We start from the raw sequence: 72,089 nt of genomic DNA, 5'->3' as shown, positions 1-72,089 counted from the left end.
AAAAAATTCATGTAGAAGAATTGAAGAGGTTGCTAAGTCAGGAGTTTGAAATGAAAGATTTAGGAGAAGCTAAAAAGATTCTTGGAATGGAGATTGAGAGAGATAGAATTTCAGGAACTTTAACTCTGTCTCAGGAGAGTTACGTTAAGAAAGTTCTGAAAACTTTCGGGATGGATCAAGCCAAGGGAGTTGCTACTCCTTTAGGTGCTCATTTCAATCTTCGAGCAGCTACTGATAAGGAATATGAAGAACAGTTTGAAAGGATGAAAGTGATTCATTATGCCAATACTGTTGGTAGTATCATGTACTCTATGATAGGCACGAGGCCAGACCTAGCATATCCGGTTGGTGTGATTAGTAGATTCATGAGTAGACCACTCAAGGATTATTGGCAGGCGGCTAAGTGGGTCTTGAGGTACATGAGAGGTACTGAGAAGAAGAAGTTATGTTTCAGAAAGCAAGAAGACTTCTTGATCAGGGGATACTGCAATGCAGATCATGCTGGTGATGGTGATAGTCATAGGTCCACTACTGGGTATGTTTTTACAGCATGAGGGAACTCTATTGTTTGGAAGTCAAGACTTCAAAAGGTTGTATCTCTGTTCTCAACAGAGGCCGAGTATATGACTCTTACTGAAGCGGTTAAAGAAGCTATTTGGTTAAAAGGTTTGGCTGAAGAACTCGGGTTCCCACAGAAGTTCATGGAGGTTCATAGTGATTCGTAGAGTGCTATTGCGTTGTCAAAGAACTCAGTGCACCACGAGAGGACCAAGCATATTGATATCATGTTGCATTTTATCAGGGATATCATTAACGAGGGTATTGTGAAGGTGATAAAGATTGTAGGTGAATGCAATCCGGCTGACATTTTCACCAAGGTTGTACCAGTGGATACACTGGAGGAGCACTTCAAATGCTCCGAGTATCAGAAGACTGAGGGTAGAACTTAGGAACCGGAGGGGAATCCAAGTACTAGGTGATACAGAAGACCATTCGAATCAAGGTGGAGAATTGTGAGTTGTGGTTCTTATGGTTTCTTCAGGAATGTGTCTAAGTGTGAGAAAGACTCTCGGTAGAATAGAGGGTTAGCTCAGGGATAGCTTTCAAGTGATGCACGTGAGTCACACGTGAGGTGGAAGACTAAAACGTTGAAGTCGTCGAAGTCAACGGAGGTTATAAGGTCTTATATGTTTAATCTCTTGATCGATTCATTATCTTCTTCTCTGTATCTGAGAGTTTGTTACAGAGAGGTTGGAGAGATTTGATAGTGAGAGAGTAGAGAGAGAAAGCTTGAGAGCGTTGTAACGAAAACAGTCCTTACAAAGTTTCTAGTAGATTCCGGAGAAGTATCTCCAACGAGACATAGCGTTTCCGGTTAAAGAACGTGAACTCATTAAATCGTTGATATCGTTCTTTTATCTTTTTTTTTTTACTTTCTCATTCAATCAAGTAACGAAGAAGTACAAACAAATTCTATTGTTTTTTAATCTCCGATCGGTTGACAACCTCACAATTACTTATCTACATTACAAACAAAATATTACAGGAAAAAATCACCGATATATACCATGATAGTAGAATGACAAAAATAAAATGGTGAGTTTCTTGTTTTAACTCATTTTCCAATAGACAAAAAAGTTTTATTGTCATTTTCTGAAATATATATGATATATTGCTATCGCTATAATTTTGGTTTTAAAAAAAATATGAACCGAATATTATTCTCTAAAAACTAACTTCAACAATCTGTTGAACGACAAAATTGTTCTCTTGATTCGAATTAAATTTGGCTCGATCATTTGTGATTTTTTTGACCCTCTTCCATTGAATTAGCTTATTTTTTGTTTATACTCATTTGATTTCAAATCAAGTTTTTGTTTGTTTTGCTTTGCTTTGCATCCAAATCAAATTTTTGCTTTGTTTTAACTTGATTTTTTTTGTTTATACTCTTTGTTTACCAAATCAAGATTCCAAAAATACCTAAAATTGACTAAAGACTCCAATACTAAAATACTTAAAGACTAATGAAAACAACACACACACATCAATTAGAAAAAACAAGGAAAGAAAAAGAACTTCCCGGGGTAATACAATGTAAAAAATTAATGCAGAAAGCCAAATGGTTATTTCAGGTTGCCTAATATTGGTAACATAAATGGTTTCCTATTTTTTTTTTTTTTTTTTTTTAATAATTTTGTTGCACTTATATTCTTGAGTTTGTATAACTGTGTAAGACTTTTCTCTTTGAAATAACCATTTTTATGTAATAGTCGGAAGTATCCAAAACAATAGTCTTTATAAACCTCTTTTTCTTTATATAATAGATAAAAATGACAGAACATTAAAGAATTTGGCCGAAGCTGACCACAAAAAAAAAAAAAAAAAAAAAAGGAAGAAAGAATTTTGGCATAATTTAGTATGAAATTATGGACGTATCCCCCACTAGTTTCAACGTTTTCTTTTCGACATGACATATTTCGTTGATGTATTTAAGAAAAATATTCAGTTTAGTCTTAGCTTTAGAATATATTTATAACTAACTATGCGACTTTATAAAGCGTGGCTACATTCTCTTTGTAACAACTTGTTCATAAATGTTTTTCCGCATGATCATGATTATGGATGACTCGTACCTTGGTATATATGACTATATAGTTTGAGTAATAATTTAGTTTAGTTTAGTTGCAATCATTCTTCTCCTTTTTTCTTTGGTTACTATACAATATTATTTCGATAATTGTATCAAAATATAGCCGTATACATCGTTTTCTAGAGGCAAAATACTTTAATTTCCACATATAGGCTGCGACTTCCCAGCTGTCTGAATTATAACGTATGGACTGTCATTAATATAAAAGAAAATAATTCAGTCAAATACTAAGTAAAAAATTTACATGTCATGATGTCAACTATGGAATAAAAAAACTAACCTATAGTGGTTGAAATTTCGTTATGGAATTGGAAAAACATGAAACTGATTGTTATTTCAATCGTAGTTACCATTAATAGTAAACACTTTAAGTAATAAATGTACATGCTTTTTTACAAGTTTTGAAAATTAGTCAAACTTAAATTCAAGATTCTTCGTTTATAGAATTTGTTTTTCTAATTAAATGGATCACGTGGTGCACGTTACAACTACCTGTCGTCCGAGGAGCATAAGAACGACACGTAGTCAGTGGTCAAGCAATCCTAAAGAGTTATTGGGTGTGCGATTTCATAATTCTTCTATCTCTGCTGCCGCCACAATCAAGACAATGCCATCTTTCTACTTTCTCTCAACCATAACAATTTATTCAGATTTTTTTTTTGTGATATAAAAGATATTTGATTTTAAGTAGCTCGATTCTATCATTACAGTTGAAAACTTGAAACTAATTAGTACTAAGTTGGGGGACATATTTAGGATAAGTTTGGTGGAAATTGGTCAGCTCGTTGGACACATTAAGTAAGGAAAAAAGGGCTTCTTTGATTTTTGAGGTACTAACGAAAGCTCTCTCTCGTTTTCTTTATCTTTGTCACGAAAGGTCTTTTGGTTGCCTTTATTCATTCACAAAGGAACTTTCGTAGAAATAATTTAGGAATCATATCCCATGAGAGCCACATTCTTATAACTATCGCTTGAAATATTAATTGTGGAACAGACTGGTGAATAAACAAATTGTATAGAACTACAATTTGTTTGCACCAAAGAAAAAAAAAGAGAACTACAATTTGTTTATCCATTATATTGTGGTAATGTGGAAAGTAAACAGCATACACTGAACGAAAGAAAAAAGCTATGTGTAATCGTAATAAATAAATCATAATATGGATATATTAACTTATTAATTCTGTTAATTAATCGATGTATTTTTTTTTAAGAACTTTTTAAGTTTTTTTATAAGAAAATAATTGTGAACCATACTTGAATTGAATCACCAATTCACTGTGTATATTTCTATCTTAAGTAGATCGATAAGTTTATAATAATCTATATTACCGCAGATAAGATCGATCCCACTCATTAACTATGCGTCAAAACATAATATATAGTGGAACTCTTATAAACTTATATATAAGGACACATAGATTAGATGTCATTAAGGTGTCATGTCACTTGTGTATATATATATAATAAAAATGACTCAACTATACATTCTAATAATAATGCTTAAAGAAAAATTAAGATGAGGAAAAAAAAAGAAAAAAGAAAAATTAAGATAGTGCATACTGCATATATAATTATTCTCCCTTTAATACATTATTTACTATTAATAATAAGACTAGATGTAGACGGGAGTAGGAATTTGTCAAACTACTACCTTTTTAGCTTAAGAAAAAATATTAGAAGAATTGAAACACTTCTGGAGTATTTAGCGTCATCCAATCCAAGAACTCCCAAATTTCTAACTTGTAGAAAAAGTAGTTCCACCGCATAAAATTAGCCTCTTATAGTCTTACATTTGTAGAGATGTACGAACACTTTCAAAGACAAACAAAGAGATTAAGGAATAATGTTTTGGCAGATCATGCACAGTTGATGGATTGGTTGCAGTGGCGGACCCAGGGGAAAAATTTACCCAGGTCATTTTTTTTTTTTTAAGCTAGTTAAATATATAAAATAAAAAAGAGATAATTAGTGTAGTTTGGGGGAGGTCGAACTTGGGTCTTGGGTGGCAACAAACAGTGGAAAAAACAACTTTGCTGCAGGAACTTCAGCATTGTACATGCAAAAAAGGTTATTTCAATATTTATCCCGGTCAGCTGACCTTCCTAACTTCTACGTGGGTCCGCCATTGATTGGTTGTACTGGATCAGACCATCCCAAGCTAGAAATGTCAAAATTATTTATACAAATTCAAATGCTGTCAACTCAAGTGATTTTACAAATTCTAATATATTTTGTAATCATACTTGTTAAACTCTGAATCCATATCCGATTCTATATTTAGGAATGATGATTTACTCCTTGTAATTTTTTTTTTGGGGCACAAATGAGTTGGAAATCTTAAGAATATACATATAAAGTAAAACAACATTCATCACGTAAAAAACATGTATAGAATAGATAAATCATTCGGAAAAAAAGTTTCTTCTTTGCAGAATCGAAAACCAAAGTTGGCAGACAGGTTTGTGTCCAACATTGAATTTGAATTAATGAGAAAATAGTTTCTTGGCTTTTTCAAAAGCCAAGCAATGAGATCTTTATTTTGCTATTTTCTTAGTTTGTTGTAGTTACATTTCATTATGAATAATAATTATATATATAAAAAGACAATTTTGTCAAATTAAAGATTAAGGTGGCAGTATCTAATTAGATGTGATATATTCGATAGTCTCCATCTGCACCCACTATATTACCACCCATTTACATTTTATATGCTAAAATAATTTTCCACACACCGAAGAAAAATATTCCCAAATATACAAACTTACGCGTGTGTGGTGTATATGTGTATGTATTACATATGTGTATCTCTGTCACTCTGTGTTGTCCCTCACAATGTATCTTGATATCTTCTAATGCGCGTGGACCTTTGCGATACTTCCAAATTCCAAAGGAGGAAACACTGTTACATTTTTAATACGTGTGTTATGTAAGATACTATAACACATATTGCATGTTGGAATTATCTGAGAGTTATATTCGTTTGCCTCAATGAAGTCTCATTGTTGACAAAAGAAAACAAAAGAGAATGAAGTCCCACTGAAAAAATATTAATGAATATTCTAATTTTGTAGGCTGTACCAAATTCTTCTACTCCTAATAGTTATTCTAGTTTAGCACATATATATTTTCGAGATCTCAAAATGCTTAGGTTAAAAAAGATACATAGATACTGCTATAGTGGTGTTCATTAGTTTTACGTAAATATATATAAAAACAAAGAAGAGATGACCGCGGCTCGTAAGAGCTTGCTTAGTTGCAAAATAAGTTGTTGGGAACACTTTTGGATTTTGTATACAAGAGGAGCTGATCATATGAGTAGAAGTCAGTGAATTCCTCAACTTACATGGAGTCCAAGTGATCATATGAGATAGAAAAGGTAGTGAGATAAAGTAAGTGATATATTCAAATTAATCCCTAGAGCTATTCTCTCAAATTAAAAGATCATTGTACTATTTAGGGATCGAATCCCTCAAACACTCAAGATCAAACACAATGGATTATAGAGTTTTGTTACGCTAAACAAGATGATTTAAATTAAAAAGGCAATACAGAATATTAGATTAAACTGTTGTGAAATCAGAAAATCAAAAGGTTAAGCCTATGAAATTTCTAAGGAAATTATGAAATATTAAATTAGATAAATTAATTAAGGTTCAAGCAATTAAAAATCAGATCTAGAACTCTAAACTTTTGGTAAAATAAATCAGTTCTCACTACAATTATTATCTAGATTTGAAACCAGAAAATCCAAATCTCTTTGTAAAGTTCTAAGTTAAAAAACAGCTTTAAGAACAAGTTTAGATAAGTTCACAAAATTATTAATTCAAATCTCTTTGTAAGAAATAATTTTGCTCATCAATGGTTTAGTCAGGAAAACAATTATATTCTCATATCAATTTATTTTCCTAAGATAATAATTCTAGGTGATCAATCAAGAATTATTGTGAAGAACAACCAAAGATGAAGATCATAAAAGATTAAGAACCATAAAAATAACAGATCTAATAAGTCATAAAAACCCTATGAAAAACCCTAAACCTAACAAGCAAATTACTCAGACATGTTTAATGAAGAACAAATCATAATTTCTGAATAATAAGCAATAGATATCAAAAATTAAGAAGGGAGTTTAGAAATTCTTCTCTCAAAAGCTCTCGATCTCTCAAAAACTGCTAGAAAATAACTTGCTAGAATAAAACTTAAGGGTTTACAAAACCCAAAAACACTAAAAATATATCCTAAAACACGTCGAGGGACTTGCGTTGCAATTGTAGAAGACTTTGGGCAACTTTGTAAAATTTCCAAATTTGTGATTCTTCATCGGCTAAAGAGGGTGTCGATCGATGCCCCTAAGTGGTGTCGATCCATGCCATTTCTTTGATCCGAGTCCAAATTGTTTCTTCAAGATTTATGCTCCAAAATGATCCAAATTGCTCTACTTTGCTCCATCCATGCCAAAATCCTAGAAAACTTGTAAAGACTCTCAAAGAACCTAAAAACACATCAAAAAACTCTTTATATCATGGTTAAAAACCACAAAAACCATGATATATCAACTCCCCCAGACTTAGTCTTTGCTTGCCCTCAAGCAAAACATAAGCTTAGACCTGTGAAAGAGGTTTGAAAACTGGGGACATCACTCAATTGCATGATGATTCTTATTCGCACTCTTCATTTACCTGACTCAAGAACTTACTTCTTATACTTAACCATGATAAGCATCAACATTCCTTACTCAAATCCCACAATCCTGTGGAATCTCTGAAATCTCCATTGTCATCTCATTACATAAATTAAAGCAAGTACATGTGAGTTCTTACCTTGGTGTATCGATCAGTGGCATATGGACTCTCTGCAAACCAAGAAATCTTCATACATCTCCTTTCCACTCCCTTTTCTCACTTCAAAGGAGTTGATTTCTCCCAAACTTTTTTTTTTCTTTTCTTTTTTTGTTTTAAGCAAAGGTGTAAGCGAATATTGGGGTCATCGGTAATTTGCCTACCCCTCGCTTCCAAGCTTTGTGTGATCATCTGACTCAAGAGTAGAATAATGAGGTCACATGTAATTTACCTACCTCTCTAAACTGATCAAAATCATCTCATCTTTTATTCTCTTTCTTTTTTTATTTTCTTAAGTACTGAAGGGAAGAGAGAGGGGAGACATACTTTGAAAAATTGCACTGTCTTGTATGGCCCGAAGAAGAAGTCTAGTCCACTGAATTCCAACCCCAAAGCAAGAGATTAACCCCGATTAAAATCCTGATAAAAGTTGAGACAACGTTAGATCAATCAGATATCCATTGAATAAGGGCTTTCAGAATTGTTGATAAGGCTCATAGTCTTTCTAAGCTTCAGTTCTAAGATCAAGCATAAAAAAATAATCATTAGAGTGTTAGCCAAATAAGAGAAATCATTAATCAAGAGAATAATTCCCAAAGACAAAAAGAAAAATTTTGAAAAATTTGACTCAAACTTTATGGTTTTGACTGACACAACTGAAACTCAAAAACAAAAACATAGTTAGTAGACAACCTCCCCCAGACTTAAACAACACTGTCCCCAGTGTTATCAAGTAAGAGGAAAGCTAAAAGAAACAAAAATTTATGGAAATTGTAATGAAAAGATGAACTGATTCTTGGGTTACCCATCAGTGTCGACCGACACCATTGCAATGTCGATTGACACCCTCGGCGAATGGTGAATTCTTGGCCGAAACTCTTTGTTAGTTGCAGTTAGTTGTGTTGATGTGTTGTTGGATCAATCCTTGGATGACTATTCTGTTAAGAAACACTCAAACAAAAGTTAAAAACAACATGATAGATAGATAGTTCATAATTTCAAACAAAATTTAAACAAAAACTGACTCAATGCAAAAAGAAAAATGACTCAAAAGGAAAAGAAAAACCTAAGAGTGGGTTGCCTCCCACTAAGCGCTTGTTTTCAGTCATTAGCTTGACTTTGTTGAAGCTCAGGCAACAGGTGGATCAGAACGTGGCAATGCATGCTTCAGAGAGAAAATCCTCCTCACCCAAGGTGGTCTATAAGCAGTAGAAGAATGAGGTCTACCAAGGATATGAGGAGCTGGACCAGGGCGGGATATAGGGATGGGTTTGCTTCTTATATGTCCTGCACAATCATCAACAGAAAAAACAAGCGCTCTACGATAATCTCGTGGCTTGGTTAACTGCGAAACAGTTTTTGTACCTTTGAAGTTCTTATTGATGATAGGAGAGGGTTTGGGTGAAGAAGATGCATACCTTTGCCTTACCTGAGGACTCTAAGGTGTGGAGTGGTGACTTTTCTGTCTTAGAACAGCTTTCTGACTTGAAGCATAGAGAATGTCCTGCGAGCTCTCAGTTCTGGTCAAGTGTGGGCTCGGTCGTGGAGGGGTGTCGACCGACACTGATGGTGTGTCGATCGACACTGAGCCTGATGCTCGTGTATTTGCTTCTTTGCAGCTTATCTCAACAATCTTCTCAACAGAAAATATATGTCCATCAATGGTAGGAGCTCTCCTCAGCTTATGCATCTCAAAGTTCACACTTAAACCAATCACATTCAGTGTTATGTGTCCCTTCTGCACATCTATGATGGCACCAGTTGTGGCCAAGAAAGATCTTCCTAAGATGAGAGGGTCTTTAGGCTCTTTATCATACTTCAGCACCACAAAGTCAGTCGGAATCATGAAGTTTCCAACCTTAATTAGAATATCCTCTAAAACACCTTCAAGGAATCTCTGAGATCTATCAACTAAGATAAGAGATAATCTAGTTGGCTTGAATTCTGTTATCCCAAGTTTCATAGCAACAGAATGTGGCATCAAGTTAATACTAGAGCCTAGATCACAAAGTGAATGAGCAAACCGTTCTGATGAGATTGAGCAATCAAGTACAAAGCTTCCAGGATCTGGTAACTTCTTTGCAGTCCTACACTGAATTGCTTCACTCACGCTCTCAGAGACTACCACTTCTTGATTCCTCTCTTTCCTCCTTTGAACAGGCTGGTTCAACAGAATTGCACTAACATCCTTAGTTAGCAAAGCTCTTTCCTCAGGGCTCAAACCATTGGATACCATTCTCTTCACATACCGCTTAAGTGGTGGTGAAAGCTTTACTGCATCAATCAAAGGCATCTCTATCATCACCTTATCCATCATAGCCTTGCATCTAGCTTCCTCCATCTCTTGCTTGGACCTTCTTGGCTTAGGAAAAGGAATCTTCGGTTGGTACACCCTTTCAGCAGCTGGAACCTGAGATTTTGCAGTTTCGGGTTCTGTCTGAGAGGGGTGTCAACCGACACCCAGGTGGTGTCGATCGACACCATCATCTGAACCTGAGAATTTGGTCGATTTTTCTCCCTGTTCTGCAGAAACAATTGCACCAGCATCGTCATCTCTCACTGATATGGCATTGCAAGCATGCTTGGGGTTTGATTCAGTTCTTCCAAGAAGAAATCCCTCTTGCCTCTCGATGGATCCAGCTGTTTGAATAACTTGATTCTCTAGCTTTTTGACATGATTGTTTAATGCATCTATCTTCCCATTCAGCTCAGTGTAGACATTGTCGATTTTTGCATTGAATGTCACTGTCATATTCTCTTGTCCCTGAAGAAGCTGATCAAGCATGGCCTCTGTTCTACTCTCAGAAGAAGTCTTAGGAGGAGGAGACTGATAAGATGAGTTCACATAGGTTCTTGTATAGCCATTGTTCTGTTGCTGCTTCTGGTAATCTGGGTTAGGAGTGTACCCTGAAAAGTTCCCACTATAAGGCTTGTTGCTTTGCTGATTACCGAATCTCTGACCCTGATTCCCATATACAAAATTGACATCTGCTTTTTCATTCCTAGACTCAGTTTGTGGCTCAAATGATTCAACTTCAGTAGCAAAGTGAACTGATTTCTTACCGACCAGGAGATTATGAACTGAATCAAGTTTAGCATTACCAGAAGCTAGCTGGTTTGAATCAAATCCTCCATGCAATCTCTTCCTTTCAGTATCTGCTCTCTTATTGCTATTGCTGGAAGCCAAATTCTCAATCAAAGCTTCAGCATCTTCTGGAAATCTTGTCTTAAAGTTTCCATGGCTTGCAGCATCCAAAGCTAGCTGATATTCCCAGTCAATTCCTCTGAAAAAGATACTCAACAGCTGCACCCTTAAAAAACCATGGTGTGGACAGTCCCTCTGATAGGCTTTGAATCTCACTCAAGCTGCCTTGAAAGCCTCATCTGGTCTATGTTTGAAGGAGGACAGCTTGACTCTTAGCTCATCTGACATTGCATCATCATAAAAGTAGTTAAGAAAAGCCACTTTGACTTGTTGCCAATTTGTCAATGATCCAGCTGGCAATTGCTTCAACCACTGAGATGCCTCTCCTGCAAGTGAGTAAGGGAAGAGCTTGCAGAAGATGTAATCCTCATTCACTCCATTAGCCTTGATACTGGTCACAAGATCCTCAAAATGCTCAATGTGGTCCAAAGGCTTCTCATTGGGCAGGTTAGAGAAAGGTCTCTGCCCAACTAGTTGAAAGTATGAAGGTTTCAACTCAAAATCATTCCTCTGAAATGGAAGAGGAACAATAGCAGACCGGTTCTCATATACAAGATCAGCCCGATTGTAGTCAGCAACGGTCCTGATCAAGTCTCGGTTGTTCTCCTATCTTCGAACCGGATTATTAACGTGGTTTGCAGCTCCACGTCCGTCTACAGGAAGGGGGTGTCGATCGATACCATGTTGGTGTCGATGGACACCATCGGCCTGTTCGTCGCCAACAGCAGCTTGCTCGTTGACAACAACAACTTCAGCAATAACATTCCCTTCTACATCAAGCTTTTGGCCCTGCTCGTTGCGCAAGTGGCCCTCTTGATCCCTCAAAGCACCATCCTCATCACGCATCAGAATGACTGTGTTAACCATCTTCAAGGATTTGGCTGCTTTTCGGTTTTCACGCTCTAGCTTTCCCAACTCTTGGTTTGTAAGCTTCACAGTAGGACCAGTCTTGTTGCTCCTTGTGTGAGGCTTATTAAACATGTACCTGAAACACCAAAGAGAAGAAAAACAAAAACGTGTAAGTAGAAAATAAAAACAAAAATTTAGACGAATTAAAAACTCAAATCTAATGGTAGATCAAAGAATCCCCGGCAACGGCGCCAAAATTTGATATGCTCAAATTAATCCCTAGAGCTACTCTCTCAAAGAACCTAAAAACACATCAAAAGACTCTAAAAGACTCCTTATATCATGGTTAAAAACTCATCAGTTTAGATGACATTCCATTGCATTTGCCCCATATGGAGGATATAGTAACTGAGATAGAAACTGTCGACTCGCGATCGAGATCCGATAAAGTCTCATGAGGAGGTCACATGGAGAGACCAAGGGTTCTCTTACTATAATGAGAAAATATTTTCAAACCATGAGACTTTGTAGAAATGCTTTTGTAATAATTTCTACGATTTAGCATATATTAAGATATACTAGGGAGAAAGGAATTTGTACAAAGTGTAAACACAACATATGTTTATCAAACTCCCGACAGAAAATTCTGATTTAGAAATAAATATAAAATGACATTATATATAGTTATTGGCAATTTTTCGCACGCATGTGGGATTGTGGGGTATATTTCTTTATTTTCTTTAACAAAAGGTTTTGGATATAGTTTAATACTGTTTTCAGAATCGGAAAGCAAAACAGATAATTAGCTATCTCTCTTATGCCTGATACTAGGGCTGACACGGAATGGATATCCTTGAATTTTCTCATACCGTTTATTCGACCCGACCCTAACGGTAATAGAAAACAATTACTCGTACTCGATTTTTAAATAACGGATACCCAAAAAAACGGGTAGCCGGAAAAAAATAGTTGACCTTTTAAATACTCGACTCTTTAACCTTACCCGGAAAAATGAATATCCAATAAAAAAATTGTCAATAATCGCAATAATAATTTCATATTCCAAAATCCGAAAAAGGAAAAATTTATAAATGTATGCAACATATAGGTCCAAAAATTAGAAAATTACAAACTTAAAAAATAAAAATAAAATATTAATTTAATTGGGCGTCCAGTTGGACTAAGTTGAACTTAGGCTTTAACTTTAACTCTATCATATATTTATAAATTAATAATAAATAATAATAATACAAAATATTAAAGAGTAATTACGGGTCGGGTAACAAATGGGGAAAGAGACGAGTAACGGGACGGATATTGAAAACTAAACTAATACCCTATACTCGTCCCTTACTCACAGATAATATAATTATAATATCCTTTACTCGACCCTAAAGCTGCGGATACTCTTATTTTCGGGACAGGTACAAACCGAGTAATAGATAGAATACGGGTAACGGGTATTAGTGCCTGGTCTACCTGATACCGTCGAATACTTTAGAGATTCTCTTTTTGATACATTCCATATTTGACCGCTTGATCGAAAAATTTAATATTATTTTATTATATATTATTTATCTTTCTATTATATATTATCGCACTTATTATCTAATTGAATATTTTTGTATTTTAGAAGTTTTATATTCTTTTTCTTTCACAAAAAATGTCATATTAACATAATGTATATAAATTAAGAAAACTATCTAAATTTTTATTTTATTTTTTATAAAAATATTACATTTTTCATCTTCTAATTAACATTGGTCTAGTCCATGTTAGGTTTTGTTTGTATCAATTATTATAATTTTAATATTGTTGTAAATCCTAAAAACGGGATGTTAAACAAACTCTTCTATCAATGATTCAAAGAGATATATAACACAAAAATAAAAACTTTTTCTCAGATTTTTCTCTAGTTTTTTTAATTAATAAATTCAAATAATAAAATTAAAAAAAAAGTTTTAATTTTTAAAAACACATTAAAAACATAAAATGACACTATTTTTGTATATAAAAAAAAGTTGTTAAAATATCATTTTTTTTGTAGAACAGAGAGAGTAGTATTTTTGTGTATGGTTTGGTATGTATTGTGTGTGTCTCGACAAAATTAAGAAGAGAAATGATGATCCAGAATCAGTCCAAAATGTCTGCAGATTTCTTATAAATTTTATCAAGAGCCCCGAAGCTAAATCCCAAAAAAAAAATTTCATCCGAGTCGACTTTAAAAAAAAATAATAATAATAATCAAATAATTAATAAGCATTGAAAATAATAGAAAAGTAACGACGGTGAAGTTATCTTAGGAATTAGGTTTTGGAAAAAAAATAATTACAGAATAATCAGATGATTATGTTAGTTTTTTCAAAACATTAGTAAAATGACACGCTTTTGTTTTTTAACTTAATAAAAACTGTATATGCCACATTAATAGCCATATAATTTTTACTGTATAAATTGTATACTCAGAATGCAACACAACTTTTCACCATTCGGTTTATGTATATATATATATATATACACTTCATATATGATCGTACATGCTGTATATCATCACAATGAATTGCACGTCAATCTAACTGAGATGTACTAAAGTCTAGTAAAATTGAACTGAACAAAACTATCTAATACAATCAATCAATCAGACAATTTGTACATAACGAAATAATTGATTGATTAAAAAGATAACGATAATGATTTAAATGCGTTGGTCAAAGATTGTCTTTTGCCCATGCACATTTATATATTTGCCACGATAAGTAACAACAGCGTGTTTGAGAGACACGGCTTCGGTACGTTCAAACTGGTCATTATTATCTTTGATCGCCCAATAAATGGTGCAAGAGAGTGAATGAGAAAGCTCATCATAATGAAATTTAATTATTAATCAGATTTGTTTTCACATATATTACGTACTGGTCAAAGGTTCGTTCTCTAAGAATTGATTATATGATTTTTATGTGTTTCCCTTTTAAAAGGGCAAAACCTGGAGTGTGCCAAGTATGCATCAAGCGGAGGACTATATTGACTACCATTTAATAAACATTCTAATGGACTTAGACCCGATGTTACTTCTTTATGTCTCAATTTACCAAATTATAGTTGATGATGTAGCCTCAGTTTCGACATGCAATATTTGACTCATTCACTAGAATTTCAAAAGATCAATGTCCATACTATATCAAGGTTACTTAGCGTATATAATATGAGTATATTTAGTTGTCATTATTAAATCTCATATGGCAATTTTCTTTTCATTTTATCATTCAGTGCAAGTATCCGATGGAATCATATTTTCAAAATGTGAAAAATTTGAAAAACACACACATACTGTTCAATATATAGCAGATTTGGTTTTGGTTGCTTAGGAAATTATAGAGAATCAAATTTTCAAGAGAAGAGTAAAGTTTTGCTGAGAGACCTATGTGAAGAAGTTGAAGAAATGATTCCATGTTCAATATGAAATAAACTTCAGTCTCTTACTAATTAATACATACTACTACCATATACTAAAATATGAAATTATAAAAATGTATAACAATTACATGTAAAAAGAAATGTTAACATTTTTATACAATTGTTGAACATTTTTAGACATCTAACTGTTGAACATTTTTGTACAATTGTATTAAATATGAAATCATACAAATTTCATATTTTTATTTTCATATAATTCCATACAAAAAACGACATGTCATTATAGAGAAATGCTAATTGAAAACTTAGATGTTTATTCGCAGATATTTTAGTATGTTACATACACACCACATAAAATTTATACTGTTACAAAATTTGATACTAAGATTGATTTTTGTGTGTCTCCTAGTATGTTCAATTAACCTTATGCAGTTGTAGTACTTAAGGTGTCAATCCAAATGGGATGTTGCTACCACTCAAGATGCAATCAAGAAATCACAAGTTAAGCCAATTCAAAAAAAGTGTTTTTATGTCTAACAATCCTAGAGTGATCAGAATGCAAAACGGAAATGAGTCACAGAACTAGAAACAAAAATGTATGACAAGAAGCGAACAAGAATAAGTGGAACCGAAAATGATTCTAAGCATGAACAAACGAAACAGTCTCAGGAATGTAATATCAATCAAAAAAATAAAAGTCCTAAGGATGGGAGTAATTGCTGTCGGTGGAGTCTCCTAGTCTACAGAGTGTTTAACACACGACAAGCAAACTATCCCTAAACAATGAACATCACAACTTAGCTAATCCAATCTCTTGGCAAAAGCTACTCAGACTCAACCACTTCCATACCTAGCTCTCGCTAGAGAAACATGATCAAGCATGGCATGAAAAACAAGTTCATTTACGTCAACAAACATCCTAGACAACTAATCTCTTAGGCTAGGAACATAAGTCTCTGGAATTAGTTGGTCAGACATTTCATCAAACACCTTTTGGGTGTGGAAATGTCTCGAACCTAGTTCCAATTGATCAGAGAGAAACTAGTAATTCTAACACTAGTCCAGAAGGGAATCATACAAATCAAGCTTAAACACTCTACATCCTAAGATCCTCCACCTAATCTATCCCATCCCCAAGAACTCTAGCACTACTCAGATCCGGAAATCATCACCAAAGACATAAATCCAGAAAATATTGAACAAAGCATAATAAGATAGACAAGAATGAGATGAACAACTTTGCAGAAGAAATCAAATGCAAAAACTAAACGGATTAAAAGATATCTGGATACAAAGTCTCAAACGTTTTAGGTGGCTAGGTAGAACCTTAAGAACAAAACGAGAATAAAAGATAAGATGTCCTAAACCAAGACTTAACAAAATGTATATATAGTAAAAACGTGTGAATCCCTAAAACTTAAAACGACACGAAAGAGCGTCGGTTCGGGAGTCTCGTAAAACGTGTCAGACGAAGCGTCTTCCTGGCATGCGTGATTTCGTCCGTGTGCGTCCAGTGGCTTGATTGGTGTGAGTAGGAGTGGCTCGAGCAGTGCGAGTGAAAATGGCTCGAGCATGGTCGGTGAAAGTGGCTCGAGCGTGGTCGGTGAAAGTTGCTCGAGCTGGGTGTATACGCATCTACTAAAACGATGATAACTCTTGAATCACATCTCCGATTGGCTTGAAATAAAAGGCATTGAAAAGATGACTCAATTTTCTACAACTTTGATGAATACATCAAAAGCTGAATCCCTAGACCGGTGGCTCGATTGATGGCTCGATTGAGTGGTCCGACTGGTGCCCTGAGAGTGGCTCGATTGCGTAGGTTGAGAGTGGCTCGATTGTGGAGGCTGAGAGTGGCTCGATTGTGGAGGTTGAGATTGGCTCTATTGTGGAGGTTGAGAGTGGCTCGATTGTGGCTGCTGAGAGTGGCTCGATCGTGTGCGTCTCTGATGTCTCCTAAACACCTGAAATACTTCGAAATGCACAATGCATGCAAGGATAATGCAAAAACTTCCTAAACATGCAAAGTGTATAAAAGAGGTTCTAAAATGATGCAAAATGACTAGTTATCCTAGCTAAATGTATGACAAATGCATGCTAAGGAGATGCAAAAAAAGACATATCAACTCTCGCAAACTTATTCTTTGCTTGCCCTCAAGCAAACAATCAAGAACAAAGCGTGGAAGAAGGGTGTGGAGATGGGGTCTCAGAACCTAAAACATGTTGAATAGAGTAGTTAGAATCAAGGTCCTTGTTTTTAGTTCCATGATGCATGGTGAAGGAACTTTATTTCTTTAATCTACACATGCAATCCTATCAATCATTCCCTTTAGCATTCATTAACAGAGAACCGTGAATCAAGCTAAGCAATGTCATTGAACTCATTTGGCTAGGGTAAAAGGTTAGAGACATAGATGGTCTCCTTCTCAAATGGTTTTATCAATACAAAACAAGGTTCTCTCACGAAAAGGAGTTGAGCTTAAGAGAAGGCTAAATGTTAAAACCAACTGATACATACAAGAGCAGCGCCCTGTCTATCCAAAGAACATTCCAAACCGAAGTTGGTCCTATCTCTACCCTTCATCAGAAACTTCATCTCAAACCCATTCTTTCACTCTTTTGACTTGGTCTTAGGAGGAGTTCACTTCTTATCAATCTAGCGGATTGGGAAATCTTTATTATCAGTAAGGCTTTTTTTTTCTTTTTTTTTTCTTTTTTTTTCTTCTAAGGACTCTAGACATCATAAACATTTTACTTTCCTTTCGTTGTCTAATCTTTTCATTTTATGCCCAGAACTAATAACTCATTATTTTGCTCAACCCAAATCTTTTACTAGACCTGTAAACTTTGAAAACATATCTCCCTCCTAAAGACTTTCTACCCTTTACTTTCTTTTTACTTTTCACTTTTCTGCACAAATCCATACCCAATGCCCAAAATCGAGTTCTCACCTAGTCTTACTAGTCCAGATAATGCGAACTAGAACTACACAGAATCCTACTCTTGTTGGTTAGAACCTAACACTTTCTAACAAGCTCAACTCGGAAAAAGGCCTGACACTCAAAAATACAATTGGCTTGAAAGAAGGGTTGGTTAAGGGTGCAGGGAACTGTTCCAAAGATGGGAATCAGCTACTTGGATTAACAAGGGTGGTAAAAAGGAGAAAGATAATCCAAGTATGTATGTGGTATCCATGAGTTCAATTTCAATGCATAACATGATAATTGCAAGTCAGGATTAGGTTCAGGTAGATAGGGAATGACATCAATTCAAAACATGCTTCAATCTTACGTTTTCAAATTCAATCAACATGCATCAAAAAACTAATAACAAGGGCCTTGATCCTATCCTATTGAATCCAACATGCTAACAAGGTTACAATCATCATCAACCCCTATGCTAAATGTAACAACCCTATATGAATAAGCCTAGACTCAATCCTAATATGCAAGCGCAAACAACATGAACACTTTGTTTTTGTGGAAATTTTCTATTTTTTTTTCAATTTTTTTTGGTTTTTCTATGCAAATAGATGGATGCAAACTCAAACATGATATGATGCAAAAATTTGATATAAGAATCACAAAACACAACATTAAATACATCATTTCAAACCTTCCCCCAAACTTAAATTACACAGTCTCCTGTGTAAGAAAAATTTGCAGGAGGATTTAAGAATCACAATAGAAACAATGCAGGAATGAAATGGTATGTACAAAGGGAGGGTCGAAGTACCTCAGTAGTAGAAAGAGGAGTCTGTGCTCGCCCAAGGAGGAGCGTGAAACTGACTTTGTCCTTCGCCTCGTTCGGGATCCGCGGGTGTGACCTCAGCTGGTTGGTCGACTTGCTGCTCAACCGCTTGCGTGTTCTGATACATGTTCGACTGCTCGTCACACTGCATGTCATCGACTCTGGACTCACCATGGTCCGATACCAACAAACCAACCTCCGTAGGCTGATAATCACTTTGATATTCTATCTGTTGCTCAACCCCGTGCATACCTTGATGATCACCTTGAGCTTCAACTCGCCGCTCAACCTCAACCTCATGCTCATCTCGAGCTGCAGAACGACGTGCTGATCGATGAGTAGAAGAGGCTCTGGAACCTCGCAAACCGAGTCTCCTTCTCTCCCTGGACTCATGTGACGAGTGGCGTGAAGGAGCGGGTGAAGGCTGATGCTCCCGTGACACATATGAAGATTGACGTGCTGGGGAGGGAACTGGAGAGAGTGTTCTCTGATGAGTTGGCTCGATGGAGACTTCGTGTGGGGCGTGAGAGAGGGGCTCGATCGGGTGTTGGCTTGAGTGGCTTGAGCGTGGTAGTTGTCCTAAACCAAGACTTAACAAAATGTATATATAGTTAAAACGTGTGAATCCCTAAAACTTGAAACGACAAGATAGAGCGTCGGTTCGGGAGTCTCCTGAAGCGTGTCAGACGGAGCGTCTTCCTGGCATGCGTGATTTCGTCCGTGTGCGTCCAGTGGCTCGATTGGTGTGAGTAGGAGTGGGTCGATCCGTGCGAGTGAAAATGGCTCGAGCGTGGTCGGTGAAAGTGGCTCGAGCGTGGTCGGTGAAAGTGGCTCGAGCTGGGTGTATACGCATCTACTAAAACGATGATAACTATTGAACCACACCTCCGATTGGCTTTAAATAAATAGCATTGGAAAGATGACTCAATTCTCTACAACTTTGATGTAGACGTCAAAAGCTGAATCCCTAGACCGGTGGCTCGAGTGATGGCTCAATTGAGTGGTCTGATTGGTGCCCTGAGAGTGGCTCGATTGCGTAGGTTGAGAGTGGCTCGATTGTGGCCGCTGAGAGTGGCTCGATTGTGGCCGCTGAGAGTGGCTCGATCGTATGCGTCTCCGACGTCACCTAAACACCTGAAATACTTCGAAATGCACAATGCATGCAAGGATGATGCAAAAACTTCCTAAACATGCAAAGTGTATAAAAGAGGTTCTAAAATGATGCAAAATGACTAGTTATCCTAGCTAAATGTATGACAAATGCATGCTAAGAAGATGCAAAATATAGACATATCAAAACTCAATGTATAAATTGATTTAACTAAATTCCAAAATCTGCAAAACATATCTTAACACTAATTTTGAAGATACTATATATAAACACTAAATATATGTAGCAAAAAGAAAAAGAAAAAAAAGGTTGTGTTTGAATTCTGAAGTCATCTTGTTAGCATCGATTTAGTGAATTTGTTTATTCTCTGAGTTAGTTATTTGCTCCGTGTGGTTTGGCCCTAAATACTAGAATAGAATTGATGGGATCATTAGTGCATTAGAACTTTAATTGGTAAAATCATAAGATCAATGGTCATAGACTTGAGTTCAAGAACCGTGACTTCTAAGCCTACAACAAATTGAGAAGATGCAAAAGTATAGCCTACATATACTCCTTAGTGAGATATAAAAGAAGAGGGTGAAGAGGGATGAAAAAATATTGAAAGTTGATGAAAATGGGGTTATAAACTAAAGACTCCATAACCTCAAGAAGACCTTGGACTGACCCCGTCCGTCCTTTGGACTGACCCCGTCCGTCCGTCAGTTTGTGCTATCTTGATTTTTATTTCTGTTCTCAACGTTGACAGCAAATCTCGTCGAAGATTCTCCTGTATTTATACTTAGAACTTTCTCACCAAAAATTTAATTTTGAACATCAAAAACTTTAAGTTTCTGAGTATTAACAAAAATTAGTAACTGCATGTCTTCATAGGTTCCCAACTAGTTGGCAGGGATGCCTTCAATTTTGCAAAATACAGTTCGTTGATAATTGTGTTGAATTTTTTACTGCCCACATGATGTAGGCTTTATTTCTTATATTAGTATCAAATGAATTTTATTATTAGGCTTTATTTCTTTATGGGTTATTATTAATTTGGGGTTTGAACATGTGTTTTATCGCCGTATCTGTTCTATTAGGTTTAGGGTTTTATGTTTTAGTTTTAGTTTTAGTATTTAAGGAGTCGAGAGTTGTAAAGCAAGGAATTATTGATTACTGAAAAAACGTTGTTTTAAGAGAGTTTGCCTAAATTCTAGAGAGGAGGACTCTCAACCCTAAGAGCTTGTGTTCAAGCTCTGCAAAGAGGATTTGCAAAACCACGTCGATCTCGTTCCCGATCTCGACCCTATCCTTATTGCTTCTTCTTCAAGTTACGATGTTCTAAGCAAGATCCGTTCGTGAATCCGAGTTCTCCTGGAGATCTAGCGTTCTCGTCCGTTAATTAAGCTTCCGCTCTCTATCACCACAGCAACCATCAACAAAATTAGTTTATCACTCTTTCCTTTTACATAACTTATACATAAGTTTTTTTTTTCGGGCAAACTTATATATAAGTATACCTGTAAAGAGTTAGGCTAATAAAAATCTACACTAGTGTATAAATTTTTTGTATATATATTCTAAATACCATATAAATAGTTTTTAAAAACATTTTAAAAATAATTTAAATCCTTATGAATATTAGGATCGGATCTCCGGATAATAGTTACTATCCAGAAGTACTTTCTAAACTTTATTAATATTTCAGATTTAATATGTGATATATTTGAAAATAGATATATGAAAGACACATTTTTGAAAAGCGATACACCAAAAATGATTTTCTCAAGTTTCTCTAAATATGCTTTATTTTTGGGCAAACGTTTGGATTCATTAATCAAATAAAACAAAGTTCTTGGTAGCCAAAATTACAAGAGCAACAAAGCAAAACCAAACAAAACAAGACAAAGGCAAATGCTACATAAAGATAGCTAGACTGGTTCGACGAAGAATCCATGATAACTTGGAGATAAAAGCTTAAAGGCATTTTGGCGCAAGTGAGAACACGGTTTGTTGAAGGATCATCCACAGACAACATCAATAGTCTATGTGATGTTGAGAAGGATGTCACGGCCGAGATTCTCATAGGCATGAGAAGAGCTTGATGTTGCTCATCGACAAGGACAAGGATGGTTATGGTTCTATAGTCGGATGGGATTTGCTTTAAAGCGTTAGACAAAAGTTTGGTGAGATTCGCTTGCTTAAACTCAAGATTCAGAAGAGTCATATGGAAAGGGTTGAGGAGGAATCAATAATCATCGTTTCATAAAGACGGGATCATAATGCCGATTTCCTTCAAGCTTTCGATTTCATAACTAACATCCTTAAATGATTCTAATAACAGGTTTTTCAAATAAATCTTGTACCAAGCTAGCAACGATGGTGATTATGATCCAATTGAAGTCTTCGAGCAACTAGATTCATAAAATAATACAAAGATTGACTAGGGTTAGATAAAGAGGAGTTTGGACTGAACCTGGATATTTGTTGAAAAAGGCTAACACTTTTTATATAAGGCCTTCAAACACCTTATTGGACTAAATTTTTTGAGCCCATACTTACTAATAACCTAGCAATATTCAGCAACAGCATCTTATTATATAAAGTTGGGTTTTGAAAGTTAGTCATTACCATGATTTTGACACGTGTCAAATTACTAATATGAGATTTTGACATGTGTAAAGTTAATATTTAATAGAAGATTTAAGATTACAACAAAAAACAAAAAATTTGTTTTAAACAATATTAATAATGTAAAAAGATAATTATAAAAAAAATTACCCAAATCAAGCAGTTTTTTAAAATAATTATAAGGAGAATATATATATATATATATATATATATAATTCATAAAATTTGAAATTATAAAATTATTTACTTATTTTAATTTGAAGTTATTAATTCTACAAAAACATAGAAAAGGGATTAAGAAAAATATAGATATATATATAATCAGAAACAAATATATAAGGCAAACACAAGCCTACAACAAACATAGATATATTAAAAAAACATAAATTATTGTTGATAGATCCATAGGAGCTTGGAGACAGAGGCTACAGCATAATGTTTCAAATAAACCTCCATGAATACATTGGGAATTTTAACATTAGTTACTATCAAAAGATTTTGTGACGTTGGAAAAGGGTATTTAGTTTCATTGATTGCTGGAGCAAGCAACTTTGATATAGCTAAAAGACGTGAACATGTTCTCTGCACACAGGAGGATGGCAGAGCCGAGGTTTTCTCTATGGTGGACGAGGTTGGACGCAAGGTTATCTACCCAAGGGAGAAAGGTGGAGGAGGTTTGATGCAAGGTTATCTCCCCAAGGGAGGAAGGCGGAACGAAGGTTCTCTCCACGGTGGAGGAGGTTGGACGCAAGATTCTCTTCATAAGGGAGGAGGCCAGAACCGAGATTCTCTCTATGATTAGTCATACACTATTGTGATGTAATTTATTTTTTATTCAAAATTTTTTGAGCCAACAATTTTAGTGATAAAAGAAACTATGCAAAAGTAAAAGTAAAGAGACATATAATAGTTGGCTTAATTTGTTCATATAGACATTTTCTAGGTGATGGTAAATAATATATTTCTAACAAAGAGTATACCTAGGTGTAAAAAATACACTTTTAATGGTAACATACATAAAAGATTTGTATATGGAATAAATCAGTGTATTATAGCAAAAAAATAATAAAAAAATAATGTACAATAATTTTTTTATTAAATTTAATTATATTTATGAAACTTTAAACCCGCACATCGGGCGGGTCCTTATCTAGTATAACATAAACAACACCAATAATCAAATATTGGAGGCGAGGCCAATGAGGATTCCTTTGATGAGAGTCCTGTGAGACTGTGATGGAGTGGAGGAGAAAACTTGGGGGCCAAAAGCGAGGATAAAGAAAAGGTTCAAGAAGTGGTTCGAGAAGCAGATCGCAGCTTGAACTTGTCTCGCCTGGTCTCAATTGTCGTTGTGGATGTTGGTGCGGTGAAGTTTGTGGCTGGAGTGGAATGGAGTATTACATCCCATCTCTCTTGATACTTGGTCGTTTAGGGGTGGTTGGTTGTGCGACTATGTACCAAGATGAGGTGGTGTTCGGGATACATGATTTTGTGAAGCGTGCTACTAAAAGTGGGAAATTTTCAAAAGTAGAAAGTGTTGAGGTAGATCTAGTCGGGAGATACTCGATGGCATTCAACTCGTTTGCTCAAGGCTGTGTGGGCCCAACTCTTTTGATACCGATAGCTCGATAGACTTTGTGGCCAGAGGGTGGGAGGGGTATGTTTGCTCCGGATGACAATCCGAGAGCGCCCTCTAGGGTGACGACCCAAGAGTGGAATTTTGAGACTCCCGTAGCTGTGGACCGCAACTAGGTAGTGAGCCGATATGTCTCGAAGGTTGCGACCTGAGAGAGGGAGAGGGGAGTGAGGGTGAGTGACTTCCTGGATGTCATAGCTTAAGGCAGATAGCCTGACAGCAAGCTGGCATGATTCATTGGTTGCGACCGCGGACGGTGAAAACTCTGAGTTGTGAGAAAATAACGTCTAGGATGTGAGTATATTGACTAGAGGAAGACCTCGATTGTTTGTGGTCGGCTTCTTTTAGGTTGCTAGAGTTGGGTATAGAACATTGTTAGGATGTTGGTTGTTTGCTCTTTGACATTGTTAGATTTGGAAATGGTAGACTTTTGTTGTTTATTTATTATTGGATTATTGTTGTTTTTTATATTATCCGCTGTTACTGAATGTTGCTAGGTTGTTAGTACCCGCGGACATATCAAGGAAGGAAGATGTTCAATTGACCCACCATTCATTTGAATTTTTTCTTACGGGTTTATGGATTTGATATTATTGAACCCGCCATATTTTTGTTTTTGACACCCCATTAATTATAGCCCAATATTTTTGTTCATTTTGTAAAAAAAATATTAGTCCATTACAAACAACTAAGCCTCATAACATATGTAATAACCTAAAGCCCAATTGTCCAATTGCCCAATTGCCCAATTGAATATAGAATACGAAACGTCCATCTTTGATTGACCAAAAGTCTTGTTCTTCTTGAACACATATTACAATTGGCAAAGTTTTAGTTTTGTCTTCCGAGAGACAAAGAGAACAGAGCTGCAGAGATCCATCATGAGTAAGTCCAAACTTAGACCAAGTTTTTAAATTTGTTTTCATAATTCACTTATATTCTCTTGTTCTATATATTTGTAGTGTTTCGTTTGTTCCTAATTTGCTGGATACTAATATGTTAAAATATATACTGCTTTTATTATGTCGGTTCTTTGTATTGAATCTATTGATGGAATGAGATTAATTATGAGAATCGTAAGTCTCACTACATTAGACCATTTATTTATTTGAATTTGTAAATTGTATCTATTTAGGTGTTGACTAGTTTTTCCGCTACCTCCCGCAAACGCTGCGTTTGCGGGTGGTAGCGGTTGCTAGCGATTGGAACCAATCACACAAACCGCTTCCAATCGCTCCTAATCGTTCCTAACCGCTCTAAACCACTAAATTCCAAAAGCTGCTTTCCGCAAGCGTTTGCGGTTGCGGGCGACTGCGGTTGGAATTTTTTTTTTATAAGAAAACTTAAAAGAAATCAATGGTAATGAAATTTTTTTTTTGTTATATTTTCTATCTAACCATTTTACTCGTTAAGGATGGGAGAAAATGAAGTAAGGATACGATTGCAGAGATTATAAAATAAACAATTAGAAGAAAATAATATTCCAATTAACAATAACCTGGAAAATTTGATGTAAATTTAATGGTAAATCGCACATAAGTTCAAAAAAATCTAAATAAATATAATATTTCATCAGAAATTTAAGAAAATAAGATTATTTGTGAAAGTATTAAAAAAAATCACCAGTGACTCTTCTTAACTCTCACTTGATCATTCTTACCGATGCAACTACTGACCCACGATCTAAGAGAAAAGAGAAAAGATCGACGATCTAAAGCATATGTTTTGTCATTTATCAAATTACTTGATTAAAATTTTGGTGAAAAGCCTTTATTGTTACTTGGTTAGAGTATAATGTGAAGAAAGATGCAGCTTTTTGCCTTTATTGTTACTTGTTTAAAGATAATGCTGGTAGAGGAGGAAGAAATGATGCATGGACTACTGACGGTTTCTCTAGTTAGAATAAGCTCGGGAACATTTCAGAACATGAAAAAGGTGTTAATAGTTTTCATAACAATGCAGCCATGAAGTATGAAAACTTGATGTATTTGAAACTATTACAAATGAGAAAGTGATGTCAAGATTTCAGGATATGGAAGATCGTAGGGTGGTTTTGTAAAAAAAAATTTGTAAAAGGTTTATTATATTTATCAATGAAACTTTAAGTTTATAATTTGACACAGGTAAAAAAAAATTTTGGGTCCGCCAGTGGTTGTTAGTGAGTATGAGATCACTAGAGAATTATTATTAAAAAAAGGATGGGTTGTTTCATTTAGCTCTGGATAAGATGATGCGAGTAGAGGTTGAGAGATGGAAATCGCCGGCCATCAACTACACTCTTTGATGTTCATTGTAATTTCGCCTGCTAGATGCATGTGGTTCAAGAGGATTTGAGAGAGTTCCAAAGAATAAACAAAGGTTAACAAAAATAAAAGCAAAATCATGAGCTGGAAAACAATTGAAAGCGGGAGGATTTAGATTCCGATATCGGCAAAGGAAAACTTTGACGGCGCCAGAGAAAAGATATAGTTAAGATTTTTCGATTCTTGTATATAAGAGAAAAAGGTTTTATATTACTCAAATATCTATGATTATTCTAAATATGCTTTTATATAAATAAATAAATGTGTATAAATATATTTACGTTTAAAAAACAGTTCTGATGCCATTTACCTAGATTAGTACCAATTGAATTAATAGAGACCTGAAAAAAAAATTGTTTTAATTTTTGTATTTTTTTAATAAACATGTTGTAAAACTAAACACAATAATTATGTTTGATTCATAAAACCACTATGTACTTTGTAAACATATCTAAGAGTTTTAAACATGTAAAAATATATATACTTTTTTAACTATTCATAAAATTAAATAGCATAAAATTATTAATGGATGACATGGTTTCTTACATTGTCTTTTTTAAAATTAAAGACAATATCATTTACTTAATGATATATTAAGAAAGGGTATATTTGTATAATTAAAAACCTTTAATTCATAAAACATCCTCAAAAATAAGAAAGATAAAAGATCTTTAAAGTTCATAATTGCTGAAATAGACAAAGAAACACATCTAGAAAGTAAACTCATACCAAACATATAACATAATACCAGTTAGAGGTCTAGAAATGATTATTAGAATTCGAAAAATAAATATAAATAATATGAGAGGTTTAAGAGATAATGATTAGGGTATATTTTTCTAATTAAATATCATTAATTCAAATAACAAATAGACAAAACATTTTCAGAATACAAGTTGAAGTGGTGATAGTTAACTACTCGATCTATACGTCAAATCGGAGCATCGGTGGATCACGAAGTGGAGTAAATTGCATGAAATATAGTTTCTTCCTACCAAATATGATTTTATCTCTTGTGAAAGATAATAATTCACAGATTTCACTTAAGTTAAGATCAGATTTCACTTAAGTTAAGATCATCGATTAAAATCATCGATTCCACAACCGTGATGTAGTTGTATCATCAAATGTCAGTGACATATTCCTTATTCTTATGTTGACTCTTCATCATTTTTTATGAATCTTCTTCGGGTGTGAATAGATACAGCGGTTGGAGCAGACAAATATATCTTGGATTATACCGTTTTTTATTTACCATTCATTATGCGTAGTCCGCAGTGGTGCAGTTTACAGAAAACTAAAACAAAACCGCAGTGGTCTAACTGCGGACCGTTTTTCCTTACAAATAGAGTTGGACCGCAGCGGTCCATTGTCCACACTTAAAACAGAGCGGTCTAGTCCGCAGACAGATTTGTCCGCCCTGACCGCAATTACCAGTCAAACTCTTTGTTTTCTCTTTCAAAAATGATTCGAGACATGTCTCTCTCTTCTTTTACTCGAGCTGCGGTAAGGCAAAGAAATCGTTTAAGAGGCCCCAAGCCGTCTCAACAGATGACCACACCACTACTTCAGCTCCGTACGGGCTGATAATGATCAAATAGGCCCATATATCACACAATATGGTTAACTCTTTTACCATTTTTAGTACTCCTTCACTCCTTCTCTTTAAACTCATTCTTCTTACTTTATCATTCTCTATCCATGCAAGTTTTACTTTTGCCATGGTCGTTATCTGATTTTAATCTCTCTCTTTTAAATATGTTTTTTTACTTTTGCCATGGTCGTTATCTGATTTTAATCTCTCTCTTTTAAATATGTTTTTTTTGTTGGATATGTGATGAAAAATAGACGTATCATTTAAATAGAGTTAAGATAAATCTATTAGATTTTAGAATTTTGTTTAGATTTCCAAATTCATTAAAATCATAGAACCAATAACCCCCTCTTATATTAGTCGAAAGTGGATGATTCTCAAATATTTATAATTATTTAGTATTTATTGAATTTAATGAAAAATTGTTTTTAAATAGTGAATATGACTTGCTTAAGAATTCAACTCAAAGCTAAATTAGAATTCTACCAAACTATACTATATTTGGTTTTGGTTTACATTAATGATTCTCTTAAACCAAATTAGATGTTTTGCATCATATTACTTAATTTTGTTTGAAAATTACTTTTGAGACTGTTGACTATACATTTTCAAATTAAATCAAAAATGTAAATATTTTACCATATATGCAAAAAAAAGATTCCTGAACTATTCTTTTATTGAAAATATTAATTAGATTTTTCTATTTATTGTTATATATAGTTATAAAATACATTTGTAAGGTATAAAACAACATTAATTTAAACTGAAGATAACAATATTTAAAAAAATAGTGAAAATTTCTTCTCTTTTTCTTTTTTTTATTGATTTTTTAATGTCGTCATGGTTGATTGTTTTCTTTATTCAGAATATGTTGTGACTCTCTTTGTTTCTCGATCATGTTTCCCACCATTGGTTTGTAGTTGTACCTATCTACTTACCCGTTACCAAATATGGGAGATTTTATTTCACTGAATAATTTAAAAATCTTATCATAATTCATAGTCCAACATCAATTTAATAGGAGGCTTTTAATTTTAGCATTGTGGACCTCGGGTATAAATAAGTGTTCAACATTATGGGCTTTATGAAACTTACGTTACTGGCTCAAGAACACTTATTTTGGTATTTATCAAGTCAGGAAATATATTGTTGGGTATTTTTCTTTTTGTCAAACATATTGTTGGGTATTCTTTTTACACTTTAATGGTAAAAAAAAAAAAAATTCCCACCATTTTATTAACCGAACACATCTTGAACTTTTCTTGACGAAGCCGTTTCGAGCCCGATGATAGTCAACCAAACATATTTAACGTTGTTACCAAGTGTTTAATAAGTGAAATAATATTTTGTAAAAGGGAGTCAAATCCTCAATTTTAACCAAAATCTCCAAATTCGAACTCAATCCTAAACTGATTATGGAATGTATATTATATGAGCAAACCTTTATAATCTATTTGATAGATTAACCGTTATCTGTAGCAACGAAAACATGTTATGAGAATTAACCGTTGTCCAGAATAACTAACATCTAGTAATGGAATCATAAAACTACTTTGTTACCTTGGAGGCTTGGAATGTAAGTGCTCTTCAATTTAAAAACAAAACATCTTCTTTTTATTCCAAAAAAAAAAACATGTTGATCTTTATAAAAACGTAAACTAAGTTAGATTTTGTGTTTGTCCAACCAAAAAAAAAAAAGAGCTAGATTTTGATTTCCGACGTGACTCATATCATATCCAAACATATTTCTAAATTTGTTTGACAAAACGATTTGGCTATTCAATTTTAAAAACAAAACATACGGCTCCACGCCTCGTACCAATTTTGACTCTTTTGTCGGTAGGCAACAACCTACAAATCCATAATTTTATAGCATATATTTATCATACCTAATTTCGAACTCGGAAATTTTATACAACAGTAACAGTAAAACTATCTCCAATAGTTTTTTCTATTTTTTTTTTATAATAGAAGATTTCTATAATAGAGATGAGTTTTGTTCCAATGATTTTTTCTATTTTTTCCTCTACAAAAGAATATTCCTAATAGATTCTATTTTTATTTTACAATTAACACCTTTTATTTTTAAAAATTGCAAACTAATCTATTTTACTTTAAATTTTATAACACTCTTTTATAAAATTATCTTTTGCAAATGGTAGTCTCAATATTTTAGAATAAATATTTATACTTAAGTTTATATTATTAGTTTTTAAAAATACTTATTTTATTTATTTTAGTCATAAATAAAAAAAGTTAAAGACTAAGAGAACTACTTTGCAAATAAAATAATTCACTTCTATTTCTAGAGGAAAAAAATAGAGTTCCTCTATAAATAGAGAAAAAAAATAACGATGAAAATAAAGTACCATTGGAACAAAAATTACTCTATAATAAAATATAGATGCGAAAATAGAATACCATTGGAGATGCTCAAAAATTATTTTAAATTTTAGACCCTATGGAAAATGTACTCCCTCTGTCTCTAAAAGATTAATGTTTAGAATCTTTTATACATTTTAAGAAAACAATGATTACTGAGTTTAAATATGTTTTTTCTTTTAACTAAAAAGATATTATTTAATTTAAATCAATAACAATTCAAAATTTTAAATATTTTCAATAATGATTATTTTTTAAAATTTACAAAACATCAAATCTTTATAGACGTCAATTTTTATAGACATAAGGAATATATTTGAAGTTAGGAAACTGTAATTTACTACATCTATGTAGACTTGTTAAATTTTAGTGTCATAGGTAGTCACGCTCAAATCTCTGTGTTAGATTTGATTCTGTACAAGAGATTGTTAAGAAACGATTATAAAAACCCTCCAATATGGCCGTATCATCAACCAATTATATTCAAATCAATTAATAATAATTAACGTATGCTCATAACTTATTTGCTACTAATAAATAAATAAAATAAAATAACTAGTCGTAGTGTCCAAATAATCTATCTGGAAAATATGAAGCAATCATGACAGAATATCTTGAAACTCACCACTCACATTTCGAAACCCAATGTCTTTTTTTTTTTATTCTTTTGGCTCTGACAACAACCAGTGGAATGTTGATGGACAACATATTAACCAAATCAACAATTATGTTGATAAAAAAGTTCTTTAAAACTATATACACCAATTGATATATTTCTATCAAATATGTTGAACCCTAAATCATACTATAGCAAGAGTGGATATGTCACACACTTTTTACAGTGATGATGTTTTAAACAGTTTTTAATCCAGTCATGCTGATCCTTCTACTCAGAAAAGTATTATCATATCATCATAACCAAATAAACGGATAATGCAAAATAGAAATCTATTAAAGAGTAACAAATAATTAACCAACCCATCCACCATTAAATTACAAATTAAAACAGAAAAGAAGAAAATATTTTTGTTTTCGAAAGAAGAGAATTCTAAGGCCTTTTGTCTCAACCAAGAAAATTGGGAAACGAAAAAAAGATGGAAGCCCTAGAAATTATAAGAAAAACCAAACATCCCCCCATATTAGTGAAAGTGGTATACAAACAAGTGATGACATAAACTTTAATATAGAGTAATATTGTTTATTTATTTAGTAATGATCTTTCTAGACCAAAGGAGCGTTGAGTAAACCATTATTATTCCAAGATGAAGCCAACCCATTCCAGCTTTCCCTTCCGGGATCAATCTCCGGTACAACTCCGGCAGAGTCACCGGTCATCTGCCATGGAAATCCCCATAAGACCTTGCTAGGACTCTCTGAGATATTGTTGTTATTTCCCACGTTCTCTTGCTTTCTCTCGTTTCCTTCCAAAGAAATCCCCAATGTAGAAGCCATCTTGATATCACATTGATGATTGTTACCATTTCCGGACATACACCCATAACACAAACTATTGTTGAAATTATCATTTTGTCCTCCAAAGATCCCTGCATCATTGGCTGAGTTTCCATAAATAGAAAGATCGCCTCCAAAACCAAAAGAAGGGGTAGTAGCCTGAGATGATGAATGATGCTTTTGAAGAGTAGCGAAAGCTAGGTTGAGATCAATGGAGTCGTAACCAAAAGAAGATTGTGGCATTCCCGTGATCAAAGGGTTATTATGAAGAGGATCATTATGGAAATTAATAGACTTATTGTTGTTGTTCTTGGAGAAAGATGAGGATCGTTTGTTTCGACGGCAACCACCACCGACGGGGACGTTACGGAGGGTACCGCCTTTAGTCCAATATCTCCGACAAGATTTGCAGAAGTAACGAGGTTGAGAGAGACTATAGTTGTTGTAGTAACAAAACTTTGTGTTTGGAGATTCACATCTTGGACAGTTTTGAGCTTCACCTCCTAATTTTCCTCTTGATCCTTTCTTCTTCATCTCTTCTTCCATTTTCTTATTGTTATTGTTGTTTCCTTTTGATGAGCTTACCAATATGGTTTCCAAAGTCTCGTTTGAGATTTCCTACACAATCAAACAAATTTCATTAAATTGTGCTGACGAGTTAAATCATGAAGGTTACTTTATAGCCGTACGTGGCGTAGATTCTTTTACCGGCAATAATTCTTTGTAAACTCATCTTGTCTACAAGAAGACGTTTTTTTTTTTTTTTGAAAACAGGGGTTTGAGATAAGCGTAAGCTAATCAAGTTAACACAACATTAAATTGGTAACATATATAGTTCTTGACTCAGCAGAAGTTTTAAAAAGTTCTCAAAGGGTTTTAAGTGTTTTTTACTTCGGTAGATGGAATTAAGAACTAAGAGAGCTCAAAATTGTAAACAAATAAAGTGTTTAAAGTTTTTACAAATTATAGAACAATGAATTACCTGTTGAGGATCCATCCATGCAATAAAGGATAGAAGCAAGTCAGCAACGATTACGTAGTTATATAGTAATAATAAGCAATTATGGTTGATATTTTTGCTCAAACTCCAAAAGAACAAGGAAACTAGAGAGAGAGAGAGAAACAAAGAGAGTTTGGGGAAAAGTGGTGAGCAAGAGATGAATAGAGAAGAAGAGCACGGTTCTTAATATATAAAGCAAAGTAGATAAAGTCTGTCCTTTTAAAATCTATGGTTTTTTTAATAATTCAAATTATTTCTTAATTGTAGCTACTTGTTGTTTTTTTTAATAATTATTTTGATATTCACATGTGAGTCGGGAGATGTTTTACAAAAGTCTTCAACTTATATATTAACTTAAACTTTTGCTCGATAAACCTTTCTTTTTGTTGTGCAAAGTGCAAACTTAGAATTTTAACTTTGTTTGTTACATATATTTAAACTAGAACCGTAAGGAGTCTTCTTCTTATTTTATTTTTCTTTTTTTTCTAAGACATTTATTTTTGATAAATTATCTGTTTAACCAAAAAAGATCTAGAATACGTAAAAATAAAAAGAAAGGAAGTAGACAATAGTGATGCTACAAATATCTAAAAAAGAATATTAATCGAAATGAATTGAATCCCCAAGACTAAATGACAAGAGAAAATATCTTATGGATCAATGAGAACCAAAAGAGACATTGAAGAATATCAGTTTAAACCGAAGAAAAAAGATACGCGATCCTACTTAGGAAAAATTTCAATTGACTAGATAGTAATTGATCATTCTTAATTTTGTGATAGAAAAGAAGTGTGTGTCTTATTGAATATGTAAAAACAAAGTTAGAAGTACCAAAAAAATTCTATAATCCATATGCTTTATAATTCTTATACACTTCTCAAAGTCTATATCTGCTCACGAAAAGTTAATATAACACAATTAGAAATGAATGGTGTTGATTAATAACATAAGTTGGCTTTATTTTGGTCGTACACATATACGTATATTATGTACACACAAGTCAAGACGACCGAATCTGGCGTGGGTTCAACTATATACATGTGGACCCTGCCACACCAATAGCCACCATCACCATCAACCAACCCCAACCCCATTCTCATTTCAAATTCCACACCATTACGCGTTCGTGTATGTGTAAGAATATACATTTATTCTCTGTACGCGTATGAAAGTATACATACTATATTAATACATTTCCTCGTCTACATATGTGTACAACCAAGAAAACTACTCCAACCATTGCTAGTAAGACGCTTAACATGCAAATTTTGCTACTAAGAAAAAGAAGTGGTAACCTAGTTGTGATATAAAGAGATTGGTTCTTTTTGGTTCTCGATTCAAAACTTTTTTTTGTATGGAGGGGTTTTTATTTTATTTTAGAATATCCAAAATATGATGATCTATAGGATGATTAAGAAGATTATAGACCGAAGATTCGGAATTTAGACAGTTTAAGTTATATTTGTATTTTTTTTGGTAGGAATTTATATTTGTATATATGATTGCAATGTTTTTATACTAAAATAATATACTATTGAATAATAATAAATGAGGTTGCTATAATAATATGTCTATCAATGAAAAAGGAATCGGATGCGGCGTGGCTGTACAATTATACGGTCGTGGGGGCCGATTAGTTAGAGAACACACAGAATTGAGGATGTTGATTAATTCATTCCTATTTTTCATCTGATTTATGCTGTTATAGTTTATCTTACGTCATATATAAATAACTGTATGAGTTAGTGCATTGCATGAGTTAGTGACGGTAGTGGTATCGTTATTTTAATATTTTTGTTTACTTAGAAAGTACTCCACCCTAAAATATCCGAACTTCATATGTTTTTCAATTCCCTAATCTTTGTTCTATGAATGATTGGATGAGAATTGTGCTTATGATTTCGAAACACCAGCTGAACAGTCAGATCAACCTTTGTTTAACACCTGCATGTAGTGGTAAACAAAATGGTAATTGGATAACTAGATAAGTGAAGTTTAGGTTTGTAATAATGTAAAGATGTTTCTCTTTTTAGAGATAGACAACTAGTAGATCTAACACCAGATTAGTGGGTTGCATGTGCTCTACGATGAGCATAATTCTAGCAATCCAAAGTGGTGACATGAGATAGGTATTAGCCACATCTGTTAGTTTATTTTTATTTTTCCTCCCGTTTAATTATTATATATGTACGAAAAAAACATGAAGTGTCAATTTATACAAAACCTTTATTGCTGACATAAGAAAAGTACAAACCCTATTATTTTGTTTACAATTGGAAATTCTCATTAGAGGAAAAATGACTTATAGAATTAACAAGAAATGCCAAAGCCAACGAACAGAAATTCCTACATGTCAGAATATTTAAATATAAAATCTCCAATATATAAAGACAACTCTTATTATCATATCAGTTAGTAACAAGAGTAGAGAATATTTGCATATTCTGACATCAATTTGGATAGATACAATTCGACAAGCATCATGTTGGGAGTTCAGTGACTTCAGCAACGATGAAGCCGCAACTAACTAAATTGTAACCATGTGAAGGGAGATTGTGTCAGTTAAAGAGATGATATATGATTTTTAATTTGTACTGGAAACATCATGACCCTAATCTTTTATATATGGAGCAGGTTCTGAGTTTACTGGATTATGAAAGCTTGAATTGTATATCTTCTCTTTCAAAATTCTTATATTGTGGATAGACGATGGACACGTCACAATTTCTTGAACTCATCATTTCTTTTTCAGGTTTACTCTAATTTGAAACAAGTATTATATTCTACTATTTTAGAAAGAAAAGTTTCAAAAAATTGTTCAGAAAAAAAAAATATATAAACTAACCTCTTTTCAATGAAAATGCTCAACGAGTTTAATCATGGGTATTTATATCAATTTGAATAATTTGATATTAAAACCTATATCTTTATAAAATATTTATTTAGTTTGTATTCTGCATGGTATATTATTCATTTATTTATTTCAAACGTTTATGAAACACAAATTATTATATATTTCACCATTTAAATAGTTTTTGCACCATTTTGTTCTCCGCTAAACATAATTGTTATGTTGAATATATAACAAACATGTTTGATATATATATATATATATATATATATGTTCCGTATTAAGCACACTTTATTTCCTTATGCACCTAAACCGTCTCATCCACACTCTATATATTCGCTTTCGCCTTTCAAATCCAATATGTGTATATTCTATTAGACGGTCTTTGATACTCATGATTCATCGTAAATAGCTAAACGTACGTATTAAACTAATATGATGTGTCTAGAAGAGATAACAATGTGAAACTTCCGTTCCACATCAAAATTCACGAGTTTGTATATTTTGAATTGCGCCAATTTTTATCAATACCGTACGTAGCTTTTAGTTTAAATGGCATGCAATTCTAAAAGTTAGTTAATCGTCGTCTTTAAGCACATTCGAATCCCTTTTGGAATATCAAAATTTACTAGTAAATGTGAGAATCGCCTTTCTCATATCCATTGATAAATATACTAGAATCACCATACCATCGAAAAAAGCAAGTATAATGGGAATTATATTTGTAACCGTGATTTGCTTTCTATTCAAATTCCAGATTGATCTGAGGTACAAAGGCATCTATCTTGAATCTTCTGTTCTTTTTTTACTTTTGTCGGCTGTTTATACATAGTATATGTAAAATCGTTATTAAAGATGTAAATGTTTAATTATTTGGGAAGATAGTTATGAAATATTAGGGTGATAAAGTGAGGCACTGATCACATTTGGAATGCATTTGTAAGATTATGAGAAGTCAGGGAAATGGGCCAACCTATGTTTCTTTTTGACTGGTCAAACCATTTGATTGCAATTAAAATTTGCTCTTTTAGTCAAAGAAAACAGTATAATTATAATGTTTAGAATAAACAACTTGAGTGATATTTGGGGAATTTTGGAAAAAGAATGGGCCACTCAGTGTACTCTGAAGTGGGGAAGTAGCTTATGCGAAGAAAAGAATCTCGTAGTAATATGATATGATGTGTGTTTGTGTGTATCTACGTGCAAATAATGCGAAGGAATCTCTATGCGTGGATAAGGAAAAAAAACCAATTCCATCATTATGTTTTTTTTTTCTTCTTTTGTTTTTGCTTGATTGCTTAATTTTGATGATTGATTTAGACCTTTTGGTTGGTATGTGGATGGGTATTAAATCACTCATAACACATGATCTAAACATTTTGTTACCATTTTTATTAGGTCAAGTAGGACTAAATTAATCATACCGTAGTTAGAGTAGGACTAGCAAGTAGCATTTTATTTGCTTTCTTGATCATTATATATTTTATTAGAAACGCTATTTGGTTAATACATAGTAAAAAAAAAATGAAACTCGAACAATGTAAGTTATAAATACATAACATCAAATATCAAAGTAATTCGTTTGTATCCATTTATATAATTCAACAAACTTAAGGTAGTCAAGTAAAATTGAACGATTTATATTGGGTTTCAAAACATTAGGGTTGAGTATTTCTATTGTGACTTTAATAATGATTGATCACTATATCCGTTTTAAATAATAAGAATAAATGGATTCTTACATGTGTGACAAAAAACTATATGTAACTCGAACAGATAAATTAGAGTTTATAGACGCGAGGGTGAAGAATATAAATGTAAGGAGCAATTGACATAACCTAAGAAATGACAAGAGGTAAAATGGTGGGGTTCACAAGGGAAGGAGATGCATGCAAAATCCAAAAGGGTCCAGAGATAGGACAATGGAATGGAACAGCCTTAAGAGCTTATTAGGAGGAGGCCCTTTAGATTGATCAGTCGGTGCGGTGTGGGTCCTTTTTGTTCGCGACAAAGATCGATCCAAACTTCTTCCATATGCTACACGATCTTACACGTGGCTTCACCTCATTACCTTCTACCGACACACGAATATTTTTCGACTTAGGAGGAAAGTAACCAAAACCAACTTGGCCTTATACATATATATACACTCATCCAAATCTTTCTCTCGTTTTTTTCCAGATTATTTTGAGTAATAATTGATACTTCGCCTTTTTTGTATAAATGTTAGTACTCATGCCGTCGATGTGAGCATTTTGTATAAGTACATGAACCTTGACATTTGTATTATTCACAAACTACTAATTACACTAGTATTTGGTATTAACAGTTTACTCGAATTCATCACGCCAAGACTAAGCTGAAACACGTTGATATCGTATAAATGATAAATGTAGACTACAAACATCTAGTACTATTTTTAGCGCCGCAAATATATACAATTTGATGTCGTTTTTGTTTTGTATTTTAAACTGTTGAGCTTTTGTACAAAAATTTACCCCTAAAATTCTGTATGAAACTGGCATACAGAATTTTATAAGGGAAGTTTCCATCGAGATTATTACAAAGGGTATCATTTGTTTTTATAAAGTTTATCATTTGTTCCTATTAGCGCCTAATACCGACGATATAAAAACACAAAAAATCTACACGAATGATACGTCCATCAAACTAATATCATGCACGATATGGACGGAAAATGAGATTACATATCAGTTATTATTTATATTAAATCATAATTTTCCCATAATATTGTAACGAAATAATTGTTTTTTCTCTTTTTGGTTTTAATGTTAAGAATATTTTACATACGTAAGAAAGAAGAAAAATTCTACGCGACTACGCATGAACCACTAAAAGAAAAACGCTTATTAATAGTATACGATTAACGCTATAATAAATGTTTAATGGCGTTTTCATAAACGATATATTCTCGACAGTTATTTTAGGTCTGACATATACTATAACGTTTTTTATTGAATGCTATTATAGGTTCAGTTTACCATTGCAGTTTTTTATTACGCTATAATATAGTAACTTCTTCCATAGCTTTAATATTTTGTCATTATCTGTAAATATATAGCAGGATATTATGTGTTATAATAAGTTATGTTATGGCATAATTGTTTTCTGCCATATTGGTATTTATTGCAGTACTGTGTATGCTATTATATGTGTTTTATGACTGTTATATTTTGCTGTTAAAGATTTAGTACTTTTTGTGGCATTAATATAAATGCTATTGAAAGTGGACAATATTGAACCAAAAAGCCTGTTTTCCGAATCCATTCATTTATTCAACCAAAAACATTCAACCAAAAGCATTCAACACAATGTCACAGTCAATCCAAAACACACAACATAACAAGCTACTAAAATACTTTATTGTTTAACATGATGACTTTGTCTTCTGGCCATGCGATAGATGTTCCTAATGCATCTTCCATACTCTCTATTTTTGAACATGGCCTCCAAACTGCAGCATTGTTCACCTTTACAATATCGACCCAAACTCTAACTGCATTTTTTCCCAAGGGAACAAAGTGGACAGTTTGGTCAGGGTTGTTTGAAACCCAGCGTCCTTCGGCAACTACCCACTTCAATCCTGTTACATCCATCAGCTTGCACTTCTGATTTTCTTTAACAACTACAGGTGGATTGTGTCGCTGCAAAATATAAGTTATTACTGAAGGTTATAGAGTAAACTATATCAGTTTCAGATCATCTAAAACAAAGAAAATTACCTCAGATCTCCTAACTGGCGATTTTGCCGGTTGTTTATTTGTCTTCATAGGAGATCTATGTGGACAGACTTCTGAAACAGTTGCATGAGACTTTGCACCTTCGTCTTGATCAATTGCGGTAGAAGTATGCAGTGCAGAGTTTTGGCCAGATGCATCTGAGGTATTTTCAAATACAACTGCATGAGCCGGCCATGCAACAAAAGACATATCCACTAAGTATTTTGTTTCGATTGTAGGCCTCCATAGAAATGTATCAGGTTGTAATACGACATCCACAAATACTTTAACAGCATGTGGTCCGAGAAGAAGTCCATTAACCAATGCTTTTGGATCTTGAGATTGCCAACGGCCTTCAGCAACCACTTCATCCTTTTTAGACAAATGCAAGAGTTTGCATTTGTTCGATGGTTTTGTGGTTGGGCTCTGTCAAACACATGCATACAACATCCTCATTTTGATAAGCAAAAAAAGGAAAAATGCAAAGGTAATCAAACTTATTGAGTATAACTAATGTTCTTAGACATATGAGACTATACCTTAGGCGCAATATCATCCGTTTCGATCCCCTGATCCAAAATAACACATTTATGGTCAGACCATGCTACTAGTAACCCAACAGCTTGCTCAATGTTGAACACATTAATTGCAGGTCTCCATAGATACGCATCTGGTTTGATAGCCGTTTCAACCAAAACTTTAACATGATTAGGGACTAAGGGAATATCATTAACAAAGTCAGCTGGATCTGTTGAAAGAACAAGACCCTCAGCAACATTTTCATTAGTACCAGCCCAATCTACCAACACACACTTTGGTTGGGATTTTCCTCTGTTAACAGTCTATAAAAAAAACATTTTCATCAGTACCTGAGTCGGATGCAGAAAAGTTTGAAATACAACGTAAAATCCTCATGAAGTACTTACTCTTGCAGCTGAGTTCTCACCGACTTCAGGCTCGTGTTTTTGTAATGTGTTTTAATGATTAAAGTAGGTATTGAAATAAACGAATATATTTAAGTCCAGAGATATATTTAAGTTGTAAGTGTAAATTTTTTTGCTTACTTTGTTTTTAATTTCGGCAATCTCCTCTCGTAGTTCTTTTACTGTTTGTAGCAATAGAACTTGTTTCTCTTGCATTTCAGCCATAGTCTTGTTCTTAACTTGGAAACAAGCTAACTTGGACATACTCATGCCTCTCCCCATTGCCCTTAGCCTCCCAGGATTATCAGTGCCTAGTAGTTGTGAAAGGAGATCATCTTTAGGATTTGTTGAATTCGATTGAGGCTGGGTATCAACTAGTTCAGCTGCTTTTCTCTACAAATAAAGACATAAAAACAAATTGAAAACATACCACATGTAGTAAATCCAAAATGCATAAATCATTTTAATAAAACTTGACAAATTACAAACTTTGTCGCTGCATTTGTATTCACAAGTGTACCATCTTTCTTGGTACGCGACTTGACCCACACCTTTAGTCTTGTGACTTCAGATGGATCTGAGCTTTCCTCTTTCTATGTATCAAACGAATAGGTTGTTATGAACAATAGTAATGAGCTTATAATATAAGCAATATTATACATGTTATTAAAAACTTACCATTTCTTCGGCGAGTCTAACCATCCCTTTACGGCTACAAGTATGAGGAATCTGCATGCTCCTTCGTTTCTTATATTGATCACTCACGACCTACCATACGAATGTTAATAGTATACTATGTAATTAATATATGTTAATATAAGGTAATACCTTAAAAGCTTGACTTGTTTTGAATTTGACAAATTTGCGCCATTCTGTTGGAGAAATATTTTTTGGACGCAGATTCATCCTTTGTTGGTTTCTCTGAGCTGTATTAATCTTTTGAACAATTCATGCTTTATATGCTCTCCATTAACATCTCATTTGCTTTAGCAATGCAACCTTTTGATAGTCCTCATCGACATCGAACCTTGCGTGCATTCATTTAAAAACATCCCATTTCATAGACTTGAGTTTTTAAGATAATTATAATAACTCTTTAAAATACAACGACACGATACATGAATTGATTTCCATAAAACTGTTCTCAGATCTTCACTTACTTTCCTCCAGTCTTCAATAATGATAGGTACATGCTCTCTTACCAATGTACCTAAGTATGATGACACCTTAACCGACCCCCGACCATAAGGTTCTCCCATTTCAGTGAATTGAACATGTTCCCGAGTATTGGGATCCTTAGCTATGTTTTTCATCCTTGTTGGTCCTCTCTGTTTTTTCTTAGGCCTACAATCATGCTCTCCAGATAATGCAACCTCACCTTCAGGTTCTTCCTCATTCAATCCCGCAGCATGTTGTTCGTCATTTTGTTCCTCGTTCACTTCATGATCTGGTCCTTCCATATGTTATGATTGCAGATATGTCTGTCCATCTGGTTCTAAATTTTTAAGTTCCAAAGTACAAACAAACTCAGGCTCGTCATTGTCCAAAACCTTCTTCTTTTTTCCTCTTGTCTTCCTATTTGGGGTCATCTTAATTCACTTGAAATGAAAATGAACAAGCATATAGAATTAAAGCATAGGCTTAAAGCATATAAATCAGACCAAGTTAGAATTAAAGCATAGACTTCAAACATAGACTTAAAGCATAGACTTAAAGCATATAAAACAGACCAAGCATAAAATTAAAGCATAGACTTAAATCATATATAAATCAGACAAAGAAACATTCACACATATATGCCTTCACAATCAGTCCTAGCATTTTGAGCTTCCTCCATGTCAACATCAATATCCGTAACTGATGGAAATAATCCAAGATCTGCATCTTCAACATCTTCCTCACTGTATCTTCTTGATGGACCCTTCATAACAACATACCAATTGGATGATTCATTGTATCTTGAATAAAATATTTGTTTGGCTTGAGAGGTTAATATATAAGGATCCTTTAGAAAGGATACCTGACTCTGATTCAGGTTAACAAGCGTGAACCCATCTTCCACTTTTATGCCATTACCTCCAACTGCCCACTGACATCAGAATAAAGGAACACAGAACACATGATAATCCAACAGAATAATATCACTAACTGTTCCGTAGTATGAAACCCAATCAGCGACATGTGCAGTATCTTTTGCACTGGATCTACACATCGCAATTGCCTCATAAAAACCCCCAATGTTCTGAGTTTGCCTATCAACTGAGCAAGTATAAAACCGTTGTCCATTCACTATATAACCAGTATATGATCTTGCAGCACAACGTGGACCATAGGCAAACCACTTAAATGTTTCTTCATGTACTTTATAATCCATAGAAACCTACCAAAATTAAACAAATAAGTCAAACACATAAAGAGTTGTAAACTAGAAATCCCATAAACAACATAAGCTCAATTAAAACATGCCTGTTCTTTCAACCAAGATGCAAATTTCTGATATGCAAACTCCATAAAAATGTTGCATCACGTCTGCATCTTGCATTTGTGTCTTGGAGATATTGTAAGTGCATGCTTCAGAATCATTAAAAAGTGTGCATCAATATATATTCATGTACTCTTAATTATTTGATAATTTAAAGTAAAATTGTAGAGATACTTACTCTACAAAAAGATCTACAATAGCCATATTGTGAATGACAGCCATATGTGCTATTTTCATGTCCCTTTCTGTAAGAGTAATTGGACAACCCACTAGAATAGACTTGTTCTCATACTAGAATAGACAACCCACTAGAATAGACTTGTTCTCATACTCAATATTTTTTTCTGGTTTTGCCTCAACGTTGGTGGTCTTTTTTAGAAAGTTACTGCAAAACTGCATACACTCTTCTGCAAGGTAAGACTCAGCTATACACCCTTATGGTCTTGCTGGGTTTCTTACAAAATCTCCAAGAACTTTCATGTACCTATGCAAAATAAGTAAGATAAGCAACACGACATAAGAAATTTGTAACCTATTCACAAAATAGTATCCTAACCTTTCAAATGGATACATCCATCTAAAATGGACAGGTCCACCAAGTCTAGCTTCCCTTCCAAGATGAACTGTCAAGTGCACCATAATGTCGAAGAAGCTTGGAGGAAAAACCCGTTCAAACATGCAGAGAGTTTCCACAATATCTTTTTCCATTACCAACAGTTGTTCCCTATCAATAACTCGCTGACATAAATGGTTGAAGAATGTGCATATCCTTGAAATTGCAATCCTGAGAAATTTAGGTAATAGACTTCTAATTGCAACCAGAAGAAGTTGCTGCATCAACACATGATAATCATGTGATTTGAGTCCAATAATCTTGCAGTCCTCTAGTGAAACTCCCCTTGATGTAATTGAACAATACCCATCAGGACCTTTAAATCCAATAAGACACTTACAAAATATTTTTTTCTCTATCTTGGATAAAGACCAAGGTGCTGTCGGATCCTAGGATGCAAATCTTTTCTAATACCAAGGACTTCCAAATCCTTACGAGCATTCGGACCATCCTTTGATTTTCCACAATGTAACAATGTAGATACAATACTTAAAGCCACATTTCTCTCTACTTGCATTACATCCAAATTATGTCGTACTGGTAGTTCCTGAGAAGGAAAAAACTATCAATGTCAGAGTTCAATACAAGTTAAATAGAAAATATTGATTACAAGATGTAACATTTGGTCATACCTCCCAATACGACAGTCTGAAAAATATTGACTGTTTCTTCCATCTAGATAACTCATCCTCGTCTGTTTCAACTTCTTCCTCATCCTCCTCTAATTCACTAGTTACATCCTCACCATCAGATTCTAACCCAACACAATGAGGCTTTTTGATCTTCCTACTAGATTTCTTAGCATTTCCAAAATTATTTCTGAAATTTTTCAGAATTCTGGATATATCTAGACCTGATAATACCCGACGTTTCCTCCCATGTTCAAGTTTTCCATCAAACCATGACTTCTTGTCTCGATATCTGTGTGTTGGTGGTAGATCCTTTCTATGACACATATATACATGCTTCCTATAGAACTTCAACCAAGTACTATATGTGTGTTTCCCACACACAGGGCATCCCATTTTACCCTTCACTTTACATCCAGCAAGATTTCCATATGCAGGAAAATCACTAATGGTCCAAAGAAGCATTGCCTTTTAAGTAAAATTAGTTTTACTATAGGCATCGTATGCTAACTCTCCCTTGTTCCAGAGATGGCACAGATCATAAATAAGGGGTTCTATGTATATATCAATACTATTTCCAGGCTGGTGTGGACCAGGAATAAATAGAGTAAGCATGATGTTTTCTTTCTTCATACATAGGTGATGAGGCAAATTATAATTTACTAACAGGACAAGCCAACAACTATACCTACTATTCTTCATGTCGAATGGATTAAATCCATCTGTGGAAAGTCCAAGCCTTATATTCCTTTCTTCAATAGCAAAAACTGGATATTTATCATTCATTTGATCCCATGTCACATAATCTATAGGGTGACGCAGTTTTCCATCACTGCTCTTGTTATTAAAATGCCATCTTAGATCTTTTGTCATTTCCCCCGATCTGAACATTCTTTTTAACCGTGGGATGATCGGAAAATACCGCAAAAATTTATGAGGGACACCTTTCTTTATTTCACCAGTTTGCAGGTTAATCTTCCATCGTGAGGCATTGCATTTTGGACAATTTTGAAGCTTCTTGTACTTCTTTCTGAACAGACAACAATCATTTACACAAGCATGGATTTTTTCATAGCCCATATCAAACGACTTCAAGAATTTTTTCACCTCGTATAAAGATGTACGGAGGACATTATCCGTAGGCAACATTCCAGGCAATGTCTCAAGTAGATCATTGAAACTCTTGTCAGACCATCCATTTTGTGTCTTCAGTCTAAAAAGTGACACAATAGCAGATAGCTTGCTATGATTTTCACAGCTTCCATATAGTGGTGTTTCAGCATCTCGAAGCTTAGCAAGGAACTCATCTTCTTTCTTGTCCTCAACCTCTGCAATCTCACCCAAGTCATCCTTACTAACCATTTCTAAATCTACATTTTCTGCAGCTCTGTATATATCATAAATTTCATCACTCCAATGATGCTTCTTTGCTTTACCCAAAGTCCCTGAAGTAACTTCTCCATGATGATACCAATCTGTCTGTAGCTTGTAAACCTCATCCATTCCTCTTGTTACAAGATGACCGACTACTTCACTGATCTCATGACGATCTACATTACGACAGTCGATGCATGGACATACTATGACGTTCGTGTCTCCTAATGCTGCAGACACAGAGCGAACAAAACTCCAAGCACCTCTCTCATAAGCAGGATCAGCTCTTTATTTCAGAATATTAAAACCCCAAATTATGTCTAAAACTATACAGTCTCACAATCAAACCAAACTATAAAATGAAACTCCATACCCGCACAAATGTACCCATGCCTTGTCCACCATTTTATGTTCTTACCTTAGTAAAGCATTTAATACAACAATTAAACCAATATAGCTAAGACAAATCACCGTATATATAGCTATGTTTGACAAAACAAACAACTAAGCATATAGTTCATATGCAAGACGTACCAGACAAACGCAGAGTCACAACAGTGTACTACTTAATAGAATCATAATTCAACCACAGAGTCAAACCAATATAGCTAAGACAAATCACCGTATATATAGCTATGTTTAACAAAACAAACAACTAAGAATATATAGTTCATATTAGCAACAGTGTACTACTTAAATCAACCACCAAACAAAAGAGGGAAAGCCACAATATTGTACTGACCTGTCGGGTGAATACAATTACCAAAAGAGTAGCTTGAATCCCCTGAAAACAATCGACAACACTTGCAAAGAAAAGAGAAAAAAAAATCAGAGTCAATATATAAACAAATTTGGTTGTATACTTTGTATCTGCTTTATACAACTAAAATCGTATAAATCCAAACTTTCAAAACCAATATTTGTTTGTTTTCCAATCTCCAATTTTGCTAAAACTCGAAAACCCTCAAAATCAAAACTTTCACATCAAAACCCTAAAATCGAAACTTTCAAACATTCGTTTGAGAGTAAACTACGCCCAAAGACCTTCGATTGAGAGATTTCATACTTTCGAATGGAATCTCAGTCCCAAAATCAATGGATACTTTGAGTGGTTTAGACGGCCTCAGTCCCAATATCGACGGATACTGTGAGTGAATAAGAAGGACGAAATTGAAAAAGTGGCTGTGAGAAAAACCTTTCGCGAGCTAAGTGAAAAGGAAGAAATGTTTAGGTTTTGAGAAAAGGGGGAAATGTCTTTAGTGTTCGTGGGTTTCTAATTTTTTGTTCTAAATATTGTATTTTTTAGCCTCCCGCTTGTCCGATTTCTATCACCGCATTTAGAAAATGTCATTATATGATAATCAAAATCAACCATAGCAATTACAAAACACGTGCTATCCTTATGTGCTATTTAATAAGTGTTTTGTTTTGTAGTGAACATAGAGACGAGACATCGGTTTTGGTGACCCATGCATTCATCTCGTATATCTAGTTGGTGGATCATTGAATCATGCAAATGGTTGCTTAAAAACAAACAAACAAACTATAATGCCGATAAGTAAATAAATGATATTAAAATTTTAATACCACATTGTCTGGAATAAACAACGCCAGAGTGAGATAAAAAAAGAAGAGATATCGAGGCAAGAAACGGTGTTGGGCCAAGTCTTAAAAACCAACAAACTATAATGTCGTTCTCCAAGTGAATAACGTCACATATATCATGTTATTTGCACACAGTTTTACGGCTTTTTGCCACTCTTGTATTTTCTTTCTCGTTAATTTGAAAGTTTCGGGTTTATGTACATATATTTTCCAATCAATCATCTTTTCTAGTGAGAATTGAAAGAAAACTCGAATTTATTCCTATAAATAGCTGGGAGTTTTTTTCAGTTTCTTACCAAAAAAAAGAATATACACATTTTTTGTCTTAATTGAAAATAGGAATAAGATTCTAAAAAGCGTGAGAAACTAGCCCACATAAGTTCGGTTTAGCGACAGGTTCATAATCTTGAGCAGCAAATTCGATGGCTAAAAGTCCATTAGTAAAGGAAAGGAAATACCATGATATAGACCTGTTCATAACACCATGTCACCATGATATCCTTACGAATAGGGGATGGTCTACTCCCGATCTTTGTCATAGACATCCTCTACGTAGATTGTATCTTCCCTTCCTCTTATTCACGTCCTTTACTCGTAGGATAGAAAAAACAATGCTCGGATTCTCCATTCCCCTGATCACACCAATCAATTCTACAAGCTTAATTGCAGATACATGTTCCTACAAGATTTTTGTTTTTCAATTCACAATGTATGCAAGAGATTTGATGAAGGCATTAAAAAAAATGTGAAACTTTGCAGATAGCTTTTATTGACTGGTTTGCAATGAAGTCAACATCTGCATAAGTATTTTACAAGCATGGTCAAGTCTCTAGAGAGTATAATAGGATTAAAGCACCCGATGGTCTACTTTATCCTGAGAACGAGCTATAGAAGCTAGGCATGCATGACTAAACTATAGTTAACCATGTGAAGTACATACCAATTTCAAGTAAAATCGAGGTTATCAAGTAACTCTTTGTTTCAGTTCAAATTGCAGTCCTTGTACTGCTTGACACAAATGTTACTTTATCCTCCAAGAATTGCCTAAACTTCATGCATCAAAGCACAGAGAAAATATATCAGCAAATAACAAAGAATAAAATAAAGAGAGAGATAAATGATATTAATAGCCATTTTCGATAAAGCTGATAACATGAACACTGATACAAGAAACTTAAGTACATGTACTTTGGGAATGCCATTAGTATGCTCTCAGGTTTTATATGATACAATTCAAGAAAACACCATATGTGTAAACTGCAACAGATTCAACAAAGTATACAGCTGTTGATGTGCGCATTGTAAGTTAACATCATTCTTCCTAATGAGGCCCTCAAGATTCCTTATATATTTATCAGTTTTTTCTATTGAAAGGCGTTGAATTGAGTATGATAACTATCATATTTTAACGTAAATCATATTTTAACCTTTAAGTAAAGAGCTTTACTAATAGTTAATTTGAATGCTGGTGAAGAGTATGAGTTTGAGAATATGATTAATAGGTTATAAATTGTATGGTTCACATAAATATGCCCAATCCAAGACACTGAAGTTGAGATTTTTAATTTTCATCATTAGGCTCGTAGAACTGAAAATTTTAAACACAACAGACCTTACAAGAACTGTGTGGCTACAACTACAACTGAAAATAAAACGTTACAACATTGAAGGCAATACATATATAAACTATATATATATATGTATATATAGTCCTCTGCACCTAAACTGTGCACATAGAGAAGAACTTACCTTACACCGTGACACCATTCATATTTACAAATGACTCCTACCGGTTTCTTGAGTAAACAAGATTGGTTTATATGGATCCACGTCCACCACTCTTATGTTCAGCCCGTTCATGGAAATTTCCGAGCTTTATGAGGATACATGGATGACTTTTGGAGTGTTCTCGTTGGTGGTGGAGGCGGCGGCATCAAACGGGAGTGATTCTTGAGCTTGCTTGAAGATGAATGTTTTCTATGTGATTCTATTGGGGATGATGATGAGCTTGGGAATGTTCCTTTCTTGTTCTCCATTGTTGATAATTTCAGTCTCTTTGAAGGCTTAAGATGATGATGATGATGGTTATGTATGCTCTGCGGCTGAATCTTTTCTCACATGGTTGTTGTTATTGTTGTAGTTGCTTGAGTTATGATCGAAGGAGGAAACATTTGTCTTGTGCCTTTCGGAGTTTGGTTTTGCGGGCTTTCATGGATTTCTGAGAGAGCTTATTCGGCCATCTGAGGATTCCATTTGGGTTGTTGTGTTTTTCGGATTGGACTGCAATGTCACAGAGCGTTTGAGCAGCTGCTTGTAGCTGTGGACAGGAAAGAGCTGTACAAAAAATATCATCAACATCAGAAGAGGATTTTTGATAAAACTTGAGGTAATCAGTAATAGCATGTGAAAACATACCATCATCTTGAACATCTCCTGATCCCTCTGGTTCTGCATTTGATGAGAGATAAATTGATATTGTATAGTTTCAGTAATAAAAGAAGAGCATAAAAGGGGGGGGGGGGGGGGGGGGGGGGGGGTGTGGGAGAGCTAATTATTTCAAACCCAGAAGCTAATTATGTATCAACATAATTAAATGATTATGTATATATATATATTGGTTTGATGATGCTTAGTCGTGGCTTGGGGTTATTATAGGCTACAGTGATGAAGCTTATTTACAAAAAAAAACCAACCAACGCAACCTTTATTTTACTTATAAAAGAAAAAAAACAAGAACAAATCTTCTACAAGCTTGCTTACATAGCTGAGGAGATTAGCACAGTTGGGGTCCGACAGGGAGAACGTCCTGTTCATCTAGCCAGTTACAATCTCCAGCACAATAACTCCGAAGCTGTAAACATCCGATTTCGTCAGAGTATATACCCTCTCCCGCATATTCTGGAGACATGTAACCACTGTATATGTATGTATAATAAAAGTCAATGCTAAGGAGTTAACTAATTCAAATATATATATAGATGAATATAAGGTTCAAAGCATTTTTTAATTTTTCAGAGATTATGATACATATATATGATATGATGATGCCTTACTAGCTTCCAGCCGCCGCAGTGGTAAAAGCTTCATTCTCGTTCTTTCTGCAGATTCTTGCCAGGCCGAAATCTGAAATTTTTGGGACCATATCTATATCAAGTAAGATATTTCCCGGTTTCAAGTCCCTATGTACAATTTTAACCCGTGATTCCTCTTGCATATATTCAAGCCCTCGCGCAATGCCATCAATTATCTCAAATCTTGTCTGCCAATTAAGTCTAGAGGATTGGGTTCTTCCACCTACACAACACAGATTGGAGTAAAGTATCAAATTCCCACAAACAAAATTATCCATTAGTCTGATTATCTATTATTACATATGAACTATGCATGGACTCTCTCATTAACAAGTCATGCTACGTACGAGTTAATAAGTTAGTATATTACTAAACACTAACCAAAGAGATGGCCTTCAAGGCTTCCGTTTTCCAACTACTCGTAAATCAAGACCTTTTCTTCATTGTAAGTGCGGAGGCAAACAAGGTTAACGTGTTGAAGGCGTGCAATCACGCTAACCTCGGTCTTAAATTCAGAGAGGCCTTGTGTTGAGGACTCGTCAAGCTTTTTAACTGCGATTTCTTCCCCGTTGTAAACCTGTCCCTGCAACCAAAAGTGCATAAAATGAAAAATTGAGCATGCATAAAAAGTCCAAATTATTCTCTAGTCTATAACTCCTCCTACTAACCTTATAGACTTTACCAAAGCCACCATGTCCAATTTCATTGGAATCAGAGAAATTGTCTGTGGCCCTCAATATGATCCCAAAATCCATCTGTTGGTTCTCTATTGTGTCTGCTCCATACATGTCTGTATCAGTTGGCATGAGTACAACCTCACCTCAGCAGATTCCACAGAGATCGTTGTTTGTGTCTGGACTATCAGGAGAATAGTCAGAGTGTCACTCTTTGCATCAGCATCAATGGCCTCTTCTTCCTCGTCTTGTATGACGCTTTCAAGAGAACTCTCATTGTTTTCACTCTCTGTCCCATCAGAGATTTCTTCAACTTCAACGGCTGCACGAATCTCCTTGCAGCCTCCGTGAGCAAATATGCTCACTTCATAGCGTCTGTAACCATCAAAGACAAAAATCAAGAACTCTCCATCTTTGATGTCATTATCCGCCACAAAATTGGCCCAGCCTCGTTCAAAATACACTTGCTCTTGCCTACTCTTCATTGCTACTTTCCAAATCTTTCCACCAGTGCCCATGAGAATGCCAGTCTTGGGCAACGGACGCGGCAAGTGTTCGTAGTACGAAACTGGTATCAGCTTCTCAACACACAAAAATTGACTCATCAGAAGCAAAACAACAAAAAAAAAACCAGAGACTCTGTCTGCAGCCGAGGCTTTCAACATCCAACAAGAAACAGTAAAGGTTAAAGGTTAAAGTTCTCAACTGACAAACTATGCACAAATATGCTTACAAACTCAGTTCAAAAACCCTCCAAGATGCGGTTAAACTAGGGATTTGTACAAGCAAGCAAGCCTCATCTTCAAAAAAATTTGAACATAGAAGAGACATCTGAGCGAAGTAAGCCTCTATATATCTACTTTTGACTCATTCTCAACCATATTCGAACATGTCTGATGTAAACAGAAAAAATCTTAAAGCTTAAGTAGCTAAGAAAGTTACAACGTTGGTTCAGATCTCACTCACATCAACACTAAACATATCCAGAAAAAACAGATTTTTCCATGAAAAACCAGTCAAGCAGAGAAAAAAAACTCACCAAGGAGTCAGAGCTGTACTGGGAAAGATAGACACTGAAGAAACGAGGAAGAACATCACCGGAAGCCATGGAGGTCGTAGGAACTGTGAGAGAGAGACAGAGAGAAAGAGAGCAGATGAGTAAGTGAAAAAATATGAAAAGTTGGTAAATTTAAGAGAGTTTGGGAACCATGAGAAGAGATTCTAACCAAGAAGCAAGTCTTTCTAGTCTTCTCTTTGATTGTGATACGAACAAAAGGAAATTGAGAGAGAGAGAGGAATGGTAGCAGAACAAGTTATTTCTAGGCAGGTTTTCAGCTGACATTTCCAATCTCAATACACAATTGAAAAGCATATGCCGGTTAGTTAAGCATCGGAAACCTGCAAAAGAACATCTTTCAGTTTTGTTATAATTACTTTGGTAACATGTAAAGAAAATCATATCATGTCTTTTTAATTTCATTCGAAGTTGTTAAAACATCAGAACTAACATGTCTTGGGAAGAGTCGCATCGGTGCTTCAATACAGAAACAGTGATGCTAAGGAACTTCAGAGTCTCTGAAGAACAGCAGCAATACGATACTCACAAGATTCCACCTGCAGGCACAACATAGAAAGGAACTTAGTCTGTGTACAAGTGTTCCTAGCAACAAGTACCATGAATGACCAAGGAAATAGGCAACAGGAAGAGAGATGCTAAGACTATATGGTAGCTAAAAATGATATCAAGTTAAGTTCTAGTGATAAGCTACATCAATACATTCTTTACAACTATGAAAGGTCCTTGAAGATCATAGAGAGATTACAGTCCTATCTTTTGTGGCTGTACGTAGCAAGACCAAAAGTTCACACTCAAAACACAGTGACACCAAATATAATGAAAACTACATGACATGTGCCATAAGAATAACTAAAATCTCCAAGCTCACTGGTCAAGGTGAGCATCTTCGACCAGCTTCCTTGACTCCTGACCACTTCGCTTTACCTGTTAACTACCCAATCATTTCCATAAACAAATAATTTCTCTGCCTGAACACATACCGCGGGATATTCAAAACCAAATGTGGATAAGTAATCATGTAAAGGAGAATGTCCTACACATGCTTACTTAAAGATACACCAGAGAAGGATCAAAGATGTAAATATCTAATTCTCACTAACTTATGATCATCGGAACAAATGAAACTGTAACCGTCGCTCGTGTAACTAACAAACTAATTCTGCAACCGTCGCTCGCGTAACTAACAGAACTTGGTCAAGACTCTGCTATAAAACCTTCAGAATCAGCGACTATGATAACCACACTACTCCATTCTTCAATTTTTTTTCTTTCTTAATTCTGATTCTTCAATGCCTACTCTTCCCGAACGCATCGATGGATGGCTCGCCGCCTATGGGGACTTCGTTGCTAACCTCAGCGTTTCTTCTTTGGTTCTTCTCGCCGTGTTAACTGGATCAGCCGGAGTTAAGTTCCTCATGGATCTGAAGATACCTTCGGTGGAAAAAAACAGTCGCTTAATCTTTGGCTTCGCGTCGGTGTACCACGTCGGAATTTCTTGGTTCATAGTCAGGTATCGTAGGAATCAGCAGCCAAATCCGCCGCCACAGCAACAGCTACAGCCGCAGACGCCGTCGCAGATTCCAAACATCGTCGTCTTCCTGAAATCGGGCTATCCGGTGAGTGCTTTGGGGTTCTTCACCTTTGTGGACGATCCTCTCAAGTCCATAAAGAGCTTCTACGTTCCAGCGATATGCCTCTGCAGTTACTTTCACATTCTGGTTCTTTTCACTCACGGAGTCTCTACTTGTGCGAATCCTTCTCATAATACCAACTGCTATTTTGAGTGGCCTCGGAAACATCCAGTTTCATAGTCTTGAGAAACTTCTCAATCTCCATCTTCCCGTTGTTGCTCCTACACCAACCAATCCGCCTTCGCCGCCGGCTGTTGATACGAGAACCAAAGCACAAAAGAAAGAGGATAGAAAAGAGATGATGAAGATGAACAGAACCCGCCAGCCACAGGCTTCCAGTTGTAATCGCCGCCGTGGATCGAGCATCTAACTCTCTCATCTCATCACGTGGGCCGCGACAATTTTTTTTTTGGTGTGCGAGATTTTTTTTTTTTAGTGTGCGAGATTTTTTTTTGGGTGTGTATGTTTTGTTAGTCGAGATTTTTTTTTTTTTTTTTCAGTCGTCGAGAAGAAGAAGAGTTTACATGATGACATGGCACATAGAAGTAGGATTCTCATAAATAAATAAATGAATGAAATACAGTATAGATAACTTCATTAATGATTACCTTTCACAAAGTCTTCGCCTCTTCGGTATCCATTTGGTACACGAATAAATCTAACTTTTTTTTTACTTTTTTTATTGTATTACTTTTCTCCATATCTTTACTTGCTATGGTGCCCGTTCACGACACTTGCTAATGCCAAATTCGTAATTTTGTTTGAAGGATCAAAACTGAATAAAATTATTTCTGTTATTTAAATTTAATATTTAATTAAAATAGTACAAAAATGATTTTTGGTTTTTATACTTGGGTCATTCTAGTTTTCTTATAAGTTTGGATATTAATCTAGTTATTTTTTTCTTAAATTTGTGTTAAATAAGGTAAATTCCAGTTTTAAAATAAAGAGGAAAACAAAATAAGAATTTGATTATATTTTTGTACAACTTTTCATGAAATTGGGAAAGAGGATTAAAGAACATATACAAGAGTCATTGCCAGAGTGGCGTAATAAGGAACTCAGGGAATCTCCAATGGGGTCTCTTTAGCTAGGTTTCTTAGAAAAAAATGTTGAAAAATACTATCAGAATCATAATAAACGTGGAGAATCGTCTCTAAAAAAGAGAATATGATCAACGTGGGATGCCAAGTAGAGAGTAAAGTTTTGAAAATTTTCGTGAGGAACATAAAAATAGTTAACAAAGTATTAATAGATAAATTAACAACTTTTGCTATGTATATTGAGTTTTCTAGTCTTCTCGCTTTCGTTTTTTTAAGCAGATGTCGAAATCTTCTTGTGCTTAACTTTACTCCCACAAAAGAAATACTCTACTAGTCTACTGTCAACTTCACAAATCGTTTAGATTAATCTAAACCCACTATAATTATAATTAACAAAAATCATGACATGATCTCAAAACTTATGGAACCTTCTAAAAGAAATGTGACATTTAAGAATAGTAGTATCCATCATCCACAAGCATATATGTGTCAAATTTTTAAAATTGGCTTCTTTCATTAAATAATGTACAACTAACATACACATAAAGAATGCTCTGTAATCTCTGTTTCTCTCTGACTTATATATCACTCTCATGACGATAGAAAATAATAATCACAACCACGATTCTGCTGCCTTCGTATCTCTCTCAGGCACGTTTCCACAGAGCGCGTGTGTTTTCTTTGTTATTCACATTCAAATGTATATAATTCTCCATGCATCAACAAAACTGATTTGCTCAAGGCTTAAGACATATCTATATAATCATGTTAAACAAAAAACTTCCTCTCACGTACGTGTGTATGCATGCATATTATATAAAATTTTTGTTTTCACAATTTCAATATTTGTAGATCAGTCATTGTGTCTATAACAGAAAACGCCAGTCAAAATATCTTTATTTCGTTTATTCTCTTATATTAGAAATTTGTATAACTTTATTCATATACAAATGAATTTAAATTGAGACATTATGAACTATGAACGTCATAACTCATCCCATATTAAGAAACCTGTTATACTTATTATTCTCTCCGTTTCTTATTGGATTTTTAGGAGAAAAAAATGTTTTGAAATTGCTGATTTTTCTAAATTTCAATGCAAAAAAAATATTATAGAGATTGTTTTCTTATTTATTATATTATGTTTAGGTAGATATTTAATTATGTTTTAGTTTAAAACTAAACAAAAAATAAATGATTCTTTAATTTGTGTGCATGCAAATGAAAAGGTTATATATTAAAAACGGAGAGAAATAAATAACTACATACTTAAAAAACACATTATATAGAACAAAATCAACTTGTTTTATTGTTATGATTCAATAAAATATAACATTAAAAAAAAAAAACTAAACTACAGTAGCTAGAAATTCGAAATTATAAACGTACAGAATATATTGGAAGAATAAAGTGGATAAAAGTCCAGAGACAGATTCATATTCTTGAGCAGCAAATTCGATGGCTAAAAGTCCATTAGTAAAGGCAAGGAAAAGAAAGAGTAGACCATGTCCAATGTCCATCGTGCTATAGAGTTGATAGGATGAGATTCCTCCGGCGAGCAAAGAAAAGGTCGAAACAAACACGTCCATGGTAGGGTAATAGAAAGGGATATAAAACATGACAGGTAATATGATCAATGATATTACAAATCTGAGATATTTTAGTACCGGCGTTACTGATGGATCCGGATAGTCGTCCAAGAGTAAACACTTGAAAAGCATCACTACTAACAAGATCATTACGCCAAATCTTATCGGAGAAAACAAAACCTCACTTCCGGATCTCAACAAGCCAAAGATCGAGAGAGTTAACAACGTATGCCAAATCCCACGAGTGAATACACGAAAACCCTTGAATCTCTCTTTCTCCAAATGTTCCCACAACATCGTCGTTAAACAAGGGTATCTTTTCTCTTCGGCCACATCAGATTTTTTGTTTTGTATTGTTGGTTTTTTTGTTGTGGAGGCTTTCTTTTTCTTTCTACCGTAAAACTTCATTGTTGAAACTTATGATTTAGGGATTCTTCTAAAGTTCTAATATATATATATATAGGGGATAGAATCTAAACTATAACAAACGAGGTGGGTTTAATATAGCTCCTGAAATCTAGGTGTGTGGATCTACATGAATATATATCAAATCTTTAATTTATCTTCTTAATTTTTTCTTTATTTTTCTTTTATAATTTATTTAACTTGGTGATCTATATATATATATATATATACTAAAAATAGGCTCGCGCGATGCGCGAGATATAATTTATTTAACTTGATGCGCGAGATATATTTAATGTTTTTATTAACTACAATATATATCAAATTTAGAAATATATTTTTGAAATGAATTTTTTATGAAAAGTTTATTTTTAAATTTTTTAATATGTGTTTCTTTATAAATATGGTTTTTAATGTTTTGACGCAAAATAAAATAAACAAAACATATATATCAGAAATATTTTTGATTAAAGTAATTAAATCCCTCAAAGTTCTTTTGTTTTAGATTTTATTGTTTTGTGATAAATTGTTAGGTTCTTATAGCATCTCCAATCACACTCTATTTTAAAGTCAATATTCTATTATAGAGTAACATTGGCTCCAACACTACTATATATCTTACTATAAATTAGAGTAAATGATAGGATTACTCTATATTCAACTTTCTTTTTTTTACACTAACTCTATTTTAGAGTAAAAAATAGAGTGATACATTGAAAAAAACTATGCCCTATTTTAGAGTAAAAAATAGAATATATGTTGGAGATAGTCTTAGCACAAATGAGGTTTGTGTAGAGACGAGATAAAACGAAAATAGTTTGCTATTACCAGATAAAACTCATCTTTCCCTACATCTTTAACAAAGCTTAAAAAAATATAGATGGGATCAAGACTTATATGATGATTCGCTAGACCTCTATAACAAGAAAATTATTATGAAGTCAGTAATCGTGAAAATAAATAAATAAAAATTATGTTTTAGTCTCAATCGTAAAGAAAAATAATTGATAAATATCGATCTTTTTGCAAGTGATTTTACAACTTTATATATTCTTTAACTCAATCTTAATATTTGATTTTCTTTTGACTCCACAATATGTTGGTACCTTTTGATTTTCTTCAATTATCCTCCTACCAAACTTCTTGTGAATTAGAAACTCTATATAAATGCTGAAAATATGTTCTTTTAATTATTAAAAAATGAACTCTTCAACCAATCAATAAACTAAACTTCTGAAACCTGAATTTTGTATTATACTAACGAGATTATGAATCTAGACAATATGTTTACACAGAAGAATCACCAATGATTATTTTGAATAATTAATAAGTGTATTTCCGATTTAGGGACTGGAGCGTCCGTATTTCACATGTGTATAGAGAAGGTAATCGTCTTGCGGATGGATTAGCTTCCTATGCTTACTCTTTATGTTTAGGTTTTCATGCTCTGGCGGTAGTTCCAAGTAGTGTTGCTTCGATTTTATCGGATGATGCTCATGGTACTACACGTCCAAGACAGATTTGTATTTCATTTTATGTTATGAATAATCATGGGAGACAAAGTCTCCCATCTCCCATAAAAAAAAAATCAATAAACTAAACTTCTGAAACCTGAATTTTGTATTATACTAATGAGATTATGAATCTAGACAATATATTTTACACAGAGGAATCACCAATGATTATTTTGAATAATTAATAAGTGTATTCCCGATTTACCATATACTCCAATGTTTACTCTCTAATCTCGTAATCACCCTTAATATAATTTTTATTGGAATAATGCATATTAAAATATGGCTCATGTCATAAAACTTTAAGAAATATCTTATTAATTTTTTTTTTAGATTTCATATATTATCTCTATTTTCTAATTATTAAAACTAATACCTTTAAATTATTTTTGGAAACTATTGTTTTCTGTTATTTCATGGGGTGATTAAGCAATTATATTCTGATACCATTATATTATTTTTATTTTCTTTTAGTACATAAGTTTTACAAACAGTTAACCAGTAACTTATAGAATATTAAATACACATTTAATTTTATATGAGTTTGTCTTTAATAGAATAAATGTGATTATTGAATACAATGTAATTTTAAAAAATATATTAGAATATATTTGGTAGTTTAAAATTTGTCTATTATAAATTAATTTGGTTTCAGTTTTTACTTTAAAAGTAGAAAAACTTTTTTTTTTATTTTTATTGGTTTGATCAGTAGTTTTATTTTTAGGTTAAATGGTATATGCTTTCATTAGGAAATATCTTAAATGTTAAAACTAAAATTTAATAGAAATATATTTTTGTAACAATGTGAAAAAAAAAACTTTTAAGCAAATTATACATCATATAAGATTAAAAATAAAATGAAGTAGATTAAAAAATATTTAATTTAAAATTAATGAGAAAGACATGTCACATGTGTTACAAATTTAGAGCGCCAAGTGTCGCATTGGCAGAGAAAGTTAGAATTTTTTTTTTCATATTATATAAGATATATATATATATATATATTTTTTTTCTGGTGGAAAGAAATATATATATATAGATCACCAAGTTACTTGTATGGAATCAAATGGTGTATGCATGCATATTATATAAAATTTACATGACCACCAATTGAGAATTTTGATTGCGGCCGATTGATATTTTTTTTCTTTGTCAAACGAAAGACTTTCATTTAGTTAGAGTTTGGTACAAAAGGAGGTAGAGAACTTAATGCCTCTTTGGCTACTCCATCGGCCTTACAATGTCTCTCTCTCTTCACAAAACAGAAGCTACAAACCAAAAAATATCCTATCCTCATGACTTTATATGAGTAAATAAGAAGATGATGAGATATATAAATGCATATCCTCATGACTTTCTCACATATTTTGACTTTTGGGCGACACTACTCTTATTAACACCTCTATTGCATTTGCATAACACATTAATGGGATGCCAAGTAGAGAGTAAAGTTTAGATATTTTTCGTGAGGAACATAAAAAATGGTTAACAAAGTATTAATAGATAGATTAACAACTTTTGCTATGTATATTTTCTAGTCTTCTCGCTTTCGTTTTTTTAAAGCAAATGTTGAAATCTTCTGAAAATGCATCTATTGACATAGGTGGGGTACTAAAACAAAAATAGTTCAAGACATGATTCAACATGTCGGAAACCAAGAACTGTTAAAGGAAATCTATCTAGGCGGCCAAGCGAAGGTTCGTGAAGCAAGGAGAAGTTTTTGGAAGAGTAAAGACTTTCAATTAAAAAGGAAGTTTTACAAAGATTGTTAATTTCCTATACTGTAAAGAAAAAGGAAATTAACAATTCTTAGTTTAAACAAAATTGAGAATTAGCTTATTGTGAGACTAAGACCAATTAGTATAAATAGGGGAGGCTGGGTCTTGAGAAAGATTAGCACTTCATAGTTTGAGCAATCCTTGTAATTGAATCTTAAGCTCAGAGAAAGAATAGCTTGAAGATTCAAAGAGGGAAAAAGGTTTCTTAGATCAAAGTTGAGATCTAAGAACTTGAGAGAATTAGAAAATATAGTTAAGGAGAAACCTTGTAAGACTTATTTTCTAATAAATCTAAAGTGAGTTTAATAATCCTTGTGTGTTAAGTTGGAAGATTACAAAATACTTAGCTCTTGCGTTCTCAATTGGTATCAGAGCTTCCACTTGTAAGGATTTATTACGGGTGAGATCTTGTGGAAAAGAGGGAGGGCTATGGTGATCTTCTCAGCAACAAGGTTATTCTAGATGATGGGAATTATGGGTTCTGGAAATCAAGGATGAAATCTATAATCGGTGGCATAGACCGACTCGCCTGGAAGACTGTGCTCGAGAAGTGGGAAGAACCAACAATCAAGGATGAAGACGGAAAGAAGAGTGTTAAACCAGAGGAAGATTGGACTGATGATGAACTTAAAAAATCAAAATATAATTCACGAGCTCTCACGGCTATTCACTGCTGTGTTGGAAGGAAGCAATTTGAGTTGATTCAGGGGTGTGAGACAGCAAAAGAAGCATGGGATACTCTTCAGATTCATTACGAAGGAACAACAAAAGTTCAGAGCTCTAGGAAAGATATGTTAGCCTCTCGTTTTGAGAACTTGAGAATGGATGAACATGAATCTATATATGACTTCAGCTCTAAGATTAGCACTTTGGCTCAAGAAGCTGTAACCTTGGGAAAGAAATACAAAGATCAAAAATTAGTTAAAAAATTTCTTCGTTGTCTACTAACAAAATTTTTGGCTTTCAAAACCGCTCTATGTGTGTCAAATAAGGTTGAGGATATGAGCTTTGGAGAAGTAGTAGGGATGCTACAGGCTCATGAGATGGAGTTGGGAGGAGTCAAGAATACTAAAGGCATAGCTTTGGCGGCATGTGAAAACAAGGATAAGGTTGAAGGTGAGGATCCAGTTAGCTTGCTGGTCCGTCGGTTTGATAGGGTTTTAAAAAGGGTAGAACAAGGACAAATTCAGAAGAAATTTACACTATACAAGAAAGCTGAAGAAGGAAAATTCTCAAGAAAATCAGAGATGCAATGTCACGAATGCAAAGGATTTGGACACTTTGCCCGAGAATGTCTGACAGTTAGAAGACGTGAGAATAATTGCTTGATATGTAAGGGTTTAGGACACAATCACGAAGAGTGTGTTAGTCAAAAGGAGAAGTCTTTGATCAGTCTAGAAGAAGATACCGAGGAAGAGAGTGAAGAGGAGATTCTAAAATTTGTTGCATATCTCGGTATCACTGAGTTTATTGACTAAGAAGAAGATTCTGATTCAGAAGAAGAACCTGAGGAGGAGTTAGTGGAAAGTTATAATGATGTTCGAAACGCTCTTGTCAATATCGCTACAGAGAATCAGGAGTTAGTGAAGGAGCAGCATCGTCTTACAACTTTAGTCAAAACTCTTCAGGAAGAGTTAGAAAAATAAAGGAAAATTAGCCAAGGTAGTGTGTCTTTGATTAAAGAAAAACTTAATCTGGTCAAGCGTTGTGAAGAACTGGGAAGTGAGTTAAAAGCAGAAAAAGAAAAATCGGAGAAGCTACAAACAGAGCTCGAACACCAGCACAAGAAGATACATATGTTTGCAGGAACCAAGCAATTAGATAAAATTCTAAGTTATGGAAGGACATAAAAGATTCATAGAGGCTTGGGATTTAATGATCGAACAACAAGTAGTTCAAGACAAACCAAATTTGTGTCAGGTGGGCTGAATATTCCAAGTACAGAGACAGTAACAAATTTTCAAAAAGAGACAAGAGGGTGTTATTACTGTGGAAAGCTTGGACACATCAGTTTTTTTTGTTACAAATTCTGGGAAAGGGTTGAGAGGCTTAAGCGACAAGGAAAATTGTTCTGGAATAGAATTCGTAATCAGATCTGGATAAAAAAATCTGACTTATATCAAACTGTGTCAAGAGAAGTTGCAAAGTATACTCCGGAGATTAATTTCAGGTGCAGCATGGCATTAATTACAGAAGAACCTGACAATGAAAGTCCTTGGTATTTTGATAGTGGTTGCTCACGCCATATGAATGGTACTCAGAATTATTTACAAAATTTCTGAATAATAAGAGGCGGTAAGGTCACTTTTGGAGATGGAGGTCATGGAGATATTCAAGGAAAAGGAAGAACAGATGACAATACTTTGCCAAAACTTATGAATATCTACTTAGTTCAAGGTTTGAAAGCAAATCTGATAAGTGTAAGTCAACTATGTGATGAAGGACTAACGGTTTCATTTACCAAAGTGGACTGCAAAGCTGTGAATGAAGAGAAGACTGTTGTACTAAGAGGACGTCGATCTGGAAACAATTACTATATGTGGGATAGCAACTCAGATGTGTGTTATTCGGCAAGAGATGATCTAAATCTATGGCATCAAAGCTCGGACATATGAATGTCAGAAATTTAACTACACTAGTCAACAATGAGATAGTTCGAGGAGTTCCTCATATTAAAGGTGTCGATCGAATGGTGTGTGGTCCATGCAATCAAGGTAAGCAAGTGAAAATTCAACACAAAAAGGTTCCTGATGTACAATCAAAAGAAGTCTTAGATCTGGTTCATATGGATTTAATGGGGCCAATGCAAACAGAGAGTATAGCTGGGAAGAAATATGCATATGTTCTTGTAGATGACTTTTCAAGATATACATGGGTTAGGTTTATTCGAGAAAAAATCAGACACAGTTGAGGGCTTTAGAATCTGGGCATTGCAACTAATTAACGAGAAAGGAGGAATCAAGAGGATTCGTAGTGATCATGGTGGTGAGTTTCAAAATGAAACAATGAAAGTGTTCTGTGAGAATCATGGAATTGTGCATCAGTTCTCTGCTCCATGGACACCTCAGCAATACGGAGTAGTAGAGAGGAAGAATAGAACGTTGCAAGAGATGGCACGAGCGATGATTCATGGTAATCATGTTTCACAAAAATTTTGGGCGGAGGCTTTGAATACTGCTAGTTACATTATAAATCGAGTTTATGTGAGGAAGAATTCAACCAAGACACCATATGAGCTGTGGAAGGGAAAAGTTCCAAATTTGAGCTATTTTCACGTTTTTGGTTGCAAATGTTATATCCTGAATGATAAGGATTATCTTGGAAAGTTTGATTCTAGGAGTGATGAAGGAATTTTTCTAGGTTATTCAGAAAGCAGTACAGCTTTCAGGATTTACAATAAACGGGCAGGCACAATAGTAGAATCTGTCAGTGTGGTCTTTGATGATTATTCTTTCAATCAATGGAAAGGATGTGAATCTGACAGTGATACAGAGGAGCCTGAAGTCAGTAAATCAAAAGAATCAGAATCTGGGGTTGTAACTGAAGTAAAAGCAGAAACAAGTCAAGAATCATTAGTACAAGTTCATAAAAATCACTCAGCATCTGATGTTATAGGAGATCTAAAAGATGGTATGAAAACTAGAGGTGTTAAGATTGATTTCAAGAAGATGGAAAGCAACTTTGCAAGTTGGGAAAAAGTTCAGTGTGAGTGTTTTGTCTCTTTTGTTGAACCAAAGAATCATGTTGAGGCTCTTAGTGATAATTCATGGATTATAGCAATGGAGGAAGAGTTGGAGCAGTTTGAACGGAATGAAGTGTGGGAATTAGTTCCTCGACCTTCCAATATAAATGTAATTGGAACAAAATAGATTTTCAAGAACAAAACTGATGAGAATGGAACAGTGGTTCGAAACAAAGCAAGACTGGTGGCTCAAGGGTATACACAAATAGAAGGGATTGATTTTGAATAAACTTTTGCTCCAGTAGCAAGACTTGAATCGATACAGTTTTTCTTAGGAATAGCTTGCATATTGAATTTCAAAGTATTTCAAATGGATGTTAAGAGTGCTTTCTTAAATGGGATCTTGCAAGAGGAGGTATATGTAGAGCAGCCTAAAAGATTTGAAGACTCAGTCAATCCTAATTATGTTTATAGTCTAACGAAAGCCTTGTATGGTTTAAAACAAGCTCCAAGGGCTTAGTATGAAAGGCTGACTAATTTTCTGCTTCAGCAAGGCTATGAACGAGGTAGTGTGGACAAGACCTTGTTCGTATTGACCTTAGAGAAAGATATCATGGTTGTTCAGATCTATGTGGATTATATCATCTTTGGAAGCACATCGCAAGACTTGGTGAACAAATTTGTGGAGAATATGTCTCAAGAGTTTGAAATGAGCTTAGTTGGTGAACTAAAGTATTTTCTGGGTTTGCAGATCACACAAATAGATAAAGGAATATTTGTATCACAGAGTACCTATGCAAGAAAGCTATTGACAAAGTTTAAGTTAGAAAAATGCAAGGAAGCAGTAACTCCTATGAGTACGTCGAAGAAATTAACAAAAGATGAGAAAGGTCAAGCTGTTGATATTACTTTATATAGAGGTATGATCGGAAGTCTGCTCTATTTAACAGCAAGCAGACCTGACTTATTCTTTAGTGTAGGAGTTTGTGCAAGATATCAAGCAAATCCTAAGCAATGTCACCTAGAAGATGTTAATAGGATCATTAAATTTGTCAAGGGAACACTTGACCTTGGTCTTTGGATGTCAAAAGGATCAAATTCTAGTTTAGTAGGATATTATGATGCAGATTATGCTGGAAGCATGGATGATCGAAAAAGTACAAGTGGGGGTTGTTTCTTTCTAGGGAATAACTTAATCTCTTGGTTAAGTAAGAAACAGAATTCAGCATTTTTATCAACAACTGAATCAGAATATATTGCTATAGGAAGTTGTTGTACTCAATTACTCTAGATGAAGCAAATGTCTGCAGATTATGGTATGGATTCAAGGATCCTACAGGTATTATGTGACAACAAAAGTGCCATTGATCTATCAAAAAATCATGTGCAACACTCAAGCACAAAGCACAATGATGTGAGACATCATTTTATTAGAGAGCTTGTGGAAAACAAGCAGGTTCAGATTGATCTTCTGTCTACAGAGATGCAGTTGGCTGATTTTTTCACTAAAGCATTAGATTTTCAGAGATTTGTGATGCTAAGAAATCTTATTGGTGTGTGTGAAGTACGATTGTACCCTCGTGGTACAAGAACTGGTTCAGGAGTTGTCGAAAGTTATATTAAGAGAATGGATCAGTTGTATGTCTAGGTTTAAGAGATTATGGGCTAAGAAGAGTCTTGAAAGAAAAAAAAGGGAAAAGCCAAAAACTTTGAGAGAAGAAGAGAAGAAGAATCCTTGGTTTGCATCGATGGTTACAGCAACACGCAGAGGGTTGATTTCCGGAAGAAGAAGATCTGAGAGTCGATCTGATGGTGACAAGAATCGACCGCATCTAATTGATGAAGAAATCGAGGAGGTTGAGCATGCACCGGGTTTGGTACCATATTCGGAAGATTCTTCTTCGGCAGAGAAGATTCTAAGCCAGGATGAAGAATCATTTGGGACTGCATGTGATGATGATCTGGGTAAATCCAAAGAAACAGAGTCAGATGAACCGGCGGTTGGGAATTCGTCTGAACAAGTTCAGAAATTTCAAAAAGGGAAAGAACTAGAGCTTTTGGGTGACGAAATTGATCTTACTGAAGTCTCGGTTCAAGAGCAATTTGAGTGAATGACTAGGAAAAAGCGAGTGCACAAAAGACTTGGTCTTGCACCACCGAAGAAAACAAGAAAAACAGGAGAATCAAGTTCATCTCGTATAAAATCCAATTCGAAATTTGATCCTAAGGTGTTTGCTTCAGTTTCGGCTCAAGCAAGGTATAAATATTTTAGCTCTAGAAAAATTATAAGGGAACATCTTGTAGATCTTGATGCTAAAGATGAATGGAGATATCTTGATTTGGATAAGAGAATGGGTATTCCGGCTAGTGTTGAAGGTTTGGCTTCTTTTGTGAAGGAGTTTATTGCTGAATTTTATGCCAATTTACCTGAAAAGGTTTCAGCTGATGGTGTAGAAGTTTTGGTTCATGGTCATACTTTTGTGTTTTCTCCGGATGTCATTAACCAAGTCTTTAATCAGTCACCTTTGTCTGAGGAAGAGAAACGAGCTGATGCAGCTGTGGATTTACTTAGTCTTGAGAAAATTGCTGAGATCTTGAGTGGAGAAGATGATATTAAGTGGGAGGATTTGAATCCCAAAGATTTGCTAGCTGTTTTTGGAGCTTTGTTCAACATATCCAGCTACAATTGGATCCCATCATCTCATCGGAATCATGTGTCTGAAAACCAAGCAAGACTTGTGTACAAGATTTTCAACGGGATTCGTTTTGATTTCGGCAGAATGGTGTATGATCAAGTAGTTGATTTGTCTGCAATTCAGAAGTGTGATTCTCGTTGGTTGGTTTTTCCTAGGACCATTTTAAGGTTCTTATGCATCAAGAGAGGCTCGAGATTGCTAATACGGAAGTTCTTGTCAAACTTGTGACTTATCGGAAGGATGGTTGTACTGGAAAGGCTTACGCAGATAAGTTTCCAAATTGTCCCAGTTTCTATGTTCCACCTATTAGAGTTGAATCACCTCCTGTTGCAGAATTTGGTCAGAATTATCTTAATGTTGAGCTTGAGAGTATTCGTATGCCATTACTTGATCAAAATGATCCTGAATTAGTGTATGGAGCGCTGATTGATACAGCTCGTGTGTTACAGACTCTTGCAGGAGTGGTTTATCGGTTGACACAGAATCATCCTATGTCGAAGATGCTCTGAATTGTTTTTAACCGATATGCTTTTCAAGCAGGGGGAGAAGGTCAGTTTATGGGGGAGTTATCAGTGTACGGGGGAGCAACAACATTAAGGATCAGTTTATGGGGGAGATGATTGTGTTTTTTGTCTTTGCCTCAGACTTTAAAAACAGTTGCAATGGTTTGTCTTTTGGATATTATCGGTTGTAAGCAACTTTGTTATGAATAAGTTTCTGATTCGATCTATGTTGAGTTTTTAGCTGGTTAAAACAGTAAAGAGATTTTGGTAATGTATGCTTGAAGAAGCACACGGTTAAAAAGGGGGAGATTGAAGATGCATCTATTGACATAGGTGGTGTACTAAAACAAATATAGTTCAAGAGATGATTCAACATGTCGGAAACCAAGAACTGTAAAAGGAAATCTATCTAGGCGGTCAAGCGAAGGTTCGTGAAGCAAGGAGAATTTTCTGGAAGAGTAAAGACTTTCAATTAAAAAGGAAGTTTTACAAAGATTGTTAATTTTCTATACTGTAAAGAAAAAGAAAATTAACAATTCTTAGTTTAAACAAAATTAAGAATTAGCTTATTGTGAGATTAAGACCAATTAGTATAAATAGGGGAGATTAGGTCTTGAGAAAGATTAGCACTTCATAGTTCGAACAATCCTTGTAATTGAATTTTAAGCTCAGAGAAAGAATAGTTTGAAGATTCAAAGAAGGAAAAAGGTTTCTTAGATCAAAGTTGAGATCTAAGAACTTGAGAGAATTAGAAAATAGAGTTAAGGAGAAATCTTGTAAAACTTATTTTCTAATAAATCTAAAGTGAGTTTAATAATCCTTGTGTGTTAAGTTGGAAGATTACAAAATACTTAGCTCTTGCGTTCTCATCTTCTTGTGCTTAACTTTACTCCCACAAAAGAAGTGCTCTATTGTCAACTTCACAAATCGTTTAGATTAATTTAAACCCACTATAATTATAATTAACAAAAATCATGACATGATCTCAAAACTTATGGAACCTTCTAAAAGAAATGCGACATTTAAGGAATAGTAGTTTCTTTCATCCACTAGCATAGTAGCATATATATGTCAAACGTGAAAAAATTGGCTTCTTTCATAAAATAATGTACAACTAACATACACATAAAGAATGCTCTGTAATCTCTGTTTCTCTCTGACTTATATATATCACTCTCATGACGATAGAAAATAATTATCACAACCACGATTCTGCTGCCTTCGTATCTCTTTCAGGCACGTTTCCATAGAGCGCGTGTGTTTTCTTTGTTATTCACGTTCAAATATGTATAATTCTACATGGCCCATGCATCAACAAAACTGATTTGCTCAAGCATAGATATGTCAAATGTAACATTTAAGATTAGTAGTTTCTTTCATCCACAAGCATATATATATATGTCAAATGTAAGAAAATTGGTTTCTTTCATATGCTAAAGTAAATGTCTCTCTCTAAAATGGGCACTACTTTTTATTGAGTAACGAATGATATTGCTGATATTACATAAAAAATATTTTTATAACAAAAATATCTATAAATGTCAAAATTTCTAGGGTATAATTTCTTTTTTGTGCAAAATATTTTTTTTGCCTAAGAATCCATAATATTGTTGAGCGAGCCCACTGACTATGTTTTAAAAACTACGTCACCATCACTGCATCAATGATCTTAATTAATTACAGCCCTAGCCATATATATCTAACTAGTATATAACTGCTTTAAGAAGTTTTCCACCCATATTCAATTTTTTGGGATAATCTGGATGGTAAGAAAATGTCGAATTAATCTTTTGTGTTCGTACGTAAAAAGATACCAGATTACTAGCTCACACACATAAATTTTAGTGATGCCACCAAACCTGCTCATCACTCACTTTTTATTTTACCTTATAGATTCTTAATTTCACAAGACCGAATTGTTGTACTTTAACAACAACAACAACAACAACATAAAAATAGACCGAATTGTTGTGCATATTTACCTCAGTTATGTCCAAACTTCAATAATAAAGCCTCCAAACCAAAGATTAGATTATTTTTAGGATATTCAATTTCAATAGTCATAAAGTTCAAATTTAAAGTTTGGCTAGATTATTTTTAGGATATTCAATTTCATTAGTTATAAAGTTCAAATTTAAACATTGATGTACTAGTTACACTAATGAGTTGATTGTGCCATGAAAAAGAAAGTTCAAAACTAAACGTAATTGTGACAATTAAACTAAAAATATAAAATAAAAATACTTAATTTTAAAAGTAAAACAAACGAGTTTTACATAAAAGTATAGTTACACTAACATATAAATTAATTTTTAACTACCATCATTTTAGAATTACTCATACAAACTGTGAAATGTAGAATTCGTAATAATTTAAAGAGACGACATAATATATTGACTTGAAGAATTAGCGTAGATAGAAATTTAAATCAACGCCAATGGAGATCTAAAGTTGTTGATTCTTCAATGTTTTGTATTCACAACAACAACAATATTTTTGTATCCATGTAAATTATCGCAGAGCGACATCACACATGGAACCGGACTTGGTTGGCGCTTCTCATGCTATGTTGGCTTAAGTTATATAAATGACGCTAAGAAGCAACCTATAGTGTTATATAATTGAGTTTGAAATTTTGGTAACTAATTAACTGCATTAGCATTTTAATGGTAATTGTTTCTAAAACATGATTTATATGTGAAAAGTGTTACAAAAATACTAGTATAAGATATATTTTTTTTTATCTTACGTATATATACTACGAGAAAACATAATGATTTACTACTGGTAGAAAACTTCTGTTTATAACCAGTCCATGATTTGCCAGTTCATAAAATTTATTTAATAAAAGTTATATAATAATTATCAATGATTAGTGATCTGGAAGACTTTTCTGTTCACCATCCGGGTAGGTTTGAAAAAAACACTGTCCCATAGAGACATATGGTTTATATATCCATATAGCTAGTCTTAGTACAATTTAGTTTCTACTGTGTTCTAACTGAATCATCCCCAAAAGTCGAGAGGTTAGATTAGCTTTATTTAGAGACTTGGAGTGATAATATAAAGACTGCCCAATGCTTAATTAATTGCTTCTCTGAAATATATATTTTTTAGACGAAAAATATATTTCTTATAAACGACATTTATTTGTCATTTCAAGCATTATGTGGTAGAGACTCCTCATACACAACAAAATAAAATTGTTGGGAGCTTTCAACAGGTAAAACGATGTAGTGAGATGACAAGAAAGATACGGGTTTTATTGTAAGATTCAAATTGATAAAGATGGTTGAGATGTTCACCACGCCACGAATTAGAACCGGACTATTGAGCTTGGACTTGGAGATTTAAAGGTCAGGGTTTAACTTTCCACTTTTGTGTCCGCTGACATAAAAATAAATTTGACGTTCAATCAAAAATCAGTATTCTCAGTAATTGCCTTGTTACAAACTCCTGCAGACTGGAATGAGAAATTCCCGTAGAATTACGAGTTTCCCACCATAGTTAGTTACCCAATGACGGTAAATACCACACTTGATATAGAAATCTTCCAAAACCTTAACCATGAACCAGTTTCTACGCTCTGAGTCATACAACATTAACTTACTCTTAAAAACACTAAAGTTTAGTGTTTTCTACAAGGTATTAGGTATGTAAAAAATAACAAATATGCTAGCTCTACTAATTAAGTCATAACACTAAGCTCCTTTTGATTTTTATTTTCTTGCAGCATATTTCTCTCTAGATTCGAAGTTAGGAGGAATGCTGAATAGGTGGTACTCTGTTCGTAGATCGAATCTCATGGGCTTCACTCATTCACAAACTTTGTTTTCTCTGTTTCTTATGTTGTAACGTGGGCTTATGTCTCTGTTTTTGCAAACTCTTTTGTGAAAAAATTTCCATTTGTTATGCAACATTTAAACAACGAAATTATATTTATGGTATTCTTTTCTGTGGAGCATGCAAGGACGAAATTATCAACATTATTGTGAAGCATTTTGGTGCTTGTATGGTGTTGTAAGAAAAGTAGACAACTTTCTCTTCTCTCTTTCCAAAACGTTTTGTGTTTTTATCAAAGAACAAGAAACAAAACAAACACAAGAGAGAGATAGAGAGAGTAACTCCATGTTTCTGTTAAAAACAGAGAATAGAAACAGAGCATAAGAGAGTGTGAAAGAAAAACTACAGGAACTTTATAGATACTAAATCGAGATACTCACCATCCATCCATGAATCCATGTAATCAAGAATCAGTTTTCTCAGTATTAATCAAAGGGTGATACAGCTCAAGAACTTATATGATATGTGGAGTGTAAGCACATCGTTCGACTGTTCAAGTATCCCCCAAATCTCTAATCCAAAAAAGCCGAGGCGCTTCTCCAACCTAATCACCTCACACCAAATACTCTTCCTCTTCCTTGCAGAGGCTGGAATGAGCAACTTATATAAAATTTTAAATTACAATTGATTGGTGAAAATTTTACTTTTTAAAAATATAAAAGTCATTTGAGTTAAAAAAAAAATTAAATCTGATCAAAAGAATCATGAAATTAATTGGACGTCTAGGTGAGGCGGATCGAAATGGTGACCTAGCATATCGTAAACTATTTCTTTGACCATCAGACAAACAAAATATTTTTATAATCATGAATTAATCTTGTTTTCCCATATTTAATTGACCACCACCAACTATGTTTTGGTGATTTATTTTTCACTGTTTTCTTACTCTTTATTTTTTTCATCATTTTCATTATCAAATTTTCATGATAAATGTCATCGTTACTTTTTCGTCTGGTTCTTCATTATACTATTCTTTTCCTCTTCCTCATCAGCTTCCTCACATTCTTCCAATGAATAATCATTTTAAACGTTCTTTTTAGACTACCACACAACTTGTTAACCCATCAAACTCTAATACAAAACATTGCCTCTTGTCTCATAAAATTTGTGCAATTTTACGGACCAGCTTAGTCACTACATGCACCCAATTATTGATACTTTCATGTATACTTACTCGGTTTTAGATCCACACATATTGAAACTTTTAAAACCAAAATCCTTAATACTACAAAATTGCAAATTACTTGTAGAGAAAGTAATATGAACACATGTATAGCTAATAAAACATTTGTGCTTGTCATCGATCCTTCTTCTTTAAACTCAAAAATTAACTCAAACAACATCAAATCAAGATCTTGCAATGTCAATCCTTATTCCTTTGACCCAAAAGATAAATTTACATAAACAATATCAAATCATCTATAAAGTCGTACATAAATACATGTTTTAAATTTTTGAGAGTTAAATATTAATAATACTTAAACTTCTTATAGAGTTTAAATATTTATAATATTTTAAACTTTCTATGGAGGTATTTATAATATTTTTAAACATCCTATCAAGTTTAA

At 34.0% G+C, this 72,089-nt stretch overlaps 5 protein-coding genes across 8 annotated transcripts; 1 reads left to right on the top strand and 4 right to left on the bottom strand.

Annotated features, from left to right (window-relative positions):
- Positions 1–31,276: 31,276 nt before the first annotated feature.
- LOC104700676 (dof zinc finger protein DOF2.1-like) lies at positions 31,277–32,987 on the bottom strand. The gene is made up of 2 exons (XM_010416212.2): positions 32,780–32,987; positions 31,277–32,415 (listed from the first exon to the last, which is right to left on the bottom strand). Exons 1-2 carry the CDS (start codon positions 32,792–32,794, stop codon positions 31,567–31,569), a joined length of 864 nt encoding a protein of 287 aa, XP_010414514.2. The 5' UTR covers positions 32,795–32,987; the 3' UTR covers positions 31,277–31,566.
- Positions 32,988–39,019: 6,032 nt separating this feature from the next.
- On the bottom strand, positions 39,020–41,232 carry LOC147941017 (uncharacterized). Its single transcript, XM_087458350.1, has 8 exons — positions 41,140–41,232; positions 40,990–41,079; positions 40,797–40,904; positions 40,444–40,704; positions 40,315–40,347; positions 39,928–40,230; positions 39,392–39,814; positions 39,020–39,313 (listed from the first exon to the last, which is right to left on the bottom strand). Exons 1-8 carry the CDS (start codon positions 41,215–41,217, stop codon positions 39,020–39,022), a joined length of 1,590 nt encoding a protein of 529 aa, XP_087314476.1. The 5' UTR covers positions 41,218–41,232.
- An 865-nt stretch (positions 41,233–42,097) lies between these two features.
- Positions 42,098–45,814, bottom strand: LOC147941016 (uncharacterized). Its single transcript, XM_087458349.1, has 10 exons — positions 45,783–45,814; positions 44,724–45,695; positions 44,039–44,480; positions 43,821–43,953; positions 43,350–43,722; positions 43,253–43,277; positions 42,989–43,084; positions 42,461–42,691; positions 42,332–42,400; positions 42,098–42,232 (listed from the first exon to the last, which is right to left on the bottom strand). Exons 1-10 carry the CDS (start codon positions 45,812–45,814, stop codon positions 42,098–42,100), a joined length of 2,508 nt encoding a protein of 835 aa, XP_087314475.1.
- Positions 45,815–48,566: 2,752 nt separating this feature from the next.
- LOC104700674 (B3 domain-containing protein At3g06220) lies at positions 48,567–54,009 on the bottom strand. Of its 4 annotated transcripts, none has more exons than XM_087458837.1 (10): positions 52,938–54,009; positions 52,268–52,373; positions 51,986–52,157; positions 51,799–51,881; positions 50,754–51,340; positions 50,467–50,668; positions 50,068–50,308; positions 49,775–49,929; positions 49,430–49,462; positions 48,567–49,348 (listed from the first exon to the last, which is right to left on the bottom strand). In XM_087458837.1, exons 4-5 carry the CDS (start codon positions 51,865–51,867, stop codon positions 50,852–50,854), a joined length of 558 nt encoding a protein of 185 aa, XP_087314963.1. In that variant the 5' UTR covers positions 51,868–51,881; positions 51,986–52,157; positions 52,268–52,373; positions 52,938–54,009; the 3' UTR covers positions 48,567–49,348; positions 49,430–49,462; positions 49,775–49,929; positions 50,068–50,308; positions 50,467–50,668; positions 50,754–50,851. The 4 variants fall into 4 exon arrangements, with proteins under 4 accessions (XP_087314963.1, XP_087314964.1, XP_087314962.1 ...); XM_087458838.1 differs by having other exon boundaries at positions 50,754–51,337; positions 52,706–54,007; XM_087458836.1 differs by having other exon boundaries at positions 52,706–54,002.
- A 5,644-nt stretch (positions 54,010–59,653) lies between these two features.
- LOC147941015 (uncharacterized) lies at positions 59,654–61,275 on the top strand. The gene is made up of 2 exons (XM_087458348.1): positions 59,654–59,716; positions 60,217–61,275. Exons 1-2 carry the CDS (start codon positions 59,654–59,656, stop codon positions 61,273–61,275), a joined length of 1,122 nt encoding a protein of 373 aa, XP_087314474.1.
- The last annotated feature ends 10,814 nt before the right edge of the window (positions 61,276–72,089 follow it).

The sequence above is a fragment of the Camelina sativa genome, chromosome 7 (genome assembly GCF_030686135.1).
Source record: "Camelina sativa cultivar CO46 ecotype springtype chromosome 7, ASM3068613v1".
Taxonomy (NCBI): Eukaryota; Viridiplantae; Streptophyta; class Magnoliopsida; order Brassicales; family Brassicaceae; genus Camelina; species Camelina sativa.
This window is presented reverse-complemented; position numbering and strand designations above follow the sequence as displayed.

Coding starts and splice junctions, on each gene's coding strand:
- LOC147941017 (XM_087458350.1), bottom strand. CDS start 41,217: ATGAATCTGCGTCCAAAAAATATTTCTCCAACAGAATGGCGCAAATTT. Junction 40,905..40,989: donor TTAGACTCGCCGAAGAAATG/GTAAGTTTTTAA, acceptor TTTGATACATAG/AAAGAGGAAAGCTCAGATCC. Junction 40,705..40,796: donor CAAATGCAGCGACAAAGTTT/GTAATTTGTCAA, acceptor CTTTATTTGTAG/AGAAAAGCAGCTGAACTAGT.
- LOC147941016 (XM_087458349.1), bottom strand. CDS start 45,814: ATGGTGGACAAGGCATGGGTACATTTGTGCGG. Junction 43,278..43,349: donor TGGATGTATCCATTTGAAAG/GTTAGGATACTA, acceptor TATTTTGCATAG/GTACATGAAAGTTCTTGGAG. Junction 42,401..42,460: donor GGGTTTCATACTACGGAACA/GTTAGTGATATT, acceptor TTCTGATGTCAG/TGGGCAGTTGGAGGTAATGG.
- LOC104700674 (XM_087458837.1), bottom strand. CDS start 51,867: ATGGCTTCCGGTGATGTTCTTCCTCGTTTCTTCAGTGTCTATCTTTCC. Junction 51,341..51,798: donor AGTACAGCTCTGACTCCTTG/GTGAGTTTTTTT, acceptor TTGTGTGTTGAG/AAGCTGATACCAGTTTCGTA.
- LOC147941015 (XM_087458348.1), top strand. CDS start 59,654: ATGATTCAACATGTCGGAAACCAAGAACTGTTAAAGGAAATCTATCTA. Junction 59,717..60,216: donor ATCTAGGCGGCCAAGCGAAG/GTTCGTGAAGCA, acceptor CTTGTGGAAAAG/AGGGAGGGCTATGGTGATCT.